Genomic DNA, 72,089 nt, shown 5'->3' on the forward strand with positions numbered 1-72,089 from the left:
TTTTCTCCCTGAAATTCTGTTTTTTATGGGAAATGTTGTTTTTTGGTGGCCACAAGAAGTTTCAGACTAAAAACAGATAGTTTGTGAAAAAAACACCATTTCAGATGGTTTGCCAGAAGACATTTATTTTTTCCATGAAATTTTGTTTTAGCGGTCAAAAACATGATATTTCAGGGAAAGAACACATTTCAGGAAGCAAAATCTGCATAGAAAATTGGCACAGCAGCTAAAAAATGTCCCTGCAGGCAGAACAGAGCTGGAGGCGAATTTAGGCAATATCGTTCCACCAGTAGTGAGGGTATCTTTGCCCACCCCTAGCCTTGAGTAGGGGACTGAAAATGAATCTACAGGGACTGGCCACAAAGTCCAGAGGAGGGTGTATTAAGAGCTATGCTTTTTCCTTTCTTATTGGTGCTTTTGTTTTCACACCTTAACCTACCTTTCTTCAGTGCAGTGTCTGGGACCTGTTTTTCACATGTTCTGTTTTTGAGCCCAGTCACAGGCCTCAGAGAAGGCCGGTGCCCTTTGAGGCCTGAATGCTTCCTCTGCCAGTAGCAGGGCCCCAGGGCTTCTGACAGCAGCAGAGGCCCTGTGAGGAGTGGCCTCGAGCCGTCAGGTGGGCTCAGCTGAGCCACCTCCTCTGGCCTGGGTCCTGTTCCTGGGGCTCCCAGCTCTGTCTGCCTTGACCTCTCCATGCCCCCTGCTCCAGGGCTCACCTGCTGCCGTCGCCGTGCCAACGGAACCCTCAGGCTGGGCAGAGCATTGTGAAATGACAGCCTCCCCTCCCCCGCCGCTGGGGCCTGGGCCCAGGGCTGGGAGCTTGCAAGGCAAAGACACACCTCAGCTCAGCTTCTCCTGAGCTGCTCCAGAGCTCGACCCCCCGGGGCCCCGGGGCCCCAGGGCTGGGGCTCAGAGCAGGAAAGGGCGTTTTATTGGAATGTCCTTTCCTTCTTGATGACTCCTACAAACCATTTTAAGCTCTGTACATATACAAAAGCAACATGTGTCATGCCATTTGGGACATGCTGTTCACATGTCTAGCTCCACTAAAACCCTCCTTAGCATATTTCAGAGGCATCAAGGATGAACCAGGAACAGTGCACGGCCCTGACAAATCTGCTTCACTGTCCCAGCTTTAACAGACATCTGAGTGTCACACTACATGGCAGGTCCTGCCAGGGCAACAGCAGGGGAAGCTTCACTCACACAGTGCTACAGCGTGGGCTACCCTCCTACTGAACGGGTGCAGCAGGACAAACTCCTGTCACAGAGAATGGGCACAACCACACTGCAAGCGTCACTCACACATGGTCTGGCTTCCGACAGCAAAGCAAGCCTCCTACATTGCACATACTGCACCGTAAAGGGTTAGTTTTTGGACAGCAGAGCTATCCCTCTGCATCACACATACTGGACACCCTGAAGGGCCTCCTCCAGATTGAATTCTTACTGGATCGCCGTCCTATCCCCCTGCCTCCAAACCTCTCCCATTGACTGTCAGCATGCTTCTCCTTACCTTCCTGCAGATACAGCACCCCTCTAGGCCTAACGGATGGCACACCAAGCTTCACGGGGCACTTTAAGGTATTCAGTCTCCACCTTTTATCTGTCCTGCTCCTCATTTCACCACGAAGAACCACTGGCAGTATTTCAACATCATTTTGAAACTGAAGTTATGGAACAGCTACAAAACCAGGGGAATGGCGCGGCAGGGGATTACATTCCATTTCATTCTGTCCTTTGGCTGTGTGCGCAGTGTCAGAAGAGTTTGAGGACTGCAGAAGACACTGGAATAGATTTCTGGGCGAAAGCGCCAGAGATTCTGGCCCCTGCCCCGATCGCCTTACCAACGCCTTACCAACGCCTGGCGGGCTTTGCCCTGGCGGGCAAATGTCTGAGTTGGACACTCAGCGCAGTACCTGAGGAAATTAGAGTGAGGTTTCACTCAGGGACAAGCCTGCCAACCTATGTACTATGGCAGCTGAATGGATGGGGGCATGGGGTCCTCATGTCTCAGGGATCTGCTTCTCTTATCCAAAACATCTTGCCTCCCATCAGCCTTAGCCCCTAGCATATGGTAATGAGTGGAGTCTCTACACTTCCCCCGTTGCACATTTGTCAATTCCCAGAGCTCTGTGGCAGACAGGGTAAATGTATCTATGTGTGAGAGAGAGAGGGAGCCAGAGAGAGAGAGAGAGAGAGAGAGAGAGAGGGGGAGCAGGCTCTGACAGTCACAATGAGAGAAAAGTTAAGTTGCATCCCCTCAAGCACTCCCCTGAGCCCATCAACACAACAGCAAAGTTAGCTTGCATGTTCCCCGCTCTCCCCACTAACCTCAACCCTCCTCTCTTTCAGGACTTGCAGAGTGCCTAGAGACCCTGGAAATGATGGCAGCGGAGCATGGTACAAACACAAATATCAAAATAGAACTATTCCCCTACTGTCTACAAAACCAAGGAACTACTTCACCTTTGTTTTTTCCACTTCACATTACAAGAGAAAGACGTCCTTCGTTGGCCCTTTTTACGCACTACCATTCGGTTTACACATTTCATCCTGTTGAGTCTCCCAGTCGGCAAGAGCTATATATTTGGGTGGGTGATCCCAATGAAGTCAATGGAAATAGAGAAGGTGTTAGAAGGTGATGATTGTTTGCTGCAAGTGTCTTCCCCTTGAAGTCCAGGGATATCATGGCCTTGACTAGGGGGTGGTTGAAACGGCCGATAATTTGCTCAGCAGAAAAAATGCAGAATTCTGGGCAAATTCTGCCACTTCGCCTGCTCTGCCCACAGAGAGAAATTGCCAATTTCAGGCTTTTTCTCCCTGAAATTCTGTTTTTTATGGGAAATGTTGTTTTTTGGTGGCCACAAGAAGTTTCAGACTAAAAACAGATAGCTTGTGAAAAAAACACCATTTCAGATGGTTTGCCAGAAGACATTTATTTTTTCCATGAAATTTTGTTTTAGCGGTCAAAAACATGATATTTCAGGGAAAGAACACATTTCAGGAAGCAAAATCTGCATAGAAAATTGGCACAACAGCTAAAAAATGTCCCTGCAGGCAGAACAGAGCTGGAGGCGAATTTAGGCAATATCGTTCCACCAGTAGTGAGGGTAACTTTGCCCACCCCTAGCCTTGACTAGGGGACTGAAAATGAATCTACAGGGACTGGCCACAAAGTCCAGAGGAGGGTGTATTAAGAGCTATGCTTTTTTCCTTTCTTATTGGTGCTTTTGTTTTCACACCTTAACCTACCTTTCTTCAGTGCAGTGTCTGGGACCTGTTTTTCACATGTTCTGTTTTTGAGCCCAGTCACAGGCCTCAGAGAAGGCCGGTGCCCTTTGAGGCCTGAATGCTTCCTCTGCCAGTAGCAGGGCCCCAGGGCTTCTGACAGCAGCAGAGGCCCTGTGAGGAGTGGCCTCGAGCCGTCAGGTGGGCTCAGCTGAGCCACCTCCACTGGCCTGGGTCCTGTTCCTGGGGCTCCCAGCTCTGTCTGCCTTGACCTCTCCATGCCCCCTGCTCCAGGGCTCACCTGCTGCCGTCGCCGTGCCAACGGAACCCTCAGGCTGGGCAGAGCATTGTGAAATGACAGCCTCCCCTCCCCCGCCGCTGGGGCCTGGGCCCAGGGCTGGGAGCTTGCAAGGCAAAGACACACCTCAGCTCAGCTTCTCCTGAGCTGCTCCAGAGCTCGACCCCCCGGGGCCCCGGGGCCCCGGGGCCCCAGGGCTGGGGCTCAGAGCAGGAAAGGGCGTTTTATTGGAATGTCCTTTCCTTCTTGATGACTCCTACAAACCGTTTTAAGCTCTGTACATATAGAAAAGCAACATGTGTCATGCCATTTGGGACATGCTGTTCACATGTCTAGCTCCACTAAAACCCTCCTTAGCATATTTCCGAGGCATCAAGGATGAACCAGGAACAGTGCACGGCCCTGACAAATCTGCTTCACTGTCCCAGCTTTAACAGACATCTGAGTGTCACACTACATGGCAGGTCCTGCCAGGGCAACAGCAGGGGAAGCTTCACTCACACAGTGCTACAGCGTGGGCTACCCTCCTACTGAACGGGTGCAGCAGGACAAACTCCTGTCACAGAGAATGGGCACAACCACACTGCAAGCGTCACTCACACATGGTCTGGCTTCCGACAGCAAAGCAAGCCTCCTACATTGCACATACTGCACTGTAAAGGGTTAGTTTTTGGACAGCAGAGCTATCCCTCTGCATCACACATACTGGACACCCTGAAGGGCCTCCTCCAGATTGAATTCTTACTGGATCGCCGTCCTATCCCCCTGCCTCCAAACCTCTCCCATTGACTGTCAGCATGCTTCTCCTTACCTTCCTGCAGATACAGCACCCCTCTAGGCCTAACGGATGGCACACCAAGCTTCACGGGGCACTTTAAGGTATTCAGTCTCCACCTTTTATCTGTCCTGCTCCTCATTTCACCACGAAGAACCACTGGCAGTATTTCAACATCATTTTGAAACTGAAGTTATGGAACAGCTACAAAACCAGGGGAATGGCGCGGCAGGGGATTACATTCCATTTCATTCTGTCCTTTGGCTGTGTGCGCAGTGTCAGAAGAGTTTGAGGACTGCAGAAGACACTGGAATAGATTTCTGGGCGAAAGCGCCAGAGATTCTGGCCCCTGCCCCGATCGCCTTACAAACGCCTTACAAACGCCTTACAAAGGCCTGGCGGGCTTTGCCCTGGCGGGCAAATGTCTGAGTTGGACACTCAGCGCAGTACCTGAGGAAATTAGAGTGAGGTTTCACTCAGAGACAAGCCTGCCAACCTATGTACTATGGCAGCTGAATGGATGGGGGCATGGGGTCCTCATGTCTCAGGGATCTGCTTCTCTTATCCAAAACATCTTGCCTCCCATCAGCCTTAGCCCCTAGCATATGGTAATGAGTGGAGTCTCTACACTTCCCCCGTTGCACATTTGTCAATTCCCAGAGCTCTGTGGCAGACAGGGTAAATGTATCTATGTGTGAGAGAGAGAGGGAGCCAGAGAGAGAGAGAGAGAGAGAGAGAGGGGGGGAGCAGGCTCTGACAGTCACAATGAGAGAAAAGTTAAGTTGCATCCCCTCAAGCACTCCCCTGAGCCCATCAACACAACAGCAAAGTTAGCTTGCATGTTCCCCGTTCTCCCCACTAACCTCAACCCTCCTCTCTTTCAGGACTTGCAGAGTGCCTAGAGACCCTGGAAATGATGGCAGCGGAGCATGGTACAAACACAAATATCAAAATAGAACTATTCCCCTACTGTCTACAAAACCAAGGAACTACTTCACCTTTGTTTTTCCACTTCACATTACAAGAGAAAGACGTCCTTCGTTGGCCCTTTTTACGCACTACCATTCGGTTTACACATTTCATCCTGTTGAGTCTCCCAGTCGGCAAGAGCTATATATTTGGGTGGGTGATCCCAATGAAGTCAATGGAAATAGAGAAGGTGTTAGAAGGTGATGATTGTTTGCTGCAAGTGTCTTCCCCTTGAAGTCCAGGGATATCATGGCCTTGACTAGGGGGTGGTCGATACGGCCGATAATTTGCTCAGCAGAAAAAATGCAGAATTCTGGGCAAATTCTGCCACTTCGCCTGCTCTGCCCACAGAGAGAAATTGCCAATTTCAGGCTTTTTCTCCCTGAAATTCTGTTTTTTATGGGAAATGTTGTTTTTTGGTGGCCACAAGAAGTTTCAGACTAAAAACAGATAGTTTGTGAAAAAAACACCATTTCAGATGGTTTGCCAGAAGACATTTATTTTTTCCATGAAATTTTGTTTTAGCGGTCAAAAACATGATATTTCAGGGAAAGAACACATTTCAGGAAGCAAAATCTGCATAGAAAATTGGCACAACAGCTAAAAAATGTCCCTGCAGGCAGAACAGAGCTGGAGGCGAATTTAGGCAATATCGTTCCACCAGTAGTGAGGGTAACTTTGCCCACCCCTAGCCTTGACTAGGGGACTGAAAATTAATCAACAGAGTCTGGCCACAAAGTCCAGAGGAGGGTGTATTAAGAGCTATGCTTTTTCCTTTCTTATTGGTGCTTTTGTTTTCACACCTTAACCTACCTTTCTTCAGTGCAGTGTCTGGGACCTGTTTTTCACATGTTCTGTTTTTGAGCCCAGTCACAGGCCTCAGAGAAGGCCGGTGCCCTTTGAGGCCTGAATGCTTCCTCTGCCAGTAGCAGGGCCCCAGGGCTTCTGACAGCAGCAGAGGCCCTGTGAGGAGTGGCCTCGAGCCGTCAGGTGGGCTCAGCTGAGCCACCTCCACTGGCCTGGGTCCTGTTCCTGGGGCTCCCAGCTCTGTCTGCCTTGACCTCTCCATGCCCCCTGCTCCAGGGCTCACCTGCTGCCGTCGCCGTGCCAACGGAACCCTCAGGCTGGGCAGAGCATTGTGAAATGACAGCCTCCCCTCCCCCGCCGCTGGGGCCTGGGCCCAGGGCTGGGAGCTTGCAAGGCAAAGACACACCTCAGCTCAGCTTCTCCTGAGCTGCTCCAGAGCTCGACCCCCCGGGGCCCCGGGGCCCCAGGGCTGGGGCTCAGAGCAGGAAAGGGCGTTTTATTGGAATGTCCTTTCCTTCTTGATGACTCCTACAAACCGTTTTAAGCTCTGTACATATACAAAAGCAACATGTGTCATGCCATTTGGGACATGCTGTTCACATGTCTAGCTCCACTAAAACCCTCCTCAGCATATTTCCGAGGCATCAAGGATGAACCAGGAACAGTGCACGGCCCTGACAAATCTGCTTCACTGTCCCAGCTTTAACAGACATCTGAGTGTCACACTACATGGCAGGTCCTGCCAGGGCAACAGCAGGGGAAGCTTCACTCACACAGTGCTACAGCGTGGGCTACCCTCCTACTGAACGGGTGCAGCAGGACAAACTCCTGTCACAGAGAATGGGCACAACCACACTGCAAGCGTCACTCACACATGGTCTGGCTTCCGACAGCAAAGCAAGCCTCCTACATTGCACATACTGCACTGTAAAGGGTTAGTTTTTGGACAGCAGAGCTATCCCTCTGCATCACACATACTGGACACCCTGAAGGGCCTCCTCCAGATTGAATTCTTACTGGATCGCCGTCCTATCCCCCTGCCTCCAATCCTCTCCCATTGACTGTCAGCATGCTTCTCCTTACCTTCCTGCAGATACAGCACCCCTCTAGGCCTAACGGATGGCACACCAAGCTTCACGGGGCACTTTAAGGTATTCAGTCTCCACCTTTTATCTGTCCTGCTCCTCATTTCACCACGAAGAACCACTGGCAGTATTTCAACATCATTTTGAAACTGAAGTTATGGAACAGCTACAAAACCAGGGGAATGGCGCGGCAGGGGATTACATTCCATTTCATTCTGTCCTTTGGCTGTGTGCGCAGTGTCAGAAGAGTTTGAGGACTGCAGAAGACACTGGAATAGATTTCTGGGCGAAAGCGCCAGAGATTCTGGCCCCTGCCCCGATCGCCTTACAAATGCCTTACAAACGCCTTACAAAGGCCTGGCGGGCTTTGCCCTGGCGGGCAAATGTCTGAGTTGGACACTCAGCGCAGTACCTGAGGAAATTAGAGTGAGGTTTCACTCGGGGACAAGCCTGCCAACCTATGTACTATGGCAGCTGAATGGATGGGGGCATGGGGTCCTCGTGTCTCAGGGATCTGCTTCTCTTATCCAAAACATCTTGCCTCCCATCAGCCTTAGCCCCTAGCATATGGTAATGAGTGGAGTCTCTACACTTCCCCCGTTGCACATTTGTCAATTCCCAGAGCTCTGTGGCAGACAGGGTAAATGTATCTATGTGTGAGAGAGAGAGGGAGCCAGAGAGAGAGAGAGAGAGAGAGAGAGAGGGGAGCAGGCTCTGACAGTCACAATGAGAGAAAAGTTAAGTTGCATCCCCTCAAGCACTCCCCTGAGCCCATCAACACAACAGCAAAGTTAGCTTGCATGTTCCGTGCTCTCCCCACTAACCTCAACCCTCCTCTCTTTCAGGACTTGCAGAGTGCCTAGAGACCCTGGAAATGATGGCAGCGGAGCATGGTACAAACACAAATATCAAAATAGAACTATTCCCCTACTGTCTACAAAACCAAGGAACTACTTCACCTTTGTTTTTTCCACGTCACATTACAAGAGAAAGACGTCCTTCGTTGGCCCTTTTTACGCACTACCATTCGGTTTACACATTTCATCCTGTTGAGTCTCCCAGTCGGCAAGAGCTATATATTTGGGTGGGTGATCCCAATGAAGTCAATGGAAATAGAGAAGGTGTTAGAAGGTGATGATTGTTTGCTGCAAGTGTCTTCCCCTTGAAGTCCAGGGATATCATGGCCTTGACTAGGGGGTGGTCGATACGGCCGATAATTTGCTCAGCAGAAAAAATGCAGAATTCTGGGCAAATTCTGCCACTTCGCCTGCTCTGCCCACAGAGAGAAATTGCCAATTTCAGGCTTTTTCTCCCTGAAATTCTGTTTTTTATGGGAAATGTTGTTTTTTGGTGGCCACAAGAAGTTTCAGACTAAAAACAGATAGTTTGTGAAAAAAACACCATTTCAGATGGTTTGCCAGAAGACATTTATTTTTTCCATGAAATTTTGTTTTAGCGGTCAAAAACATGATATTTCAGGGAAAGAACACATTTCAGGAAGCAAAATCTGCATAGAAAATTGGCACAACAGCTAAAAAATGTCCCTGCAGGCAGAACAGAGCTGGAGGCGAATTTAGGCAACATCGTTCCACCAGTAGTGAGGGTATCTTTGCCCACCCCTAGCCTTGACTAGGGGACTGAAAATGAATCTACAGGGACTGGCCACAAAGTCCAGAGGAGGGTGTATTAAGAGCTATGCTTTTTCCTTTCTTATTGGTGCTTTTGTTTTCACACCTTAACCTACCTTTCTTCAGTGCAGTGTCTGGGACCTGTTTTTCACATGTTCTGTTTTTGAGCCCAGTCACAGGCCTCAGAGAAGGCCGGTGCCCTTTGAGGCCTGAATGCTTCCTCTGCCAGTAGCAGGGCCCCAGGGCTTCTGACAGCAGCAGAGGCCCTGTGAGGAGTGGCCTCGAGCCGTCAGGTGGGCTCAGCTGAGCCACCTCCACTGGCCTGGGTCCTGTTCCTGGGGCTCCCAGCTCTGTCTGCCTTGACCTCTCCATGCCCCCTGCTCCAGGGCTCACCTGCTGCCGTCGCCGTGCCAACGGAACCCTCAGGCTGGGCAGAGCATTGTGAAATGACAGCCTCCTCTCCCCCGCCGCTGGGGCCTGGGCCCAGGGCTGGGAGCTTGCAAGGCAAAGACACACCTCAGCTCAGCTTCTCCTGAGCTGCTCCAGAGCTCGACCCCCCGGGGCCCTGGGGACCCAGGGCTGGGGCTCAGAGCAGGAAAGGGCGTTTTATTGGAATGTCCTTTCCTTCTTGATGACTCCTACAAACCATTTTAAGCTCTGTACATATACAAAAGCAACATGTGTCATGCCATTTGGGACATGCTGTTCACATGTCTAGCTCCACTAAAACCCTCCTTAGCATATTTCCGAGGCATCAAGGATGAACCAGGAACAGTGCACGGCCCTGACAAATCTGCTTCACTGTCCCAGCTTTAACAGACATCTGAGTGTCACACTACATGGCAGGTCCTGCCAGGGCAACAGCAGGGGAAGCTTCACTCACACAGTGCTACAGCGTGGGCTACCCTCCTACTGAACGGGTGCAGCAGGACAAACTCCTGTCACAGAGAATGGGCACAACCACACTGCAAGCGTCACTCACACATGGTCTGGCTTCCGACAGCAAAGCAAGCCTCCTACATTGCACATACTGCACTGTAAAGGGTTAGTTTTTGGACAGCAGAGCTATCCCTCTGCATCACACATACTGGACACCCTGAAGGGCCTCCTCCAGATTGAATTCTTACTGGATCGCCGTCCTATCCCCCTGCCTCCAAACCTCTCCCATTGACTGTCAGCATGCTTCTCCTTACCTTCCTGCAGATACAGCACCCCTCTAGGCCTAACGGATGGCACACCAAGCTTCACGGGGCACTTTAAGGTATTCAGTCTCCACCTTTTATCTGTCCTGCTCCTCATTTCACCACGAAGAACCACTGGCAGTATTTCAACATCATTTTGAAACTGAAGTTATGGAACAGCTACAAAACCAGGGGAATGGCGCGGCAGGGGATTACATTCCATTTCATTCTGTCCTTTGGCTGTGTGCGCAGTGTCAGAAGAGTTTGAGGACTGCAGAAGACACTGGAATAGATTTCTGGGCGAAAGCGCCAGAGATTCTGGCCCCTGCCCCGATCGCCTTACAAACGCCTTACAAACGCCTTACAAACGCCTTACAAAGGCCTGGCGGGCTTTGCCCTGGCGGGCAAATGTCTGAGTTGGACACTCAGCGCAGTACCTGAGGAAATTAGAGTGAGGTTTCACTCAGGGACAAGCCTGCCAACCTATGTACTATGGCAGCTGAATGGATGGGGGCATGGGGTCCTCATGTCTCAGGGATCTGCTTCTCTTATCCAAAACATCTTGCCTCCCATCAGCCTTAGCCCCTAGCATATGGTAATGAGTGGAGTCTCTACACTTCCCCCGTTGCACATTTGTCAATTCCCAGAGCTCTGTGGCAGACAGGGTAAATGTATCTATGTGTGAGAGAGAGAGGGAGCCAGAGAGAGAGAGAGAGAGAGAGAGAGGGGGAGCAGGCTCTGACAGTCGCAATGAGAGAAAAGTTAAGTTGCATCCCCTCAAGCACTCCCCTGAGCCCATCAACACAACAGCAAAGTTAGCTTGCATGTTCCGTGCTCTCCCCACTAACCTCAACCCTCCTCTCTTTCAGGACTTGCAGAGTGCCTAGAGACCCTGGAAATGATGGCAGCGGAGCATGGTACAAACACAAATATCAAAATAGAACTATTCCCCTACTGTCTACAAAACCAAGGAACTACTTCACCTTTGTTTTTTCCACTTCACATTACAAGAGAAAGACGTCCTTCGTTGGCCCTTTTTACGCACTACCATTCGGTTTACACATTTCATCCTGTTGAGTCTCCCAGTCGGCAAGAGCTATATATTTGGGTGGGTGATCCCAATGAAGTCAATGGAAATAGAGAAGGTGTTAGAAGGTGATGATTGTTTGCTGCAAGTGTCTTCCCCTTGAAGTCCAGGGATATCATGGCCTTGACTAGGGGGTGGTCGATACGGCCGATAATTTGCTCAGCAGAAAAAATGCAGAATTCTGGGCAAATTCTGCCACTTCGCCTGCTCTGCCCACAGAGAGAAATTGCCAATTTCAGGCTTTTTCTCCCTGAAATTCTGTTTTTTATGGGAAATGTTGTTTTTTGGTGGCCACAAGAAGTTTCAGACTAAAAACAGATAGTTTGTGAAAAAAACACCATTTCAGATGGTTTGCCAGAAGACATTTATTTTTTCCATGAAATTTTGTTTTAGCGGTCAAAAACATGATATTTCAGGGAAAGAACACATTTCAGGAAGCAAAATCTGCATAGAAAATTGGCACAACAGCTAAAAAATGTCCCTGCAGGCAGAACAGAGCTGGAGGCGAATTTAGGCAATATCGTTCCACCAGTAGTGAGGGTATCTTTGCCCACCCCTAGCCTTGACTAGGGGACTGAAAATGAATCTACAGGGACTGGCCACAAAGTCCAGAGGAGGGTGTATTAAGAGCTATGCTTTTTCCTTTTTTATTGGTGCTTTTGTTTTCACACCTTAACCTACCTTTCTTCAGTGCAGTGTCTGGGACCTGTTTTTCACATGTTCTGTTTTTGAGCCCAGTCACAGGCCTCAGAGAAGGCCGGTGCCCTTTGAGGCCTGAATGCTTCCTCTGCCAGTAGAAGGGCCCCAGGGCTTCTGACAGCAGCAGAGGCCCTGTGAGGAGTGGCCTCGAGCCGTCAGGTGGGCTCAGCTGAGCCACCTCCACTGGCCTGGGTCCTGTTCCTGGGGCTCCCAGCTCTGTCTGCCTTGACCTCTCCATGCCCCCTGCTCCAGGGCTCACCTGCTGCCGTCGCCGTGCCAACAGAACCCTCAGGCTGGGCAGAGCATTGTGAAATGACAGCCTCCCCTCCCCCGCCGCTGGGGCCTGGGCCCAGGGCTGGGAGCTTGCAAGGCAAAGACACACCTCAGCTCAGCTTCTCCTGAGCTGCTCCAGAGCTCGACCCCCCGGAGCCCCGGGGCCCCAGGGCTGGGGCTCAGAGCAGGAAAGGGCGTTTTATTGGAATGTCCTTTCCTTCTTGATGACTCCTACAAACCATTTTAAGCTCTGTACATATACAAAAGCAACCTGTGTCATGCCATTTGGGACATGCTGTTCACATGTCTAGCTCCACTAAAACCCTCCTTAGCATATTTCCGAGGCATCAAGGATGAACCAGGAACAGTGCACGGCCCTGACAAATCTGCTTCACTGTCCCAGCTTTAACAGACATCTGAGTGTCACACTACATGGCAGGTCCTGCCAGGGCAACAGCAGGGGAAGCTTCACTCACACAGTGCTACAGCGTGGGCTACCCTCCTACTGAACGGGTGCAGCAGGACAAACTCCTGTCACAGAGAATGGGCACAACCACACTGCAAGCGTCACTCACACATGGTCTGGCTTCCGACAGCAAAGCAAGCCTCCTACATTGCACATACTGCACTGTAAAGGGTTAGTTTTTGGACAGCAGAGCTATCCCTCTGCATCACACATACTGGACACCCTGAAGGGCCTCCTCCAGATTGAATTCTTACTGGATCGCCGTCCTATCCCCCTGCCTCCAAACCTCTCCCATTGACTGTCAGCATGCTTCTCCTTACCTTCCTGCAGATACAGCACCCCTCTAGGCCTAACGGATGGCACACCAAGCTTCACGGGGCACTTTAAGGTATTCAGTCTCCACCTTTTATCTGTCCTGCTCCTCATTTCACCACGAAGAACCACTGGCAGTATTTCAACATCATTTTGAAACTGAAGTTATGGAACAGCTACAAAACCAGGGGAATGGCGCGGCAGGGGATTACATTCCATTTCATTCTGTCCTTTGGCTGTGTGCGCAGTGTCAGAAGAGTTTGAGGACTGCAGAAGACACTGGAATAGATTTCTGGGCGAAAGCGCCAGAGATTCTGGCCCCTGCCCCGATCGCCTTACCAACACCTTACCAACGCCTGGCGGGCTTTGCCCTGGCGGGCAAATGTCTGAGTTGGACACTCAGCGCAGTACCTGAGGAAATTAGAGTGAGGTTTCACTCAGGGACAAGCCTGCCAACCTATGTACTATGGCAGCTGAATGGATGGGGGCATGGGGTCCTCATGTCTCAGGGATCTGCTTCTCTTATCCAAAACATCTTGCCTCCCATCAGCCTTAGCCCCTAGCATATGGTAATGAGTGGAGTCTCTACACTTCCCCCGTTGCACATTTGTCAATTCCCAGAGCTCTGTGGCAGACAGGGTAAATGTATCTATGTGTGAGAGAGAGAGGGAGCCAGAGAGAGAGAGAGAGAGAGAGAGAGAGGGGGAGCAGGCTCTGACAGTCACAATGAGAGAAAAGTTAAGTTGCATCCCCTCAAGCACTCCCCTGAGCCCATCAACACAACAGCAAAGTTAGCTTGCATGTTCCCCGCTCTCCCCACTAACCTCAACCCTCCTCTCTTTCAGGACTTGCAGAGTGCCTAGAGACCCTGGAAATGATGGCAGCGGAGCATGGTACAAACACAAATATCAAAATAGAACTATTCCCCTACTGTCTACAAAACCAAGGAACTACTTCACCTTTGTTTTTTCCACTTCACATTACAAGAGAAAGACGTCCTTCGTTGGCCCTTTTTACGCACTACCATTCGGTTTACACATTTCATCCTGTTGAGTCTCGCAGTCGGCAAGAGCTATATATTTGGGTGGGTGATCCCAATGAAGTCAATGGAAATAGAGAAGGTGTTAGAAGGTGATGATTGTTTGCTGCAAGTGTCTTCCCCTTGAAGTCCAGGGATATCATGGCCTTGACTAGGGGGTGGTCGAAACGGCCGATAATTTGCTCAGCAGAAAAAATGCAGAATTCTGGGCAAATTCTGCCACTTCGCCTGCTCTGCCCACAGAGAGAAATTGCCAATTTCAGGCTTTTTCTCCCTGAAATTCTGTTTTTTATGGGAAATGTTGTTTTTTGGTGGCCACAAGAAGTTTCAGACTAAAAACAGATAGTTTGTGAAAAAAACACCATTTCAGATGGTTTGCCAGAAGACATTTATTTTTTCCATGAAATTTTGTTTTAGCGGTCAAAAACATGATATTTCTGGGAAAGAACACATTTCAGGAAGCAAAATCTGCATAGAAAATTGGCACAACAGCTAAAAAATGTCCCTGCAGGCAGAACAGAGCTGGAGGCGAATTTAGGCAATATCGTTCCACCAGTAGTGAGGGTAACTTTGCCCACCCCTAGCCTTGACTAGGGGACTGAAAATGAATCTACAGGGACTGGCCACAAAGTCCAGAGGAGGGTGTATTAAGAGCTATGCTTTTTCCTTTCTTATTGGTGCTTTTGTTTTCACACCTTAACCTACCTTTCTTCAGTGCAGTGTCTGGGACCTGTTTTTCACATGTTCTGTTTTTGAGCCCAGTCACAGGCCTCAGAGAAGGCCGGTGCCCTTTGAGGCCTGAATGCTTCCTCTGCCAGTAGCAGGGCCCCAGGGCTTCTGACAGCAGCAGAGGCCCTGTGAGGAGTGGCCTCGAGCCGTCAGGTGGGCTCAGCTGAGCCACCTCCACTGGCCTGGGTCCTGTTCCTGGGGCTCCCAGCTCTGTCTGCCTTGACCTCTCCATGCCCCCTGCTCCAGGGCTCACCTGCTGCTGTCGCCGTGCCAACGGAACCCTCAGGCTGGGCAGAGCATTGTGAAATGACAGCCTCCCCTCCCCCGCCGCTGGGGCCAGGGCCCAGGGCTGGGAGCTTGCAAGGCAAAGACACACCTCAGCTCAGCTTCTCCTGAGCTGCTCCAGAGCTCGACCCCCCGGGGCCCCGGGGCCCCAGGGCTGGGGCTCAGAGCAGGAAAGGGCGTTTTATTGGAATGTCCTTTCCTTCTTGATGACTCCTACAAACCATTTTAAGCTCTGTACATATACAAAAGCAACATGTGTCATGCCATTTGGGACATGCTGTTCACATGTCTAGCTCCACTAAAACCCTCCTTAGCATATTTCCGAGGCATCAAGGATGAACCAGGAACAGTGCACGGCCCTGACAAATCTGCTTCACTGTCCCAGCTTTAACAGACATCTGAGTGTCACACTACATGGCAGGTCCTGCCAGGGCAACAGCAGGGGAAGCTTCACTCACACAGTGCTACAGCGTGGGCTACCCTCCTACTGAACGGGTGCAGCAGGACAAACTCCTGTCACAGAGAATGGGCACAACCACACTGCAAGCGTCACTCACACATGGTCTGGCTTCCGACAGCAAAGCAAGCCTCCTACATTGCACATACTGCACTGTAAAGGGTTCGTTTTTGGACAGCAGAGCTATCCCTCTGCATCACACATACTGGACACCCTGAAGGGCCTCCTCCAGATTGAATTCTTACTGGATCGCCGTCCTATCCCCCTGCCTCCAAACCTCTCCCATTGACTGTCAGCATGCTTCTCCTTACCTTCCTGCAGATACAGCACCCCTCTAGGCCTAACGGATGGCACACCAAGCTTCACGGGGCACTTTAAGGTATTCAGTCTCCACCTTTTATCTGTCCTGCTCCTCATTTCACCACGAAGAACCACTGGCAGTATTTCAACATCATTTTGAAACTGAAGTTATGGAACAGCTACAAAACCAGGGGAATGGCGCGGCAGGGGATTACATTCCATTTCATTCTGTCCTTTGGCTGTGTGCGCAGTGTCAGAAGAGTTTGAGGACTGCAGAAGACACTGGAATAGATTTCTGGGCGAAAGCGCCAGAGATTCTGGCCCCTGCCCCGATCGCCTTACAAACGCCTTACAAACGCCTTACAAACGCCTGGCGGGCTTTGCCCTGGCAGGCAAATGTCTGAGTTGGACACTCAGCGCAGTACCTGAGGAAATTAGAGTGAGGTTTCACTCAGGGACAAGCCTGCCAACCTATGTACTATGGCAGCTGAATGGATGGGGGCATGGGGTCCTCATGTCTCAGGGATCTGCTTCTCTTATCCAAAACATCTTGCCTCCCATCAGCCTTAGCCCCTAGCATATGGTAATGAGTGGAGTCTCTACACTTCCCCCGTTGCACATTTGTCAATTCCCAGAGCTCTGTGGCAGACAGGGTAAATGTATCTATGTGTGAGAGAGAGAGGGAGCCGGAGAGAGAGAGAGAGAGAGAGAGAGGGGGAGCAGGCTCTGACAGTCACAATGAGAGAAAAGTTAAGTTGCATCCCCTCAAGCACTCCCCTGAGCCCATCAACACAACAGCAAAGTTAGCTTGCATGTTCCCCGCTCTCCCCACTAACCTCAACCCTCCTCTCTTTCAGGACTTGCAGAGTGCCTAGAGACCCTGGAAATGATGGCAGCGGAGCATGGTACAAACACAAATATCAAAATAGAACTATTCCCCTACTGTCTACAAAACCAAGGAACTACTTCACCTTTGTTTTTTCCACTTCACATTACAAGAGAAAGACGTCCTTCGTTGGCCCTTTTTACGCACTACCATTCGGTTTACACATTTCATCCTGTTGAGTCTCGCAGTCGGCAAGAGCTATATATTTGGGTGGGTGATCCCAATGAAGTCAATGGAAATAGAGAAGGTGTTAGAAGGTGATGATTGTTTGCTGCAAGTGTCTTCCCCTTGAAGTCCAGGGATATCATGGCCTTGACTAGGGGGTGGTCGAAACGGCCGATAATTTGCTCGGCAGAAAAAATGCAGAATTCTTGGCAAATTCTGCCACTTCGCCTGCTCTGCCCACAGAGAGAAATTGCCAATTTCAGGCTTTTTCTCCCTGAAATTCTGTTTTTTATGGGAAATGTTGTTTTTTGGTGGCCACAAGCAGTTTCAGACTAAAAACAGATAGTTTGTGAAAAAAACACCATTTCAGATGGTTTGCCAGAAGACATTTATTTTTTCCATGAAATTTTGTTTTAGCGGTCAAAAACATGATATTTCAGGGAAAGAACACATTTCAGGAAGCAAAATCTGCATAGAAAATTGGCACAACAGCTAAAAAATGTCCCTGCAGGCAGAACAGAGCTGGAGGCGAATTTAGGCAATATCGTTCCACCAGTAGTGAGGGTAACTTTGCCCACCCCTAGCCTTGACTAGGGGACTGAAAATGAATCTACAGGGACTGGCCACAAAGTCCAGAGGAGGGTGTATTAAGAGCTATGCTTTTTCCTTTCTTATTGGTGCTTTTGTTTTCACACCTTAACCTACCTTTCTTCAGTGCAGTGTCTGGGACCTGTTTTTCACATGTTCTGTTTTTGAGCCCAGTCACAGGCCTCAGAGAAGGCCGGTGCCCTTTGAGGCCTGAATGCTTCCTCTGCCAGTAGCAGGGCCCCAGGGCTTCTGACAGCAGCAGAGGCCCTGTGAGGAGTGGCCTCGAGCCGTCAGGTGGGCTCAGCTGAGCCACCTCCACTGGCCTGGGTCCTGTTCCTGGGGCTCCCAGCTCTGTCTGCCTTGACCTCTCCATGCCCCCTGCTCCAGGGCTCACCTGCTGCCGTCGCCGTGCCAACGGAACCCTCAGGCTGGGCAGAGCATTGTGAAATGACAGCCTCCTCTCCCCCGCCGCTGGGGCCTGGGCCCAGGGCTGGGAGCTTGCAAGGCAAAGACACACCTCAGCTCAGCTTCTCCTGAGCTGCTCCAGAGCTCGACCCCCCGGGGCCCCGGGGCCCCAGGGCTGGGGCTCAGAGCAGGAAAGGGCGTTTTATTGGAATGTCCTTTCCTTCTTGATGACTCCTACAAACCATTTTAAGCTCTGTACATATACAAAAGCAACATGTGTCATGCCATTTGGGACATGCTGTTCACATGTCTAGCTCCACTAAAACCCTCCTTAGCATATTTCCGAGGCATCAAGGATGAACCAGGAACAGTGCACGGCCCTGACAAATCTGCTTCACTGTCCCAGCTTTAACAGACATCTGAGTGTCACACTACATGGCAGGTCCTGCCAGGGCAACAGCAGGGGAAGCTTCACTCACACAGTGCTACAGCGTGGGCTACCCTCCTACTGAACGGGTGCAGCAGGACAAACTCCTGTCACAGAGAATGGGCACAACCACACTGCAAGCGTCACTCACACATGGTCTGGCTTCCGACAGCAAAGCAAGCCTCCTACATTGCACATACTGCACTGTAAAGGGTTCGTTTTTGGACAGCAGAGCTATCCCTCTGCATCACACATACTGGACACCCTGAAGGGCCTCCTCCAGATTGAATTCTTACTGGATCGCCGTCCTATCCCCCTGCCTCCAAACCTCTCCCATTGACTGTCAGCATGCTTCTCCTTACCTTCCTGCAGATACAGCACCCCTCTAGGCCTAACGGATGGCACACCAAGCTTCACGGGGCACTTTAAGGTATTCAGTCTCCACCTTTTATCTGTCCTGCTCCTCATTTCACCACGAAGAACCACTGGCAGTATTTCAACATCATTTTGAAACTGAAGTTATGGAACAGCTACAAAACCAGGGGAATGGCGCGGCAGGGGATTACATTCCATTTCATTCTGTCCTTTGGCTGTGTGCGCAGTGTCAGAAGAGTTTGAGGACTGCAGAAGACACTGGAATAGATTTCTGGGCGAAAGCGCCAGAGATTCTGGCCCCTGCCCCGATCGCCTTACAAACGCCTTACAAACGCCTTACAAACGCCTGGCGGGCTTTGCCCTGGCAGGCAAATGTCTGAGTTGGACACTCAGCGCAGTACCTGAGGAAATTAGAGTGAGGTTTCACTCAGGGACAAGCCTGCCAACCTATGTACTATGGCAGCTGAATGGATGGGGGCATGGGGTCCTCATGTCTCAGGGATCTGCTTGTCTTATCCAAAACATCTTGCCTCCCATCAGCCTTAGCCCCTAGCATATGGTAATGAGTGGAGTCTCTACACTTCCCCCGTTGCACATTTGTCAATTCCCAGAGCTCTGTGGCAGACAGGGTAAATGTATCTATGTGTGAGAGAGAGAGGGAGCCGGAGAGAGAGAGAGAGAGAGAGAGAGAGAGGGGGAGCAGGCTCTGACAGTCACAATGAGAGAAAAGTTAAGTTGCATCCCCTCAAGCACTCCCCTGAGCCCATCAACCCAACAGCAAAGTTAGCTTGCATGTTCCCCGCTCTCCCCACTAACCTCAACCCTCCTCTCTTTCAGGACTTGCAGAGTGCCTAGAGACCCTGGAAATGATGGCAGCGGAGCATGGTACAAACACAAATATCAAAATAGAACTATTCCCCTACTGTCTACAAAACCAAGGAACTACTTCACCTTTGTTTTTTCCACTTCACATTACAAGAGAAAGACGTCCTTCGTTGGCCCTTTTTACGCACTACCATTCGGTTTACACATTTCATCCTGTTGAGTCTCCCAGTCGGCAAGAGCTATATATTTGGGTGGGTGATCCCAATGAAGTCAATGGAAATAGAGAAGGTGTTAGAAGGTGATGATTGTTTGCTGCAAGTGTCTTCCCCTTGAAGTCCAGGGATATCATGGCCTTGACTAGGGGGTGGTCGATACGGCCGATAATTTGCTCAGCAGAAAAAATGCAGAATTCTGGGCAAATTCTGCCACTTCGCCTGCTCTGCCCACAGAGAGAAATTGCCAATTTCAGGCTTTTTCTCCCTGAAATTCTGTTTTTTATGGGAAATGTTGTTTTTTGGTGGCCACAAGAAGTTTCAGACTAAAAACAGATAGTTTGTGAAAAAAACACCATTTCAGATGGTTTGCCAGAAGACATTTATTTTTTCCATGAAATTTTGTTTTAGCGGTCAAAAACATGATATTTCAGGGAAAGAACACATTTCAGGAAGCAAAATCTGCATAGAAAATTGGCACAACAGCTAAAAAATGTCCCTGCAGGCAGAACAGAGCTGGAGGCGAATTTAGGCAATATCGTTCCACCAGTAGTGAGGGTAACTTTGCCCACCCCTAGCCTTGACTAGGGGACTGAAAATTAATCTACAGAGACTGGCCACAAAGTCCAGAGGAGGGTGTATTAAGAGCTATGCTTTTTCCTTTCTTATTGGTGCTTTTGTTTTCACACCTTAACCTACCTTTCTTCAGTGCAGTGTCTGGGACCTGTTTTTCACATGTTCTGTTTTTGAGCCCAGTCACAGGCCTCAGAGAAGGCCGGTGCCCTTTGAGGCCTGAATGCTTCCTCTGCCAGTAGCAGGGCCCCAGGGCTTCTGACAGCAGCAGAGGCCCTGTGAGGAGTGGCCTCGAGCCGTCAGGTGGGCTCAGCTGAGCCACCTCCACTGGCCTGGGTCCTGTTCCTGGGGCTCCCAGCTCTGTCTGCCTTGACCTCTCCATGCCCCCTGCTCCAGGGCTCACCTGCTGCCGTCGCCGTGCCAACGGAACCCTCAGGCTGGGCAGAGCATTGTGAAATGACAGCCTCCCCTCCCCCGCCGCTGGGGCCTGGGCCCAGGGCTGGGAGCTTGCAAGGCAAAGACACACCTCAGCTCAGCTTCTCCTGAGCTGCTCCAGAGCTCGACCCCCCGGGGCCCCGGGGCCCCAGGGCTGGGGCTCAGAGCAGGAAAGGGCGTTTTATTGGAATGTCCTTTCCTTCTTGATGACTCCTACAAACCGTTTTAAGCTCTGTACATATACAAAAGCAACATGTGTCATGCCATTTGGGACATGCTGTTCACATGTCTAGCTCCACTAAAACCCTCCTCAGCATATTTCCGAGGCATCAAGGATGAACCAGGAACAGTGCACGGCCCTGACAAATCTGCTTCACTGTCCCAGCTTTAACAGACATCTGAGTGTCACACTACATGGCAGGTCCTGCCAGGGCAACAGCAGGGGAAGCTTCACTCACACAGTGCTACAGCGTGGGCTACCCTCCTACTGAACGGGTGCAGCAGGACAAACTCCTGTCACAGAGAATGGGCACAACCACACTGCAAGCGTCACTCACACATGGTCTGGCTTCCGACAGCAAAGCAAGCCTCCTACATTGCACATACTGCACTGTAAAGGGTTAGTTTTTGGACAGCAGAGCTATCCCTCTGCATCACACATACTGGACACCCTGAAGGGCCTCCTCCAGATTGAATTCTTACTGGATCGCCGTCCTATCCCCCTGCCTCCAAACCTCTCCCATTGACTGTCAGCATGCTTCTCCTTACCTTCCTGCAGATACAGCACCCCTCTAGGCCTAACGGATGGCACACCAAGCTTCACGGGGCACTTTAAGGTATTCAGTCTCCACCTTTTATCTGTCCTGCTCCTCATTTCACCACGAAGAACCACTGGCAGTATTTCAACATCATTTTGAAACTGAAGTTATGGAACAGCTACAAAACCAGGGGAATGGCGCGGCAGGGGATTACATTCCATTTCATTCTGTCCTTTGGCTGTGTGCGCAGTGTCAGAAGAGTTTGAGGACTGCAGAAGACACTGGAATAGATTTTTGGGCGAAAGCGCCACAGATTCTGGCCCCTGCCCCGATCGCCTTACAAACGCCTTACAAACGCCTTACAAACGCCTGGCGGGCAAATGTCTGAGTTGGACACTCAGCGCAGTACCTGAGGAAATTAGAGTGAGGTTTCACTCAGGGACAAGCCTGCCAACCTATGTACTATGGCAGCTGAATGGATGGGGGCATGGGGTCCTCATGTCTCAGGGATCTGCTTCTCTTATCCAAAACATCTTGCCTCCCATCAGCCTTAGCCCCTAGCATATGGTAATGAGTGGAGTCTCTACACTTCCCCCGTTGCACATTTGTCAATTCCCAGAGCTCTGTGGCAGACAGGGTAAATGTATTATGTGTGAGAGAGAGAGGGAGCCAGAGAGAGAGAGAGAGAGAGAGAGGGGGAGCAGGCTCTGACAGTCACAATGAAAGAAAAGTTAAGTTGCATCCCCTCAAGCACTCCCCTGAGCCCATCAACACAACAGCAAAGTTAGCTTGCATGTTCCCCGCTCTCCCCACTAACCTCAACCCTCCTCTCTTTCAGGAATTGCAGAGTGCCTAGAGACCCTGGAAATGATGGCAGCGGAGCATGGTACAAACACAAATATCAAAATAGAACTATTCCCCTACTGTCTACAAAACCAAGGAACTACTTCACCTTTGTTTTTTCCACTTCACATTACAAGAGAAAGACGTCCTTCGTTGGCCCTTTTTACGCACTACCATTCGGTTTACACATTTCATCCTGTTGAGTCTCCCAGTCGGCAAGAGCTATATATTTGGGTGGGTGATCCCAATGAAGTCAATGGAAATAGAGAAGGTGTTAGAAGGTGATGATTGTTTGCTGCAAGTGTCTTCCCCTTGAAGTCCAGGGATATCATGGCCTTGACTAGGGGGTGGTCGAAACGGCCGATAATTTGCTCAGCAGAAAAAATGCAGAATTCTGGGCAAATTCTGCCACTTCGCCTGCTCTGCCCACAGAGAGAAATTGCCAATTTCAGGCTTTTTCTCCCTGAAATTCTGTTTTTTATGGGAAATGTTGTTTTTTGGTGGCCACAAGAAGTTTCAGACTAAAAACAGATAGTTTGTGAAAAAAACACCATTTCAGATGGTTTGCCAGAAGACATTTATTTTTTCCATGAAATTTTGTTTTAGCGGTCAAAAACATGATATTTCAGGGAAAGAACACATTTCAGGAAGCAAAATCTGCATAGAAAATTGGCACAACAGCTAAAAAATGTCCCTGCAGGCAGAACAGAGCTGGAGGCGAATTTAGGCAATATCGTTCCACCAGTAGTGAGGGTATCTTTGCCCACCCCTAGCCTTGAGTAGGGGACTGAAAATGAATCTACAGGGACTGGCCACAAAGTCCAGAGGAGGGTGTATTAAGAGCTATGCTTTTTCCTTTCTTATTGGTGCTTTTGTTTTCACACCTTAACCTACCTTTCTTCAGTGCAGTGTCTGGGACCTGTTTTTCACATGTTCTGTTTTTGAGCCCAGTCACAGGCCTCAGAGAAGGCCGGTGCCCTTTGAGGCCTGAATGCTTCCTCTGCCAGTAGCAGGGCCCCAGGGCTTCTGACAGCAGCAGAGGCCCTGTGAGGAGTGGCCTCGAGCCGTCAGGTGGGCTCAGCTGAGCCACCTCCACTGGCCTGGGTCCTGTTCCTGGGGCTCCCAGCTCTGTCTGCCTCGACCTCTCCATGCCCCCTGCTCCAGGGCTCACCTGCTGCCGTCGCCGTGCCAACGGAACCCTCAGGCTGGGCAGAGCATTGTGAAATGACAGCCTCCCCTCCCCCGCCGCTGGGGCCTGGGCCCAGGGCTGGGAGCTTGCAAGGCAAAGACACACCTCAGCTCAGCTTCTCCTGAGCTGCTCCAGAGCTCGACCCCCCGGGGCCCCGGGGCCCCAGGGCTGGGGCTCAGAGCAGGAAAGGGCGTTTTATTGGAATGTCCTTTCCTTCTTGATGACTCCTACAAACCATTTTAAGCTCTGTACATATACAAAAGCAACATGTGTCATGCCATTTGGGACATGCTGTTCACATGTCTAGCTCCACTAAAACCCTCCTTAGCATATTTCAGAGGCATCAAGGATGAACCAGGAACAGTGCACGGCCCTGACAAATCTGCTTCACTGTCCCAGCTTTAACAGACATCTGAGTGTCACAGTACATGGCAGGTCCTGCCAGGGCAACAGCAGGGGAAGCTTCACTCACACAGTGCTACAGCGTGGGCTACCCTCCTACTGAACGGGTGCAGCAGGACAAACTCCTGTCACAGAGAATGGGCACAACCACACTGCAAGCGTCACTCACACATGGTCTGGCTTCCGACAGCAAAGCAAGCCTCCTACATTGCACATACTGCACCGTAAAGGGTTAGTTTTTGGACAGCAGAGCTATCCCTCTGCATCACACATACTGGACACCCTGAAGGGCCTCCTCCAGATTGAATTCTTACTGGATCGCCGTCCTATCCCCCTGCCTCCAAACCTCTCCCATTGACTGTCAGCATGCTTCTCCTTACCTTCCTGCAGGTACAGCACCCCTCTAGGCCTAACGGATGGCACACCAAGCTTCACGGGGCACTTTAAGGTATTCAGTCTCCACCTTTTATCTGTCCTGCTCCTCATTTCACCACGAAGAACCACTGGCAGTATTTCAACATCATTTTGAAACTGAAGTTATGGAACAGCTACAAAACCAGGGGAATGGCGCGGCAGGGGATTACATTCCATTTCATTCTGTCCTTTGGCTGTGTGCGCAGTGTCAGAAGAGTTTGAGGACTGCAGAAGACACTGGAATAGATTTCTGGGCGAAAGCGCCAGAGATTCTGGCCCCTGCCCCGATCGCCTTACAAATGCCTTACAAACGCCTTACAAAGGCCTGGCGGGCGTTGCCCTGGCGGGCAAATGTCTGAGTTGGACACTCAGCGCAGTACCTGAGGAAATTAGAGTGAGGTTTCACTCAGGGACAAGCCTGCCAACCTATGTACTATGGCAGCTGAATGGATGGGGGCATGGGGTCCTCATGTCTCAGGGATCTGCTTCTCTTATCCAAAACATCTTGCCTCCCATCAGCCTTAGCCCCTAGCATATGGTAATGAGTGGAGTCTCTACACTTCCCCCGTTGCACATTTGTCAATTCCCAGAGCTCTGTGGCAGACAGGGTAAATGTATCTATGTGTGAGAGAGAGAGGGAGCCAGAGAGAGAGAGAGAGAGAGAGAGAGAGGGGGAGCAGGCTCTGACAGTCACAATGAGAGAAAAGTTAAGTTGCATCCCCTCAAGCACTCCCCTGAGCCCATCAACACAACAGCAAAGTTAGCTTGCATGTTCCGTGCTCTCCCCACTAACCTCAACCCTCCTCTCTTTCAGGACTTGCAGAGTGCCTAGAGACCCTGGAAATGATGGCAGCGGAGCATGGTACAAACACAAATATCAAAATAGAACTATTCCCCTACTGTCTACAAAACCAAGGAACTACTTCACCTTTGTTTTTTCCACTTCACATTACAAGAGAAAGACATCCTTCGTTGGCCCTTTTTACGCACTACCATTCGGTTTACACATTTCATCCTGTTGAGTCTCCCAGTCGGCAAGAGCTATATATTTGGGTGGGTGATCCCAATGAAGTCAATGGAAATAGAGAAGGTGTTAGAAGGTGATGATTGTTTGCTGCAAGTGTCTTCCCCTTGAAGTCCAGGGATATCATGGCCTTGACTAGGGGGTGGTCGATACGGCCGATAATTTGCTCAGCAGAAAAAATGCAGAATTCTGGGCAAATTCTGCCACTTCGCCTGCTCTGCCCACAGAGAGAAATTGCCAATTTCAGGCTTTTTCTCCCTGAAATTCTGTTTTTTATGGGAAATGTTGTTTTTTGGTGGCCACAAGAAGTTTCAGACTAAAAACAGATAGTTTGTGAAAAAAACACCATTTCAGATGGTTTGCCAGAAGACATTTATTTTTTCCATGAAATTTTGTTTTAGCGGTCAAAAACATGATATTTCAGGGAAAGAACACATTTCAGGAAGCAAAATCTGCATAGAAAATTGGCACAACAGCTAAAAAATGTCCCTGCAGGCAGAACAGAGCTGGAGGCGAATTTAGGCAATATCGTTCCACCAGTAGTGAGGGTAACTTTGCCCACCCCTAGCCTTGACTAGGGGACTGAAAATTAATCTACAGAGACTGGCCACAAAGTCCAGAGGAGGGTGTATTAAGAGCTATGCTTTTTCCTTTCTTATTGGTGCTTTTGTTTTCACACCTTAACCTACCTTTCTTCAGTGCAGTGTCTGGGACCTGTTTTTCACATGTTCTGTTTTTGAGCCCAGTCACAGGCCTCAGAGAAGGCCGGTGCCCTTTGAGGCCTGAATGCTTCCTCTGCCAGTAGCAGGGCCCCAGGGCTTCTGACAGCAGCAGAGGCCCTGTGAGGAGTGGCCTCGAGCCGTCAGGTGGGCTCAGCTGAGCCACCTCCACTGGCCTGGGTCCTGTTCCTGGGGCTCCCAGCTCTGTCTGCCTTGACCTCTCCATGCCCCCTGCTCCAGGGCTCACCTGCTGCCGTCGCCGTGCCAACGGAACCCTCAGGCTGGGCAGAGCATTGTGAAATGACAGCCTCCCCTCCCCCGCCGCTGGGGCCTGGGCCCAGGGCTGGGAGCTTGCAAGGCAAAGACACACCTCAGCTCAGCTTCTCCTGAGCTGCTCCAGAGCTCGACCCCCCGGAGCCCCGGGGCCCCAGGGCTGGGGCTCAGAGCAGGAAAGGGCGTTTTATTGGAATGTCCTTTCCTTCTTGATGACTCCTACAAACCGTTTTAAGCTCTGTACATATACAAAAGCAACATGTGTCATGCCATTTGGGACATGCTGTTCACATGTCTAGCTCCACTAAAACCCTCCTCAGCATATTTCCGAGGCATCAAGGATGAACCAGGAACAGTGCACGGCCCTGACAAATCTGCTTCACTGTCCCAGCTTTAACAGACATCTGAGTGTCACACTACATGGCAGGTCCTGCCAGGGCAACAGCAGGGGAAGCTTCACTCACACAGTGCTACAGCGTGGGCTACCCTCCTACTGAACGGGTGCAGCAGGACAAACTCCTGTCACAGAGAATGGGCACAACCACACTGCAAGCGTCACTCACACATGGTCTGGCTTCCGACAGCAAAGCAAGCCTCCTACATTGCACATACTGCACTGTAAAGGGTTCGTTTTTGGATTGGACAGCAGAGCTATCCCTCTGCATCACACATACTGGACACCCTGAAGGGCCTCCTCCAGATTGAATTCTTACTGGATCGCCGTCCTATCCCCCTGCCTCCAAACCTCTCCCATTGACTGTCAGCATGCTTCTCCTTACCTTCCTGCAGATACAACACCTCTCTAGGCCTAACGGATGGCACACCAAGCTTCACGGGGCACTTTAAGGTATTCAGTCTCCACCTTTTATCTGTCCTGCTCCTCATTTCACCACGAAGAACCACTGGCAGTATTTCAACATCATTTTGAAACTGAAGTTATGGAACAGCTACAAAACCAGGGGAATGGCGCGGCAGGGGATTACATTCCATTTCATTCTGTCCTTTGGCTGTGTGCGCAGTGTCAGAAGAGTTTGAGGACTGCAGAAGACACTGGAATAGATTTCTGGGCGAAAGCGCCAGAGATTCTGGCCCCTGCCCCGATCGCCTTACCAACGCCTTACCAACGCCTGGCGGGCTTTGCCCTGGCGGGCAAATGTCTGAGTTGGACACTCAGCGCAGTACCTGAGGAAATTAGAGTGAGGTTTCACTCAGGGACAAGCCTGCCAACCTATGTACTATGGCAGCTGAATGGATGGGGGCATGGGGTCCTCATGTCTCAGGGATCTGCTTCTCTTATCCAAAACATCTTGCCTCCCATCAGCCTTAGCCCCTAGCATATGGTAATGAGTGGAGTCTCTACACTTCCCCCGTTGCACATTTGTCAATTCCCAGAGCTCTGTGGCAGACAGGGTAAATGTATCTATGTGTGAGAGAGAGAGGGAGCCAGAGAGAGAGAGAGAGAGAGAGAGAGAGGGGGAGCAGGCTCTGACAGTCACAATGAGAGAAAAGTTAAGTTGCATCCCCTCAAGCACTCCCCTGAGCCCATCAACACAACAGCAAAGTTAGCTTGCATGTTCCCCGCTCTCCCCACTAACCTCAACCCTCCTCTCTTTCAGGACTTGCAGAGTGCCTAGAGACCATGGAAATGATGGCAGTGGAGCATGGTACAAACACAAATATCAAAATAGAACTATTCCCCTACTGTCTACAAAACCAAGGAACTACTTCACCTTTGTTTTTTCCACTTCACATTACAAGAGAAAGACGTCCTTCGTTGGCCCTTTTTACGCACTACCATTCGGTTTACACATTTCATCTTGTTGAGTCTCCCAGTCGGCAAGAGCTATATATTTGGGTGGGTGATCCCAATGAAGTCAATGGAAATAGAGAAGGTGTTAGAAGGTGATGATTGTTTGCTGCAAGTGTCTTCCCCTTGAAGTCCAGGGATATCATGGCCTTGACTAGGGGGTGGTCGAAACGGCCGATAATTTGCTCAGCAGAAAAAATGCAGAATTCTGGGCAAATTCTGCCACTTCGCCTGCTCTGCCCACAGAGAGAAATTGCCAATTTCAGGCTTTTTCTCCCTGAAATTCTGTTTTTTATGGGAAATGTTGTTTTTTGGTGGCCACAAGAAGTTTCAGACTAAAAACAGATAGATTGTGAAAAAAACACCATTTCAGATGGTTTGCCAGAAGACATTTATTTTTTCCATGAAATTTTGTTTTAGCGGTCAAAAACATGATATTTCAGGGAAAGAACACATTTCAGGAAGCAAAATCTGCATAGAAAATTGGCACAACAGCTAAAAAATGTCCCTGCAGGCAGAACAGAGCTGGAGGCGAATTTAGGCAATATCGTTCCACCAGTAGTGAGGGTAACTTTGCCCACCCCTAGCCTTGACTAGGGGACTGAAAATGAATCTACAGGGACTGGCCACAAAGTCCAGAGGAGGGTGTATTAAGAGCTATGCTTTTTCCTTTCTTATTGGTGCTTTTGTTTTCACACCTTAACCTACCTTTCTTCAGTGCAGTGTCTGGGACCTGTTTTTCACATGTTCTGTTTTTGAGCCCAGTCACAGGCCTCAGAGAAGGCCGGTGCCCTTTGAGGCCTGAATGCTTCCTCTGCCAGTAGCAGGGCCCCAGGGCTTCTGACAGCAGCAGAGGCCCTGTGAGGAGTGGCCTCGAGCCGTCAGGTGGGCTCAGCTGAGCCACCTCCACTGGCCTGGGTCCTGTTCCTGGGGCTCCCAGCTCTGTCTGCCTTGACCTCTCCATGCCCCCTGCTCCAGGGCTCACCTGCTGCTGTCGCCGTGCCAACGGAACCCTCAGGCTGGGCAGAGCATTGTGAAATGACAGCCTCCCCTCCCCCGCCGCTGGGGCCTGGGCCCAGGGCTGGGAGCTTGCAAGGCAAAGACACACCTCAGCTCAGCTTCTCCTGAGCTGCTCCAGAGCTCGACCCCCCGGAGCCCCGGGGCCCCAGGGCTGGGGCTCAGAGCAGGAAAGGGCGTTTTATTGGAATGTCCTTTCCTTCTTGATGACTCCTACAAACCATTTTAAGCTCTGTACATATACAAAAGCAACATGTGTCATGCCATTTGGGACATGCTGTTCACATGTCTAGCTCCACTAAAACCCTCCTTAGCATATTTCCGAGGCATCAAGGATGAACCAGGAACAGTGCACGGCCCTGACAAATCTGCTTCACTGTCCCAGCTTTAACAGACATCTGAGTGTCACACTACATGGCAGGTCCTGCCAGGGCAACAGCAGGGGAAGCTTCACTCACACAGTGCTACAGCGTGGGCTACCCTCCTACTGAACGGGTGCAGCAGGACAAACTCCTGTCACAGAGAATGGGCACAACCACACTGCAAGCGTCACTCACACATGGTCTGGCTTCCGACAGCAAAGCAAGCCTCCTACATTGCACATACTGCACTGTAAAGGGTTAGTTTTTGGACAGCAGAGCTATCCCTCTGCATCACACATACTGGACACCCTGAAGGGCCTCCTCCAGATTGAATTCTTACTGGATCGCCGTCCTATCCCCCTGCCTCCAAACCTCTCCCATTGACTGTCAGCATGCTTCTCCTTACCTTCCTGCAGATACAGCACCCCTCTAGGCCTAACGGATGGCACACCAAGCTTCACGGGGCACTTTAAGGTATTCAGTCTCCACCTTTTATCTGTCCTGCTCCTCATTTCACCACGAAGAACCACTGGCAGTATTTCAACATCATTTTGAAACTGAAGTTATGGAACAGCTACAAAACCAGGGGAATGGCGCGGCAGGGGATTACATTCCATTTCATTCTGTCCTTTGGCTGTGTGCGCAGTGTCAGAAGAGTTTGAGGACTGCAGAAGACACTGGAATAGATTTCTGGGCGAAAGCGCCAGAGATTCTGGCCCCTGCCCCGATCGCCTTACAAACGCCTTACAAACGCCTGGCGGGCTTTGCCCTGGCGGGCAAATGTCTGAGTTGGACACTCAGCGCAGTACCTGAGGAAATTAGAGTGAGGTTTCACTCAGGGACAAGCCTGCCAACCTATGTACTATGGCAGCTGAATGGATGGGGGCATGGGGTCCTCATGTCTCAGGGATCTGCTTCTCTTATCCAAAACATCTTGCCTCCCATCAGCCTTAGCCCCTAGCATATGGTAATGAGTGGAGTCTCTACACTTCCCCCGTTGCACATTTGTCAATTCCCAGAGCTCTGTGGCAGACAGGGTAAATGTATCTATGTGTGAGAGAGAGAGGGAGCCAGAGAGAGAGAGAGAGAGAGAGAGAGGGGGGGAGCAGGCTCTGACAGTCACAATGAGAGAAAAGTTAAGTTGCATCCCCTCAAGCACTCCCCTGAGCACATCAACACAACAGCAAAGTTAGCTTGCATGTTCCCCGCTCTCCCCACTAACCTCAACCCTCCTCTCTTTCAGGACTTGCAGAGTGCCTAGAGACCCTGGAAATGATGGCAGCGGAGCATGGTACAAACACAAATATCAAAATAGAACTATTCCCCTACTGTCTACAAAACCAAGGAACTACTTCACCTTTGTTTTTTCCACTTCACATTACAAGAGAAAGACGTCCTTCGTTGGCCCTTTTTACGCACTACCATTCGGTTTACACATTTCATCCTGTTGAGTCTCCCAGTCGGCAAGAGCTATATATTTGGGTGGGTGATCCCAATGAAGTCAATGGAAATAGAGAAGGTGTTAGAAGGTGATGATTGTTTGCTGCAAGTGTCTTCCCCTTGAAGTCCAGGGATATCATGGCCTTGACTAGGGGGTGGTCGAAACGGCCGATAATTTGCTCAGCAGAAAAAATGCAGAATTCTGGGCAAATTCTGCCACTTCGCCTGCTCTGCCCACAGAGAGAAATTGCCAATTTCAGGCTTTTTCTCCCTGAAATTCTGTTTTTTATGGGAAATGTTGTTTTTTGGTGGCCACAAGAAGTTTCAGACTAAAAACAGATAGCTTGTGAAAAAAACACCATTTCAGATGGTTTGCCAGAAGACATTTATTTTTTCCATGAAATTTTGTTTTAGCGGTCAAAAACATGATATTTCAGGGAAAGAACACATTTCAGGAAGCAAAATCTGCATAGAAAATTGGCACAACAGCTAAAAAATGTCCCTGCAGGCAGAACAGAGCTGGAGGCGAATTTAGGCAATATCGTTCCACCAGTAGTGAGGGTAACTTTGCCCACCCCTAGCCTTGACTAGGGGACTGAAAATGAATCTACAGGGACTGGCCACAAAGTCCAGAGGAGGGTGTATTAAGAGCTATGCTTTTTTCCTTTCTTATTGGTGCTTTTGTTTTCACACCTTAACCTACCTTTCTTCAGTGCAGTGTCTGGGACCTGTTTTTCACATGTTCTGTTTTTGAGCCCAGTCACAGGCCTCAGAGAAGGCCGGTGCCCTTTGAGGCCTGAATGCTTCCTCTGCCAGTAGCAGGGCCCCAGGGCTTCTGACAGCAGCAGAGGCCCTGTGAGGAGTGGCCTCAAGCCGTCAGGTGGGCTCAGCTGAGCCACCTCCACTGGCCTGGGTCCTGTTCCTGGGGCTCCCAGCTCTGTCTGCCTTGACCTCTCCATGCCCCCTGCTCCAGGGCTCACCTGCTGCCGTCGCCGTGCCAACGGAACCCTCAGGCTGGGCAGAGCATTGTGAAATGACAGCCTCCCCTCCCCCGCCGCTGGGGCCTGGGCCCAGGGCTGGGAGCTTGCAAGGCAAAGACACACCTCAGCTCAGCTTCTCCTGAGCTGCTCCAGAGCTCGACCACCTGGGGCCCCGGGGCCCCGGGGCCCCAGGGCTGGGGCTCAGAGCAGGAAAGGGCGTTTTATTGGAATGTCCTTTCCTTCTTGATGACTCCTACAAACCGTTTTAAGCTCTGTACATATAGAAAAGCAACATGTGTCATGCCATTTGGGACATGCTGTTCACATGTCTAGCTCCACTAAAACCCTCCTTAGCATATTTCCGAGGCATCAAGGATGAACCAGGAACAGTGCACGGCCCTGACAAATCTGCTTCACTGTCCCAGCTTTAACAGACATCTGAGTGTCACACTACATGGCAGGTCCTGCCAGGGCAACAGCAGGGGAAGCTTCACTCACACAGTGCTACAGCGTGGGCTACCCTCCTACTGTACGGGTGCAGCAGGACAAACTCCTGTCACAGAGAATGGGCACAACCACACTGCAAGCGTCACTCACACATGGTCTGGCTTCCGACAGCAAAGCAAGCCTCCTACATTGCACATACTGCACTGTAAAGGGTTAGTTTTTGGACAGCAGAGCTATCCCTCTGCATCACACATACTGGACACCCTGAAGGGCCTCCTCCAGATTGAATTCTTACTGGATCGCCGTCCTATCCCCATGCCTCCAAACCTCTCCCATTGACTGTCAGCATGCTTCTCCTTACCTTCCTGCAGATACAGCACCCCTCTAGGCCTAACGGATGGCACACCAAGCTTCACGGGGCACTTTAAGGTATTCAGTCTCCACCTTTTATCTGTCCTGCTCCTCATTTCACCACGGAGAACCACTGGCAGTATTTCAACATCATTTTGAAACTGAAGTTATGGAACAGCTACAAAACCAGGGGAATGGCGCGGCAGGGGATTACATTCCATTTCATTCTGTCCTTTGGCTGTGTGCGCAGTGTCAGAAGAGTTTGAGGACTGCAGAAGACACCGGAATAGATTTCTGGGCGAAAGCGCCAGAGATTCTGGCCCCTGCCCCGATCGCCTTACAAACGCCTTACAAACGCCTTACAAAGGCCTGGCGGGCTTTGCCCTGGCGGGCAAATGTCTGAGTTGGACACTCAGCGCAGTACCTGAGGAAATTAGAGTGAGGTTTCACTCAGAGACAAGCCTGCCAACCTATGTACTATGGCAGCTGAATGGATGGGGGCATGGGGTCCTCATGTCTCAGGGATCTGCTTCTCTTATCCAAAACATCTTGCCTCCCATCAGCCTTAGCCCCTAGCATATGGTAATGAGTGGAGTCTCTACACTTCCCCCGTTGCACATTTGTCAATTCCCAGAGCTCTGTGGCAGACAGGGTAAATGTATCTATGTGTGAGAGAGAGAGGGAGCCAGAGAGAGAGAGAGAGAGAGAGAGAGAGGGGGAGCAGGCTCTGACAGTCACAATGAGAGAAAAGTTAAGTTGCATCCCCTCAAGCACTCCCCTGAGCCCATCAACACAACAGCAAAGTTAGCTTGCATGTTCCCCGCTCTCCCCACTAACCTCAACCCTCCTCTCTTTCAGGACTTGCAGAGTGCCTAGAGACCCTGGAAATGATGGCAGCGGAGCATGGTACAAACACAAATATCAAAATAGAACTATTCCCCTACTGTCTATAAAACCAAGGAACTACTTCACCTTTGTTTTTCCACTTCACATTACAAGAGAAAGACGTCCTTCGTTGGCCCTTTTTACGCACTACCATTCGGTTTACACATTTCATCCTGTTGAGTCTCCCAGTCGGCAAGAGCTATATATTTGGGTGGGTGATCCCAATGAAGTCAATGGAAATAGAGAAGGTGTTAGAAGGTGATGATTGTTTGCTGCAAGTGTCTTCCCCTTGAAGTCCAGGGATATCATGGCCTTGACTAGGGGGTGGTCGATACGGCCGATAATTTGCTCAGCAGAAAAAATGCAGAATTCTGGGCAAATTCTGCCACTTCGCCTGCTCTGCCCACAGAGAGAAATTGCCAATTTCAGGCTTTTTCTCCCTGAAATTCTGTTTTTTATGGGAAATGTTGTTTTTTGGTGGCCACAAGAAGTTTCAGACTAAAAACAGATAGTTTGTGAAAAAAACACCATTTCAGATGGTTTGCCAGAAGACATTTATTTTTTCCATGAAATTTTGTTTTAGCGGTCAAAAACATGATATTTCAGGGAAAGAACACATTTCAGGAAGCAAAATCTGCATAGAAAATTGGCACAACAGCTAAAAAATGTCCCTGCAGGCAGAACAGAGCTGGAGGCAAATTTAGGCAATATCGTTCCACCAGTAGTGAGGGTAACTTTGCCCACCCCTAGCCTTGACTAGGGGACTGAAAATTAATCTACAGAGTCTGGCCACAAAGTCCAGAGGAGGGTGTATTAAGAGCTATGCTTTTTCCTTTCTTATTGGTGCTTTTGTTTTCACACCTTAACCTACCTTTCTTCAGTGCAGTGTCTGGGACCTGTTTTTCACATGTTCTGTTTTTGAGCCCAGTCACAGGCCTCAGAGAAGGCCGGTGCCCTTTGAGGCCTGAATGCTTCCTCTGCCAGTAGCAGGGCCCCAGGGCTTCTGACAGCAGCAGAGGCCCTGTGAGGAGTGGCCTCGAGCCGTCAGTTGGGCTCAGCTGAGCCACCTCCACTGGCCTGGGTCCTGTTCCTGGGGCTCCCAGCTCTGTCTGCCTTGACCTCTCCATGCCCCCTGCTCCAGGGCTCACCTGCTGCCGTCGCTGTGCCAACGAAACCCTCAGGCTGGGCAGAGCATTGTGAAATGACAGCCTCCCCTCCCCCGCCGCTGGGGCCTGGGCCCAGGGCTGGGAGCTTGCAAGGCAAAGACACACCTCAGCTCAGCTTCTCCTGAGCTGCTCCAGAGCTCGACCCCCCGGGGCCCCGGGGCCCCAGGGCTGGGGCTCAGAGCAGGAAAGGGCGTTTTATTGGAATGTCCTTTCCTTCTTGATGACTCCTACAAACCGTTTTAAGCTCTGTACATATACAAAAGCAACATGTGTCATGCCATTTGGGACATGCTGTTCACATGTCTAGCTCCACTAAAACCCTCCTCAGCATATTTCCGAGGCATCAAGGATGAACCAGGAACAGTGCACGGCCCTGACAAATCTGCTTCACTGTCCCAGCTTTAACAGACATCTGAGTGTCACACTACATGGCAGGTCCTGCCAGGGCAACAGCAGGGGAAGCTTCACTCACACAGTGCTACAGCGTGGGCTACCCTCCTACTGAACGGGTGCAGCAGGACAAACTCCTGTCACAGAGAATGGGCACAACCACACTGCAAGCGTCACTCACACATGGTCTGGCTTCCGACAGCAAAGCAAGCCTCCTACATTGCACATACTGCACTGTAAAGGGTTAGTTTTTGGACAGCAGAGCTATCCCTCTGCATCACACATACTGGAAGCCCTGAAGGGCCTCCTCCAGATTGAATTCTTACTGGATCGCCGTCCTATCCCCCTGCCTCCAATCCTCTCCCATTGACTGTCAGCATGCTTCTCCTTACCTTCCTGCAGATAAAGCACCCCTCTAGGCCTAACGGATGGCACACCAAGCTTCACGGGGCACTTTAAGGTATTCAGTCTCCACCTTTTATCTGTCCTGCTCCTCATTTCACCACGAAGAACCACTGGCAGTATTTCAACATCATTTTGAAACTGAAGTTATGGAACAGCTACAAAACCAGGGGAATGGCGCGGCAGGGGATTACATTCCATTTCATTCTGTCCTTTGGCTGTGTGCGCAGTGTCAGAAGAGTTTGAGGACTGCAGAAGACACTGGAATAGATTTCTGGGCGAAAGCGCCAGAGATTCTGGCCCCTGCCCCGATCGCCTTACAAATGCCTTACAAACGCCTTACAAAGGCCTGGCGGGCTTTGCCCTGGCGGGCAAATGTCTGAGTTGGACACTCAGCGCAGTACCTGAGGAAATTAGAGTGAGGTTTCACTCAGGGACAAGCCTGCCAACCTATGTACTATGGCAGCTGAATGGATGGGGGCATGGGGTCCTCATGTCTCAGGGATCTGCTTCTCTTATCCAAAACATCTTGCCTCCCATCAGCCTTAGCCCCTAGCATATGGTAATGAGTGGAGTCTCTACACTTCCCCCGTTGCACATTTGTCAATTCCCAGAGCTCTGTGGCAGACAGGGTAAATGTATCTATGTGTGAGAAAGAGAGGGAGCCAGAGAGAGAGAGAGAGAGAGAGAGAGAGGGGGAGCAGGCTCTGACAGTCACAATGAGAGAAAAGTTAAGTTGCATCCCCTCAAGCACTCCCCTGAGCCCATCAACACAACAGCAAAGTTAGCTTGCATGTTCCGTGCTCTCCCCACTAACCTCAACCCTCCTCTCTTTCAGGACTTGCAGAGTGCCTAGAGACCCTGGAAATGATGGCAGCGGAGCATGGTACAAACACAAATATCAAAATAGAACTATTCCCCTACTGTCTACAAAACCAAGGAACTACTTCACCTTTGTTTTTTCCACTTCACATTACAAGAGAAAGACGTCCTTCGTTGGCCCTTTTTACGCACTACCATTCGGTTTACACATTTCATCCTGTTGAGTCTCCCAGTCAGCAAGAGCTATATATTTGGGTGGGTGATCCCAATGAAGTCAATGGAAATAGAGAAGGTGTTAGAAGTTGATGATTGTTTGCTGCAAGTGTCTTCCCCTTGAAGTCCAGGGATATCATGGCCTTGACTAGGGGGTGGTCGAAACGGCCGATAATTTGCTCAGCAGAAAAAATGCAGAATTCTGGGCAAATTCTGCCACTTCGCCTGCTCTGCCCACAGAGAGAAATTGCCAATTTCAGGCTTTTTCTCCCTGAAATTCTGTTTTTTATGGGAAATGTTGTTTTTTGGTGGCCACAAGAAGTTTCAGACTAAAAACAGATAGTTTGTGAAAAAAACACCATTTCAGATGGTTTGCCAGAAGACATTTATTTTTTCCATTAAATTTTGTTTTAGCGGTCAAAAACATGATATTTCAGGGAAAGAACACATTTCAGGAAGCAAAATCTGCATAGAAAATTGGCACAACAGCTAAAAAATGTCCCTGCAGGCAGAACAGAGCTGGAGGCGAATTTAGGCAATATCGTTCCACCAGTAGTGAGGGTATCTTTGCCCACCCCTAGCCTTGAGTAGGGGACTGAAAATGAATCTACAGGGACTGGCCACAAAGTCCAGAGGAGGGTGTATTAAGAGCTATGCTTTTTCCTTTCTTATTGGTGCTTTTGTTTTCACACCTTAACCTACCTTTCTTCAGTGCAGTGTCTGGGACCTGTTTTTCACATGTTCTGTTTTTGAGCCCAGTCACAGGCCTCAGAGAAGGCCGGTGCCCTTTGAGGCCTGAATGCTTCCTCTGCCAGTAGCAGGGCCCCAGGGCTTCTGACAGCAGCAGAGGCCCTGTGAGGAGTGGCCTCGAGCCGTCAGGTGGGCTCAGCTGAGCCACCTCCTCTGGCCTGGGTCCTGTTCCTGGGGCTCCCAGCTCTGTCTGCCTTGACCTCTCCATGCCCCCTGCTCCAGGGCTCACCTGCTGCCGTCGCCGTGCCAACGGAACCCTCAGGCTGGGCAGAGCATTGTGAAATGACAGCCTCCCCTCCCCCGCCGCTGGGGCCTGGGCCCAGGGCTGGGAGCTTGCAAGGCAAAGACACACCTCAGCTCAGCTTCTCCTGAGCTGCTCCAGAGCTCGACCCCCCGGGGCCCCGGGGCCCCAGGGCTGGGGCTCAGAGCAGGAAAGGGCGTTTTATTGGAATGTCCTTTCCTTCTTGATGACTCCTACAAACCATTTTAAGCTCTGTACATATACAAAAGCAACATGTGTCATGCCATTTGGGACATGCTGTTCACATGTCTAGCTCCACTAAAACCCTCCTTAGCATATTTCCGAGGCATCAAGGATGAACCAGGAACAGTGCACGGCCCTGACAAATCTGCTTCACTGTCCCAGCTTTAACAGACATCTGAGTGTCACACTACATGGCAGGTCCTGCCAGGGCAACAGCAGGGGAAGCTTCACTCACACAGTGCTACAGCGTGGGCTACCCTCCTACTGAACGGGTGCAGCAGGACAAACTCCTGTCACAGAGAATGGGCACAACCACACTGCAAGCGTCACTCACACATGGTCTGGCTTCCGACAGCAAAGCAAGCCTCCTACATTGCACATACTGCACCGTAAAGGGTTAGTTTTTGGACAGCAGAGCTATCCCTCTGCATCACACATACTGGACACCCTGAAGGGCCTCCTCCAGATTGAATTCTTACTGGATCGCCGTCCTATCCCCCTGCCTCCAAACCTCTCCCATTGACTGTCAGCATGCTTCTCCTTACCTTCCTGCAGATACAGCACCCCTCTAGGCCTAACGGATGGCACACCAAGCTTCACGGGGCACTTTAAGGTATTCAGTCTCCACCTTTTATCTGTCCTGCTCCTCATTTCACCACGAAGAACCACTGGCAGTATTTCAACATCATTTTGAAACTGAAGTTATGGAACAGCTACAAAACCAGGGGAATGGCGCGGCAGGGGATTACATTCCATTTCATTCTGTCCTTTGGCTGTGTGCGCAGTGTCAGAAGAGTTTGAGGACTGCAGAAGACACTGGAATAGATTTCTGGGCGAAAGCGCCAGAGATTCTGGCCCCTGCCCCGATCGCCTTACAAACGCCTTACAAACGCCTTACAAAGGCCTGGCGGGCTTTGCCCTGGCGGGCAAATGTCTGAGTTGGACACTCAGCGCAGTACCTGAGGAAATTAGAGTGAGGTTTCACTCAGAGACAAGCCTGCCAACCTATGTACTATGGCAGCTGAATGGATGGGGGCATGGGGTCCTCATGTCTCAGGGATCTGCTTCTCTTATCCAAAACATCTTGCCTCCCATCAGCCTTAGCCCCTAGCATATGGTAATGAGTGGAGTCTCTACACTTCCCCCGTTGCACATTTGTCAATTCCCAGAGCTCTGTGGCAGACAGGGTAAATGTATCTATGTGTGAGAGAGAGAGGGAGCCAGAGAGAGAGAGAGAGAGAGAGAGAGAGAGGGGGAGCAGGCTCTGACAGTCACAATGAGAGAAAAGTTAAGTTGCATCCCCTCAAGCACTCCCCTGAGCCCATCAACACAACAGCAAAGTTAGCTTGCATGTTCCGTGCTCTCCCCACTAACCTCAACCCTCCTCTCTTTCAGGACTTGCAGAGTGCCTAGAGACCCTGGAAATGATGGCAGCGGAGCATGGTACAAACACAAATATTAAAATAGAACTATTCCCCTACTGTCTACAAAACCAAGGAACTACTTCACCTTTGTTTTTTCCACTTCACATTACAAGAGAAAGACGTCCTTCGTTGGCCCTTTTTACGCACTACCATTCGGTTTACACATTTCATCCTGTTGAGTCTCCCAGTCAGCAAGAGCTATATATTTGGGTGGGTGATCCCAATGAAGTCAATGGAAATAGAGAAGGTGTTAGAAGGTGATGATTGTTTGCTGCAAGTGTCTTCCCCTTGAAGTCCAGGGATATCATGGCCTTGACTAGGGGGTGGTCGAAACGGCCGATAATTTGCTCAGCAGAAAAAATGCAGAATTCTGGGCAAATTCTGCCACTTCGCCTGCTCTGCCCACAGAGAGAAATTGCCAATTTCAGGCTTTTTCTCCCTGAAATTCTGTTTTTTATGGGAAATGTTGTTTTTTGGTGGCCACAAGAAGTTTCAGACTAAAAACAGATAGTTTGTGAAAAAAACACCATTTCAGATGGTTTGCCAGAAGACATTTATTTTTTCCATGAAATTTTGTTTTAGCGGTCAAAAACATGATATTTCAGGGAAAGAACACATTTCAGGAAGCAAAATCTGCATAGAAAATTGGCACAACAGCTAAAAAATGTCCCTGCAGGCAGAACAGAGCTGGAGGCGAATTTAGGCAATATCGTTCCACCAGTAGTGAGGGTATCTTTGCCCACCCCTAGCCTTGAGTAGGGGACTGAAAATGAATCTACAGGGACTGGCCACAAAGTCCAGAGGAGGGTGTATTAAGAGCTATGCTTTTTCCTTTCTTATTGGTGCTTTTGTTTTCACACCTTAACCTACCTTTCTTCAGTGCAGTGTCTGGGACCTGTTTTTCACATGTTCTGTTTTTGAGCCCAGTCACAGGCCTCAGAGAAGGCCGGTGCCCTTTGAGGCCTGAATGCTTCCTCTGCCAGTAGCAGGGCCCCAGGGCTTCTGACAGCAGCAGAGGCCCTGTGAGGAGTGGCCTCGAGCCGTCAGGTGGGCTCAGCTGAGCCACCTCCACTGGCCTGGGTCCTGTTCCTGGGGCTCCCAGCTCTGTCTGCCTTGACCTCTCCATGCCCCCTGCTCCAGGGCTCACCTGCTGCCGTCGCCGTGCCAACGGAACCCTCAGGCTGGGCAGAGCATTGTGAAATGACAGCCTCCTCTCCCCCGCCGCTGGGGCCTGGGCCCAGGGCTGGGAGCTTGCAAGGCAAAGACACACCTCAGCTCAGCTTCTCCTGAGCTGCTCCAGAGCTCGACCCCCCGGGGCCCCGGGGCCCCAGGGCTGGGGCTCAGAGCAGGAAAGGGCGTTTTATTGGAATGTCCTTTCCTTCTTGATGACTCCTACAAACCATTTTAAGCTCTGTACATATACAAAAGCAACATGTGTCATGCCATTTGGGACATGCTGTTCACATGTCTAGCTCCACTAAAACCCTCCTTAGCATATTTCCGAGGCATCAAGGATGAACCAGGAACAGTGCACGGCCCTGACAAATCTGCTTCACTGTCCCAGCTTTAACAGACATCTGAGTGTCACACTACATGGCAGGTCCTGCCAGGGCAACAGCAGGGGAAGCTTCACTCACACAGTGCTACAGCGTGGGCTACCCTCCTACTGAACGGGTGCAGCAGGACAAACTCCTGTCACAGAGAATGGGCACAACCACACTGCAAGCGTCACTCACACATGGTCTGGCTTCCGACAGCAAAGCAAGCCTCCTACATTGCACATACTGCACCGTAAAGGGTTAGTTTTTGGACAGCAGAGCTATCCCTCTGCATCACACATACTGGACACCCTGAAGGGCCTCCTCCAGATTGAATTCTTACTGGATCGCCGTCCTATCCCCCTGCCTCCAAACCTCTCCCATTGACTGTCAGCATGCTTCTCCTTACCTTCCTGCAGATACAGCACCCCTCTAGGCCTAACGGATGGCACACCAAGCTTCACGGGGCACTTTAAGGTATTCAGTCTCCACCTTTTATCTGTCCTGCTCCTCATTTCACCACGAAGAACCACTGGCAGTATTTCAACATCATTTTGAAACTGAAGTTATGGAACAGCTACAAAACCAGGGGAATGGCGCGGCAGGGGATTACATTCCATTTCATTCTGTCCTTTGGCTGTGTGCGCAGTGTCAGAAGAGTTTGAGGACTGCAGAAGACACTGGAATAGATTTCTGGGCGAAAGCGCCAGAGATTCTGGCCCCTGCCCCGATCGCCTTACCAACGCCTTACCAACGCCTGGCGGGCTTTGCCCTGGCGGGCAAATGTCTGAGTTGGACACTCAGCGCAGTACCTGAGGAAATTAGAGTGAGGTTTCACTCAGGGACAAGCCTGCCAACCTATGTACTATGGCAGCTGAATGGATGGGGGCATGGGGTCCTCATGTCTCAGGGATCTGCTTCTCTTATCCAAAACATCTTGCCTCCCATCAGCCTTAGCCCCTAGCATATGGTAATGAGTGGAGTCTCTACACTTCCCCCGTTGCACATTTGTCAATTCCCAGAGCTCTGTGGCAGACAGGGTAAATGTATCTATGTGTGAGAGAGAGAGGGAGCCAGAGAGAGAGAGAGAGAGAGAGAGAGAGAGGGGGAGCAGGCTCTGACAGTCACAATGAGAGAAAAGTTAAGTTGCATCCCCTCAAGCACTCCCCTGAGCCCATCAACACAACAGCAAAGTTAGCTTGCATGTTCCCCGCTCTCCCCACTAACCTCAACCCTCCTCTCTTTCAGGACTTGCAGAGTGCCTAGAGACCCTGGAAATGATGGCAGCGGAGCATGGTACAAACACAAATATCAAAATAGAACTATTCCCCTACTGTCTACAAAACCAAGGAACTACTTCACCTTTGTTTTTTCCACTTCACATTACAAGAGAAAGACGTCCTTCGTTGGCCCTTTTTACGCACTACCATTCGGTTTACACATTTCATCCTGTTGAGTCTCCCAGTCGGCAAGAGCTATATATTTGGGTGGGTGATCCCAATGAAGTCAATGGAAATAGAGAAGGTGTTAGAAGGTGATGATTGTTTGCTGCAAGTGTCTTCCCCTTGAAGTCCAGGGATATCATGGCCTTGACTAGGGGGTGGTCGAAACGGCCGATAATTTGCTCAGCAGAAAAAATGCAGAATTCTGGGCAAATTCTGCCACTTCGCCTGCTCTGCCCACAGAGAGAAATTGCCAATTTCAGGCTTTTTCTCCCTGAAATTCTGTTTTTTATGGGAAATGTTGTTTTTTGGTGGCCACAAGAAGTTTCAGACTAAAAACAGATAGCTTGTGAAAAAAACACCATTTCAGATGGTTTGCCAGAAGACATTTATTTTTTCCATGAAATTTTGTTTTAGCGGTCAAAAACATGATATTTCAGGGAAAGAACACATTTCAGGAAGCAAAATCTGCATAGAAAATTGGCACAACAGCTAAAAAATGTCCCTGCAGGCAGAACAGAGCTGGAGGCGAATTTAGGCAATATCGTTCCACCAGTAGTGAGGGTAACTTTGCCCACCCCTAGCCTTGACTAGGGGACTGAAAATGAATCTACAGGGACTGGCCACAAAGTCCAGAGGAGGGTGTATTAAGAGCTATGCTTTTTTCCTTTCTTATTGGTGCTTTTGTTTTCACACCTTAACCTACCTTTCTTCAGTGCAGTGTCTGGGACCTGTTTTTCACATGTTCTGTTTTTGAGCCCAGTCACAGGCCTCAGAGAAGGCCGGTGCCCTTTGAGGCCTGAATGCTTCCTCTGCCAGTAGCAGGGCCCCAGGGCTTCTGACAGCAGCAGAGGCCCTGTGAGGAGTGGCCTCGAGCCGTCAGGTGGGCTCAGCTGAGCCACCTCCACTGGCCTGGGTCCTGTTCCTGGGGCTCCCAGCTCTGTCTGCCTTGACCTCTCCATGCCCCCTGCTCCAGGGCTCACCTGCTGCCGTCGCCGTGCCAACGGAACCCTCAGGCTGGGCAGAGCATTGTGAAATGACAGCCTCCCCTCCCCCGCCGCTGGGGCCTGGGCCCAGGGCTGGGAGCTTGCAAGGCAAAGACACACCTCAGCTCAGCTTCTCCTGAGCTGCTCCAGAGCTCGACCCCCCGGGGCCCCGGGGCCCCGGGGCCCCAGGGCTGGGGCTCAGAGCAGGAAAGGGCGTTTTATTGGAATGTCCTTTCCTTCTTGATGACTCCTATAAACCGTTTTAAGCTCTGTACATATAGAAAAGCAACATGTGTCATGCCATTTGGGACATGCTGTTCACATGTCTAGCTCCACTAAAACCCTCCTTAGCATATTTCCGAGGCATCAAGGATGAACCAGGAACAGTGCACGGCCCTGACAAATCTGCTTCACTGTCCCAGCTTTAACAGACATCTGAGTGTCACACTACATGGCAGGTCCTGCCAGGGCAACAGCAGGGGAAGCTTCACTCACACAGTGCTACAGCGTGGGCTACCCTCCTACTGAACGGGTGCAGCAGGACAAACTCCTGTCACAGAGAATGGGCACAACCACACTGCAAGCGTCACTCACACATGGTCTGGCTTCCGACAGCAAAGCAAGCCTCCTACATTGCACATACTGCACTGTAAAGGGTTAGTTTTTGGACAGCAGAGCTATCCCTCTGCATCACACATACTGGACACCCTGAAGGGCCTCCTCCAGATTGAATTCTTACTGGATCGCCGTCCTATCCCCCTGCCTCCAATCCTCTCCCATTGACTGTCAGCATGCTTCTCCTTACCTTCCTGCAGATACAGCACCCCTCTAGGCCTAACGGATGGCACACCAAGCTTCACGGGGCACTTTAAGGTATTCAGTCTCCACCTTTTATCTGTCCTGCTCCTCATTTCACCACGAAGAACCACTGGCAGTATTTCAACATCATTTTGAAACTGAAGTTATGGAACAGCTACAAAACCAGGGGAATGGCGCGGCAGGGGATTACATTCCATTTCATTCTGTCCTTTGGCTGTGTGCGCAGTGTCAGAAGAGTTTGAGGACTGCAGAAGACACTGGAATAGATTTCTGGGCGAAAGCGCCAGAGATTCTGGCCCCTGCCCCGATCGCCTTACAAACGCCTTACAAAGGCCTGGCGGGCTTTGCCCTGGCGGGCAAATGTCTGAGTTGGACACTCAGCGCAGTACCTGAGGAAATTAGAGTGAGGTTTCACTCAGGGACAAGCCTGCCAACCTATGTACTATGGCAGCTGAATGGATGGGGGCATGGGGTCCTCGTGTCTCAGGGATCTGCTTCTCTTATCCAAAACATCTTGCCTCCCATCAGCCTTAGCCCCTAGCATATGGTAATGAGTGGAGTCTCTACACTTCCCCCGTTGCACATTTGTCAATTCCCAGAGCTCTGTGGCAGACAGGGTAAATGTATCTATGTGTGAGAGAGAGAGGGAGCCAGAGAGAGAGAGAGAGAGAGAGAGAGAGGGGAGCAGGCTCTGACAGTCACAATGAGAGAAAAGTTAAGTTGCATCCCCTCAAGCACTCCCCTGAGCCCATCAACACAACAGCAAAGTTAGCTTGCATGTTCCGTGCTCTCCCCACTAACCTCAACCCTCCTCTCTTTCAGGACTTGCAGAGTGCCTAGAGACCCTGGAAATGATGGCAGCGGAGCATGGTACAAACACAAATATCAAAATAGAACTATTCCCCTACTGTCTACAAAACCAAGGAACTACTTCACCTTTGTTTTTTCCACGTCACATTACAAGAGAAAGACGTCCTTCGTTGGCCCTTTTTACGCACTACCATTCGGTTTACACATTTCATCCTGTTGAGTCTCCCAGTCGGCAAGAGCTATATATTTGGGTGGGTGATCCCAATGAAGTCAATGGAAATAGAGAAGGTGTTAGAAGGTGATGATTGTTTGCTGCAAGTGTCTTCCCCTTGAAGTCCAGGGATATCATGGCCTTGACTAGGGGGTGGTCGATACGGCCGATAATTTGCTCAGCAGAAAAAATGCAGAATTCTGGGCAAATTCTGCCACTTCGCCTGCTCTGCCCACAGAGAGAAATTGCCAATTTCAGGCTTTTTCTCCCTGAAATTCTGTTTTTTATGGGAAATGTTGTTTTTTGGTGGCCACAAGAAGTTTCAGACTAAAAACAGATAGTTTGTGAAAAAAACACCATTTCAGATGGTTTGCCAGAAGACATTTATTTTTTCCATGAAATTTTGTTTTAGCGGTCAAAAACATGATATTTCAGGGAAAGAACACATTTCAGGAAGCAAAATCTGCATAGAAAATTGGCACAACAGCTAAAAAATGTCCCTGCAGGCAGAACAGAGCTGGAGGCGAATTTAGGCAACATCGTTCCACCAGTAGTGAGGGTATCTTTGCCCACCCCTAGCCTTGACTAGGGGACTGAAAATGAATCTACAGGGACTGGCCACAAAGTCCAGAGGAGGGTGTATTAAGAGCTATGCTTTTTCCTTTCTTATTGGTGCTTTTGTTTTCACACCTTAACCTACCTTTCTTCAGTGCAGTGTCTGGGACCTGTTTTTCACATGTTCTGTTTTTGAGCCCAGTCACAGGCCTCAGAGAAGGCCGGTGCCCTTTGAGGCCTGAATGCTTCCTCTGCCAGTAGCAGGGCCCCAGGGCTTCTGACAGCAGCAGAGGCCCTGTGAGGAGTGGCCTCGAGCCGTCAGGTGGGCTCAGCTGAGCCACCTCCACTGGCCTGGGTCCTGTTCCTGGGGCTCCCAGCTCTGTCTGCCTTGACCTCTCCATGCCCCCTGCTCCAGGGCTCACCTGCTGCCGTCGCCGTGCCAACGGAACCCTCAGGCTGGGCAGAGCATTGTGAAATGACAGCCTCCTCTCCCCCGCCGCTGGGGCCTGGGCCCAGGGCTGGGAGCTTGCAAGGCAAAGACACACCTCAGCTCAGCTTCTCCTGAGCTGCTCCAGAGCTCGACCCCCCGGGGCCCTGGGGACCCAGGGCTGGGGCTCAGAGCAGGAAAGGGCGTTTTATTGGAATGTCCTTTCCTTCTTGATGACTCCTACAAACCATTTTAAGCTCTGTACATATACAAAAGCAACATGTGTCATGCCATTTGGGACATGCTGTTCACATGTCTAGCTCCACTAAAACCCTCCTTAGCATATTTCCGAGGCATCAAGGATGAACCAGGAACAGTGCACGGCCCTGACAAATCTGCTTCACTGTCCCAGCTTTAACAGACATCTGAGTGTCACACTACATGGCAGGTCCTGCCAGGGTAACAGCAGGGGAAGCTTCACTCACACAGTGCTACAGCGTGGGCTACCCTCCTACTGAACGGGTGCAGCAGGACAAACTCCTGTCACAGAGAATGGGCACAACCACACTGCAAGCGTCACTCACACATGGTCTGGCTTCCGACAGCAAAGCAAGCCTCCTACATTGCACATACTGCACTGTAAAGGGTTAGGCTTTGGACAGCAGAGCTATCCCTCTGCATCACACATACTGGACACCCTGAAGGGCCTCCTCCAGATTGAATTCTTACTGGATCGCCGTCCTATCCCCCTGCCTCCAAACCTCTCCCATTGACTGTCAGCATGCTTCTCCTTACCTTCCTGCAGATACAGCACCCCTCTAGGCCTAACGGATGGCACACCAAGCTTCACGGGGCACTTTAAGGTATTCAGTCTCCACCTTTTATCTGTCCTGCTCCTCATTTCACCACGAAGAACCACTGGCAGTATTTCAACATCATTTTGAAACTGAAGTTATGGAACAGCTACAAAACCAGGGGAATGGCGCGGCAGGGGATTACATTCCATTTCATTCTGTCCTTTGGCTGTGTGCGCAGTGTCAGAAGAGTTTGAGGACTGCAGAAGACACTGGAATAGATTTCTGGGCGAAAGCGCCAGAGATTCTGGCCCCTGCCCCGATCGCCTTACAAACGCCTTACAAACGCCTTACAAACGCCTTACAAACGCCTTACAAAGGCCTGGCGGGCTTTGCCCTGGCGGGCAAATGTCTGAGTTGGACACTCAGCGCAGTACCTGAGGAAATTAGAGTGAGGTTTCACTCAGGGACAAGCCTGCCAACCTATGTACTATGGCAGCTGAATGGATGGGGGCATGGGGTCCTCATGTCTCAGGGATCTGCTTCTCTTATCCAAAACATCTTGCCTCCCATCAGCCTTAGCCCCTAGCATATGGTAATGAGTGGAGTCTCTACACTTCCCCCGTTGCACATTTGTCAATTCCCAGAGCTCTGTGGCAGACAGGGTAAATGTATCTATGTGTGAGAGAGAGAGGGAGCCAGAGAGAGAGAGAGAGAGAGAGAGAGGGGGAGCAGGCTCTGACAGTCGCAATGAGAGAAAAGTTAAGTTGCATCCCCTCAAGCACTCCCCTGAGCCCATCAACACAACAGCAAAGTTAGCTTGCATGTTCCGTGCTCTCCCCACTAACCTCAACCCTCCTCTCTTTCAGGACTTGCAGAGTGCCTAGAGACCCTGGAAATGATGGCAGCGGAGCATGGTACAAACACAAATATCAAAATAGAACTATTCCCCTACTGTCTACAAAACCAAGGAACTACTTCACCTTTGTTTTTTCCACTTCACATTACAAGAGAAAGACGTCCTTCGTTGGCCCTTTTTACGCACTACCATTCGGTTTACACATTTCATCCTGTTGAGTCTCCCAGTCGGCAAGAGCTATATATTTGGGTGGGTGATCCCAATGAAGTCAATGGAAATAGAGAAGGTGTTAGAAGGTGATGATTGTTTGCTGCAAGTGTCTTCCCCTTGAAGTCCAGGGATATCATGGCCTTGACTAGGGGGTGGTCGATACGGCCGATAATTTGCTCAGCAGAAAAAATGCAGAATTCTGGGCAAATTCTGCCACTTCGCCTGCTCTGCCCACAGAGAGAAATTGCCAATTTCAGGCTTTTTCTCCCTGAAATTCTGTTTTTTATGGGAAATGTTGTTTTTTGGTGGCCACAAGAAGTTTCAGACTAAAAACAGATAGTTTGTGAAAAAAACACCATTTCAGATGGTTTGCCAGAAGACATTTATTTTTTCCATGAAATTTTGTTTTAGCGGTCAAAAACATATTTCAGGGAAAGAACACATTTCAGGAAGCAAAATCTGCATAGAAAATTGGCACAACAGCTAAAAAATGTCCCTGCAGGCAGAACAGAGCTGGAGGCGAATTTAGGCAATATCGTTCCACCAGTAGTGAGGGTATCTTTGCCCACCCCTAGCCTTGACTAGGGGACTGAAAATGAATCTACAGGGACTGGCCACAAAGTCCAGAGGAGGGTGTATTAAGAGCTATGCTTTTTCCTTTTTTATTGGTGCTTTTGTTTTCACACCTTAACCTACCTTTCTTCAGTGCAGTGTCTGGGACCTGTTTTTCACATGTTCTGTTTTTGAGCCCAGTCACAGGCCTCAGAGAAGGCCGGTGCCCTTTGAGGCCTGAATGCTTCCTCTGCCAGTAGAAGGGCCCCAGGGCTTCTGACAGCAGCAGAGGCCCTGTGAGGAGTGGCCTCGAGCCGTCAGGTGGGCTCAGCTGAGCCACCTCCACTGGCCTGGGTCCTGTTCCTGGGGCTCCCAGCTCTGTCTGCCTTGACCTCTCCATGCCCCCTGCTCCAGGGCTCACCTGCTGCCGTCGCCGTGCCAACAGAACCCTCAGGCTGGGCAGAGCATTGTGAAATGACAGCCTCCCCTCCCCCGCCGCTGGGGCCTGGGCCCAGGGCTGGGAGCTTGCAAGGCAAAGACACACCTCAGCTCAGCTTCTCCTGAGCTGCTCCAGAGCTCGACCCCCCGGAGCCCCGGGGCCCCAGGGCTGGGGCTCAGAGCAGGAAAGGGCGTTTTATTGGAATGTCCTTTCCTTCTTGATGACTCCTACAAACCATTTTAAGCTCTGTACATATACAAAAGCAACCTGTGTCATGCCATTTGGGACATGCTGTTCACATGTCTAGCTCCACTAAAACCCTCCTTAGCATATTTCCGAGGCATCAAGGATGAACCAGGAACAGTGCACGGCCCTGACAAATCTGCTTCACTGTCCCAGCTTTAACAGACATCTGAGTGTCACACTACATGGCAGGTCCTGCCAGGGCAACAGCAGGGGAAGCTTCACTCACACAGTGCTACAGCGTGGGCTACCCTCCTACTGAACGGGTGCAGCAGGACAAACTCCTGTCACAGAGAATGGGCACAACCACACTGCAAGCGTCACTCACACATGGTCTGGCTTCCGACAGCAAAGCAAGCCTCCTACATTGCACATACTGCACTGTAAAGGGTTAGTTTTTGGACAGCAGAGCTATCCCTCTGCATCACACATACTGGACACCCTGAAGGGCCTCCTCCAGATTGAATTCTTACTGGATCGCCGTCCTATCCCCCTGCCTCCAAACCTCTCCCATTGACTGTCAGCATGCTTCTCCTTACCTTCCTGCAGATACAGCACCCCTCTAGGCCTAACGGATGGCACACCAAGCTTCACGGGGCACTTTAAGGTATTCAGTCTCCACCTTTTATCTGTCCTGCTCCTCATTTCACCACGAAGAACCACTGGCAGTATTTCAACATCATTTTGAAACTGAAGTTATGGAACAGCTACAAAACCAGGGGAATGGCGCGGCAGGGGATTACATTCCATTTCATTCTGTCCTTTGGCTGTGTGCGCAGTGTCAGAAGAGTTTGAGGACTGCAGAAGACACTGGAATAGATTTCTGGGCGAAAGCGCCAGAGATTCTGGCCCCTGCCCCGATCGCCTTACCAACACCTTACCAACGCCTGGCGGGCTTTGCCCTGGCGGGCAAATGTCTGAGTTGGACACTCAGCGCAGTACCTGAGGAAATTAGAGTGAGGTTTCACTCAGGGACAAGCCTGCCAACCTATGTACTATGGCAGCTGAATGGATGGGGGCATGGGGTCCTCATGTCTCAGGGATCTGCTTCTCTTATCCAAAACATCTTGCCTCCCATCAGCCTTAGCCCCTAGCATATGGTAATGAGTGGAGTCTCTACACTTCCCCCGTTGCACATTTGTCAATTCCCAGAGCTCTGTGGCAGACAGGGTAAATGTATCTATGTGTGAGAGAGAGAGGGAGCCAGAGAGAGAGAGAGAGAGAGAGAGAGAGGGGGAGCAGGCTCTGACAGTCACAATGAGAGAAAAGTTAAGTTGCATCCCCTCAAGCACTCCCCTGAGCCCATCAACACAACAGCAAAGTTAGCTTGCATGTTCCCCGCTCTCCCCACTAACCTCAACCCTCCTCTCTTTCAGGACTTGCAGAGTGCCTAGAGACCCTGGAAATGATGGCAGCGGAGCATGGTACAAACACAAATATCAAAATAGAACTATTCCCCTACTGTCTACAAAACCAAGGAACTACTTCACCTTTGTTTTTTCCACTTCACATTACAAGAGAAAGACGTCCTTCGTTGGCCCTTTTTACGCACTACCATTCGGTTTACACATTTCATCCTGTTGAGTCTCGCAGTCGGCAAGAGCTATATATTTGGGTGGGTGATCCCAATGAAGTCAATGGAAATAGAGAAGGTGTTAGAAGGTGATGATTGTTTGCTGCAAGTGTCTTCCCCTTGAAGTCCAGGGATATCATGGCCTTGACTAGGGGGTGGTCGAAACGGCCGATAATTTGCTCAGCAGAAAAAATGCAGAATTCTGGGCAAATTCTGCCACTTCGCCTGCTCTGCCCACAGAGAGAAATTGCCAATTTCAGGCTTTTTCTCCCTGAAATTCTGTTTTTTATGGGAAATGTTGTTTTTTGGTGGCCACAAGAAGTTTCAGACTAAAAACAGATAGTTTGTGAAAAAAACACCATTTCAGATGGTTTGCCAGAAGACATTTATTTTTTCCATGAAATTTTGTTTTAGCGGTCAAAAACATGATATTTCTGGGAAAGAACACATTTCAGGAAGCAAAATCTGCATAGAAAATTGGCACAACAGCTAAAAAATGTCCCTGCAGGCAGAACAGAGCTGGAGGCGAATTTAGGCAATATCGTTCCACCAGTAGTGAGGGTAACTTTGCCCACCCCTAGCCTTGACTAGGGGACTGAAAATGAATCTACAGGGACTGGCCACAAAGTCCAGAGGAGGGTGTATTAAGAGCTATGCTTTTTCCTTTCTTATTGGTGCTTTTGTTTTCACACCTTAACCTACCTTTCTTCAGTGCAGTGTCTGGGACCTGTTTTTCACATGTTCTGTTTTTGAGCCCAGTCACAGGCCTCAGAGAAGGCCGGTGCCCTTTGAGGCCTGAATGCTTCCTCTGCCAGTAGCAGGGCCCCAGGGCTTCTGACAGCAGCAGAGGCCCTGTGAGGAGTGGCCTCGAGCCGTCAGGTGGGCTCAGCTGAGCCACCTCCACTGGCCTGGGTCCTGTTCCTGGGGCTCCCAGCTCTGTCTGCCTTGACCTCTCCATGCCCCCTGCTCCAGGGCTCACCTGCTGCCGTCGCCGTGCCAACGGAACCCTCAGGCTGGGCAGAGCATTGTGAAATGACAGCCTCCTCTCCCCCGCCGCTGGGGCCTGGGCCCAGGGCTGGGAGCTTGCAAGGCAAAGACACACCTCAGCTCAGCTTCTCCTGAGCTGCTCCAGAGCTCGACCCCCCGGGGCCCTGGGGACCCAGGGCTGGGGCTCAGAGCAGGAAAGGGCGTTTTATTGGAATGTCCTTTCCTTCTTGATGACTCCTACAAACCATTTTAAGCTCTGTACATATACAAAAGCAACATGTGTCATGCCATTTGGGACATGCTGTTCACATGTCTAGCTCCACTAAAACCCTCCTTAGCATATTTCCGAGGCATCAAGGATGAACCAGGAACAGTGCACGGCCCTGACAAATCTGCTTCACTGTCCCAGCTTTAACAGACATCTGAGTGTCACACTACATGGCAGGTCCTGCCAGGGCAACAGCAGGGGAAGCTTCACTCACACAGTGCTACAGCGTGGGCTACCCTCCTACTGAACGGGTGCAGCAGGACAAACTCCTGTCACAGAGAATGGGCACAACCACACTGCAAGCGTCACTCACACATGGTCTGGCTTCCGACAGCAAAGCAAGCCTCCTACATTGCACATACTGCACTGTAAAGGGTTCGTTTTTGGACAGCAGAGCTATCCCTCTGCATCACACATACTGGACACCCTGAAGGGCCTCCTCCAGATTGAATTCTTACTGGATCGCCGTCCTATCCCCCTGCCTCCAAACCTCTCCCATTGACTGTCAGCATGCTTCTCCTTACCTTCCTGCAGATACAGCACCCCTCTAGGCCTAACGGATGGCACACCAAGCTTCACGGGGCACTTTAAGGTATTCAGTCTCCACCTTTTATCTGTCCTGCTCCTCATTTCACCACGAAGAACCACTGGCAGTATTTCAACATCATTTTGAAACTGAAGTTATGGAACAGCTACAAAACCAGGGGAATGGCGCGGCAGGGGATTACATTCCATTTCATTCTGTCCTTTGGCTGTGTGCGCAGTGTCAGAAGAGTTTGAGGACTGCAGAAGACACTGGAATAGATTTCTGGGCGAAAGCGCCAGAGATTCTGGCCCCTGCCCCGATCGCCTTACCAACGCCTTACCAACGCCTGGCGGGCTTTGCCCTGGCGGGCAAATGTCTGAGTTGGACACTCAGCGCAGTACCTGAGGAAATTAGAGTGAGGTTTCACTCAGGGAAAAGCCTGCCAACCTATGTACTATGGCAGCTGAATGGATGGGGGCATGGGGTCCTCATGTCTCAGGGATCTGCTTCTCTTATCCAAAACATCTTGCCTCCCATCAGCCTTAGCCCCTAGCATATGGTAATGAGTGGAGTCTCTACACTTCCCCCGTTGCACATTTGTCAATTCCCAGAGCTCTGTGGCAGACAGGGTAAATGTATCTATGTGTGAGAGAGAGAGGGAGCCGGAGAGAGAGAGAGAGAGAGAGAGAGGGGGAGCAGGCTCTGACAGTCACAATGAGAGAAAAGTTAAGTTGCATCCCCTCAAGCACTCCCCTGAGCCCATCAACACAACAGCAAAGTTAGCTTGCATGTTCCCCGATCTCCCCACTAACCTCAACCCTCCTCTCTTTCAGGACTTGCAGAGTGCCTAGAGACCCTGGAAATGATGGCAGCGGAGCATGGTACAAACACAAATATCAAAATAGAACTATTCCCCTACTGTCTACAAAACCAAGGAACTACTTCACCTTTGTTTTTTCCACTTCACATTACAAGAGAAAGACGTCCTTCGTTGGCCCTTTTTACGCACTACCATTCGGTTTACACATTTCATCCTGTTGAGTCTCCCAGTCGGCAAGAGCTATATATTTGGGTGGGTGATCCCAATGAAGTCAATGGAAATAGAGAAGGTGTTAGAAGGTGATGATTGTTTGCTGCAAGTGTCTTCCCCTTGAAGTCCAGGGATATCATGGCCTTGACTAGGGGGTGGTCGATACGGCCGATAATTTGCTCAGCAGAAAAAATGCAGAATTCTGGGCAAATTCTGCCACTTCGCCTGCTCTGCCCACAGAGAGAAATTGCCAATTTCAGGCTTTTTCTCCCTGAAATTCTGTTTTTTATGGGAAATGTTGTTTTTTGGTGGCCACAAGAAGTTTCAGACTAAAAACAGATAGTTTGTGAAAAAAACACCATTTCAGATGGTTTGCCAGAAGACATTTATTTTTTCCCTGAAATTTTGTTTTAGCGGTCAAAAACATGATATTTCAGGGAAAGAACACATTTCAGGAAGCAAAATCTGCATAGAAAATTGGCACAACAGCTAAAAAATGTCCCTGCAGGCAGAACAGAGCTGGAGGCGAATTTAGGCAATATCGTTCCACCAGTAGTGAGGGTAACTTTGCCCACCACTAGCCTTGACTAGGGGACTGAAAATGAATCTACAGAGACTGGCCACAAAGTCCAGAGGAGGGTGTATTAAGAGCTATGCTTTTTCCTTTCTTATTGGTGCTTTTGTTTTCACACCTTAACCTACCTTTCTTCAGTGCAGTGTCTGGGCCCTGTTTTTCACATGTTCTGTTTTTGAGCCCAGTCACAGGCCTCAGAGAAGGCCGGTGCCCTTTGAGGCCTGAATGCTTCCTCTGCCAGTAGCAGGGCCCCAGGGCTTCTGACAGCAGCAGAGGCCCTGTGAGGAGTGGCCTCGAGCCGTCAGGTGGGCTCAGCTGAGCCACCTCCACTGGCCTGGGTCCTGTTCCTGGGGCTCCCAGCTCTGTCTGCCTTGACCTCTCCATGCCCCCTGCTCCAGGGCTCACCTGCTGCCGTCGCCGTGCCAACAGAACCCTCAGGCTGGGCAGAGCATTGTGAAATGACAGCCTCCCCTCCCCCGCCGGGGCCTGGGCCCAGGGCTGGGAGCTTGCAAGGCAAAGACACACCTCAGCTCAGCTTCTCCTGAGCTGCTCCAGAGCTCGACCCCCCGGGGCCCCGGGGCCCCAGGGCTGGGGCTCAGAGCAGGAAAGGGCGTTTTATTGGAATGTCCTTTCCTTCTTGATGACTCCTACAAACCGTTTTAAGCTCTGTACATATACAAAAGCAACATGTGTCATGCCATTTGGGACATGCTGTTCACATGTCTAGCTCCACTAAAACCCTCCTCAGCATATTTCCGAGGCATCAAGGATGAACCAGGAACAGTGCACGGCCCTGACAAATCTGCTTCACTGTCCCAGCTTTAACAGACATCTGAGTGTCACACTACATGGCAGGTCCTGCCAGGGCAACAGCAGGGGAAGCTTCACTCACACAGTGCTACAGCGTGGGCTACCCTCCTACTGAACGGGTGCAGCAGGACAAACTCCTGTCACAGAGAATGGGCACAACCACACTGCAAGCGTCACTCACACATGGTCTGGCTTCCGACAGCAAAGCAAGCCTCCTACATTGCACATACTGCACTGTAAAGGGTTAGTTTTTGGACAGCAGAGCTATCCCTCTGCATCACACATACTGGACACCCTGAAGGGCCTCCTCCAGATTGAATTCTTACTGGATCGCCGTCCTATCCCCCTGCCTCCAAACCTCTCCCATTGACTGTCAGCATGCTTCTCCTTACCTTCCTGCAGATACAGCACCCCTCTAGGCCTAACGGATGGCACACCAAGCTTCACGGGGCACTTTAAGGTATTCAGTCTCCACCTTTTATCTGTCCTGCTCCTCATTTCACCACGAAGAACCACTGGCAGTATTTCAACATCATTTTGAAACTGAAGTTATGGAACAGCTACAAAACCAGGGGAATGGCGCGGCAGGGGATTACATTCCATTTCATTCTGTCCTTTGGCTGTGTGCGCAGTGTCAGAAGAGTTTGAGGACTGCAGAAGACACTGGAATAGATTTCTGGGCGAAAGCGCCAGAGATTCTGGCCCCTGCCCCGATCGCCTTACAAATGCCTTACAAACGCCTTACAAAGGCCTGGCGGGCTTTGCCCTGGCGGGCAAATGTCTGAGTTGGACACTCAGCGCAGTACCTGAGGAAATTAGAGTGAGGTTTCACTCAGGGACAAGCCTGCCAACCTATGTACTATGGCAGCTGAATGGATGGGGGCATGGGGTCCTCATGTCTCAGGGATCTGCTTCTCTTATCCAAAACATCTTGCCTCCCATCAGCCTTAGCCCCTAGCATATGGTAATGAGTGGAGTCTCTACACTTCCCCCGTTGCACATTTGTCAATTCCCAGAGCTCTGTGGCAGACAGGGTAAATGTATCTATGTGTGAGAGAGAGAGGGAGCCAGAGAGAGAGAGAGAGAGAGAGAGAGAGAGAGGGGGAGCAGGCTCTGACAGTCACAATGAGAGAAAAGTTAAGTTGCATCCCCTCAAGCACTCCCCTGAGCCCATCAACACAACAGCAAAGTTAGCTTGCATGTTCCCCGCTCTCCCCACTAACCTCAACCCTCCTCTCTTTCAGGACTTGCAGAGTGCCTAGAGACCCTGGAAATGATGGCAGCGGAGCATGGTACAAACACAAATATCAAAATAGAACTATTCCCCTACTGTCTACAAAACCAAGGACTACTTCACCTTTGTTTTTTCCACTTCACATTACAAGAGAAAGACGTCCTTCGTTGGCCCTTTTTACGCACTACCATTCGGTTTACACATTTCATCCTGTTGAGTCTCCCAGTCGGCAAGAGCTATATATTTGGGTGGGTGATCCCAATGAAGTCAATGGAAATAGAGAAGGTGTTAGAAGGTGATGATTGTTTGCTGCAAGTGTCTTCCCCTTGAAGTCCAGGGATATCATGGCCTTGACTAGGGGGTGGTCGAAACGGACGATAATTTGCTCAGCAGAAAAAATGCAGAATTCTTGGCAAATTCTGCCACTTCGCCTGCTCTGCCCACAGAGAGAAATTGCCAATTTCAGGCTTTTTCTCCCTGAAATTCTGTTTTTTATGGGAAATGTTGTTTTTTGGTGGCCACAATAAGTTTCAGACTAAAAACAGATAGTTTGTGAAAAAAACACCATTTCAGATGGTTTGCCAGAAGACATTTATTTTTTCCATGAAATTTTGTTTTAGCGGTCAAAAACATGATATTTCAGGGAAAGAACACATTTCAGGAAGCAAAATCTGCATAGAAAATTGGCACAACAGCTAAAAAATGTCCCTGCAGGCAGAACAGAGCTGGAGGCGAATTTAGGCAATATCGTTCCACCAGTAGTGAGGGTAACTTTGCCCACCCCTAGCCTTGACTAGGGGACTGAAAATGAATCTACAGGGACTGGCCACAAAGTCCAGATGAGGGTGTGTTAAGAGCTATGCTTTTTTCCTTTCTTATTGGTGCTTTTGTTTTCACACCTTAACCTACCTTTCTTCAGTGCAGTGTCTGGGACCTGTTTTTCACATGTTCTGTTTTTGAGCCCAGTCACAGGCCTCAGAGAAGGCCGGTGCCCTTTGAGGCCTGAATGCTTCCTCTGCCAGTAGCAGGGCCCCAGGGCTTCTGACAGCAGCAGAGGCCCTGTGAGGAGTGGCCTCGAGCCGTCAGGTGGGCTCAGCTGAGCCACCTCCACTGGCCTGGGTCCTGTTCCTGGGGCTCCCAGCTCTGTCTGCCTTGACCTCTCCATGCCCCCTGCTCCAGGGCTCACCTGCTGCCGTCGCCGTGCCAACGGAACCCTCAGGCTGGGCAGAGCATTGTGAAATGACAGCCTCCCCTCCCCCGCCGCTGGGGCCTGGGCCCAGGGCTGGGAGCTTGCAAGGCAAAGACACACCTCAGCTCAGCTTCTCCTGAGCTGCTCCAGAGCTCGACCCCCCGGGGCCCCGGGGCCCCAGGGCTGGGGCTCAGAGCAGGAAAGGGCGTTTTATTGGAATGTCCTTTCCTTCTTGATGACTCCTACAAACCATTTTAAGCTCTGTACATATACAAAAGCAACATGTGTCATGCCATTTGGGACATGCTGTTCACATGTCTAGCTCCACTAAAACCCTCCTTAGCATATTTCCGAGGCATCAAGGATGAACTAGGAACAGTGCACGGCCCTGACAAATCTGCTTCACTGTCCCAGCTTTAACAGACATCTGAGTGTCACACTACATGGCAGGTCCTGCCAGGGCAACAGCAGGGGAAGCTTCACTCACACAGTGCTACAGCGTGGGCTACCCTCCTACTGAACGGGTGCAGCAGGACAAACTCCTGTCACAGAGAATGGGCACAACCACACTGCAAGCGTCACTCACACATGGTCTGGCTTCCGACAGCAAAGCAAGCCTCCTACATTGCACATACTGCACTGTAAAGGGTTAGTTTTTGGACAGCAGAGCTATCCCTCTGCATCACACATACTGGACACCCTGAAGGGACTCCTCCAGATTGAATTCGTACTGGATCGCCGTCCTATCCCCCTACCTCCAAACCTCTCCCATTGACTGTCAGCATGCTTCTCCTTACCTTCCTGCAGATACAGCACCCCTCTAGGCCTAACGGATGGCACACCAAGCTTCACGGGGCACTTTAAGGTATTCAGTCTCCACCTTTTATCTGTCCTGCTCCTCATTTCACCACGAAGAACCACTGGCAGTATTTCAACATCATTTTGAAACTGAAGTTATGGAACAGCTACAAAACCAGGGGAATGGCGCTGCAGGGGATTACATTCCATTTCATTCTGTCCTTTGGCTGTGTGCGCAGTGTCAGAAGAGTTTGAGGACTGCAGAAGACACTGGAATAGATTTCTGGGCGAAAGCGCCAGAGATTCTGGCCCCTGCCCCGATCGCCTTACAAACGCCTTACAAACGCCTTACAAACGCCTGGCGGGCTTTGCCCTGGCGGGCAAATGTCTGAGTTGGACACTCAGCGCAGTACCTGAGGAAATTAGAGTGAGGTTTCACTCAGGGACAAGCCTGCCAACCTATGTACTATGGCAGCTGAATGGATGGGGGCATGGGGTCCTCATGTCTCAGGGATCTGCTTCTCTTATCCAAAACATCTTGCCTCCCATCAGCCTTAGCCCCTAGCATATGGTAATGAGTGGAGTCTCTACACTTCCCCCGTTGCACATTTGTCAATTCCCAGAGCTCTGTGGCAGACAGGGTAAATGTATCTATGTGTGAGAGAGAGAGGGAGCCAGAGAGAGAGAGAGAGTGAGAGAGAGAGAGAGGGGGAGCAGGCTCTGACAGTCACAATGAGAGAAAAGTTAAGTTGCATCCCCTCAAGCACTCCCCTGAGCCCATCAACACAACAGCAAAGTTAGCTTGCATGTTCCCCGCTCTCCCCACTAACCTCAACCCTCCTCTCTTTCAGGACTTGCAGAGTGCCTAGAGACCCTGGAAATGATGGCAGCGGAGCATGGTACAAACACAAATATCAAAATAGAACTATTCCCCTACTGTCTACAAAACCAAGGAACTACTTCACCTTTGTTTTTTCCACTTCACATTACAAGAGGAAGACGTCCTTCGTTGGACCTTTTTAGGCACTACCATTCGGTTTACACATTTCATCCTGTTGAGTCTCCCAGTCGGCAAGAGCTATATATTTGGGTGGGTGATCCCAATGAAGTCAATGGAAATAGAGAAGGTGTTAGAAGGTGATGATTGTTTGCTGCAAGTGTCTTCCCCTTGAAGTCCAGGGATATCATGGCCTTGACTAGGGGGTGGTCGAAACGGACGATAATTTGCTCAGCAGAAAAAATGCAGAATTCTTGGCAAATTCTGCCACTTCGCCTGCTCTGCCCACAGAGAGAAATTGCCAATTTCAGGCTTTTTCTCCCTGAAATTCTGTTTTTTATGGGAAATGTTGTTTTTTGGTGGCCACAAGAAGTTTCAGACTAAAAACAGATAGTTTGTGGAAAAAACACCATTTCAGATGGTTTGCCAGAAGACATTTATTTTTTCCATGAAATTTTGTTTTAGCGGTCAAAAACATGATATTTCAGGGAAAGAACACATTTCAGGAAGCAAAATCTGCATAGAAAATTGGCACAACAGCTAAAAAATGTCCCTGCAGGCAGAACAGAGCTGGAGGCGAATTTAGGCAATATCGTTCCACCAGTAGTGAGGGTAACTTTGCCCACCCCTAGCCTTGACTAGGGGACTGAAAATGAATCTACAGGGACTGGCCACAAAGTCCAGAGGAGGGTGTATTAAGAGCTATGCTTTTTCCTTTCTTATTGGTGCTTTTGTTTTCACACCTTAACCTACCTTTCTTCAGTGCAGTGTCTGGGACCTGTTTTTCACATGTTCTGTTTTTGAGCCCAGTCACAGGCCTCAGAGAAGGCCGGTGCCCTTTGAGGCCTGAATGCTTCCTCTGCCAGTAGCAGGGCCCCAGGGCTTCTGACAGCAGCAGAGGCCCTGTGAGGAGTGGCCTCGAGCCGTCAGGTGGGCTCAGCTGAGCCACCTCCACTGGCCTGGGTCCTGTTCCTGGGGCTCCCAGCTCTGTCTGCCTTGACCTCTCCATGCCCCCTGCTCCAGGGCTCACCTGCTGCCGTCGCCGTGCCAACGGAACCCTCAGTCTGGGCAGAGCATTGTGAAATGACAGCCTCCCCTCCCCCGCCGCTGGGGCCTGGGCCCAGGGCTGGGAGCTTGCAAGGCAAAGACACACCTCAGCTCAGCTTCTCCTGAGCTGCTCCAGAGCTCGACCCCCCGGGGCCCCGGGGACCCTGGGGCCCCAGGGCTGGGGCTCAGAGCAGGAAAGGGCGTTTTATTGGAATGTCCTTTCCTTCTTGATGACTCCTGCAAACCGTTTTAAGCTCTGTACATATACAAAAGCAACATGTGTCATGCCATTTGGGACATGCTGTTCACATGTCTAGCTCCACTAAAACCCTCCTTAGCATATTTCCGAGGCATCACGGATGAACCAGGAACAGTGCACGGCCCTGACAAATCTGCTTCACTGTCCCAGCTTTAACAGACATCTGAGTGTCACACTACATGGCAGGTCCTGCCAGGGCAACAGCAGGGGAAGCTTCACTCACACAGTGCTACAGCGTGGGCTACCCTCCTACTGAACGGGTGCAGCAGGACAAACTCCTGTCACAGAGAATGGGCACAGCCACACTGCAAGCGTCACTCACACATGGTCTGGCTTCCGACAGCAAAGCAAGCCTCCTACATTGCACATACTGCACTGTAAAGGGTTCGTTTTTGGACAGCAGAGCTATCCCTCTGCATCACACATACTGGACACCCTGAAGGGCCTCCTCCAGATTGAATTCTTACTGGATCGCCGTCCTATCCCCCTGCCTCCAAACCTCTCCCATTGACTGTCAGCATGCTTCTCCTTACTTTCCTGCAGATACAGCACCCCTCTAGGCCTAACGGATGGCACACCAAGCTTCACGGGGCACTTTAAGGTATTCAGTCTCCACCTTTTATCTGTCCTGCTCCTCATTTCACCACGAAGAACCACTGGCAGTATTTCAACATCATTTTGAAACTGAAGTTATGGAACAGCTACAAAACCAGGGGAATGGCGCGGCAGGGGATTACATTCCATTTCATTCTGTCCTTTGGCTGTGTGCGCAGTGTCAGAAGAGTTTGAGGACTGCAGAAGACACTGGAATAGATTTCTGGGCGAAAGCGCCAGAGATTCTGGCCCCTGCCCCGATCGCCTTACAAACGCCTTACAAACGCCTTACAAACGCCTGGCGGGCTTTGCCCTGGCGGGCAAATGTCTGAGTTGGACACTCAGCGCAGTACCTGAGGAAATTAGAGTGAGGTTTCACTCAGGGACAAGCCTGCCAACCTATGTACTATGGCAGCTGAATGGATGGGGGCATGGGGTCCTCATGTCTCAGGGATCTGCTTCTCTTATCCAAAACATCTTGCCTCCCATCAGCCTTAGCCCCTAGCATATGGTAATGAGTGGAGTCTCTACACTTCCCCCGTTGCACATTTGTCAATTCCCAGAGCTCTGTGGCAGACAGGGTAAATGTATCTATGTGTGAGAGAGAGAGGGAGCCAGAGAGAGAGAGAGAGAGAGAGAGAGAGGGGGAGCAGGCTCTGACAGTCACAATGAGAGAAAAGTTAAGTTGCATCCCCTCAAGCACTCCCCTGAGCCCATCAACACAACAGCAAAGTTAGCTTGCATGTTCCCCGCTCTCCCCACTAACCTCAACCCTCCTCTCTTTCAGGACTTGCAGAGTGCCTAGAGACCCTGGAAATGATGGCAGCGGAGCATGGTACAAACACAAATATCAAAATAGAACTATTCCCCTACTGTCTACAAAACCAAGGAACTACTTCACCTTTGTTTTTTCCACTTCACATTACAAGAGAAAGACGTCCTTCGTTGGCCCTTTTTACGCACTACCATTCGGTTTACACATTTCATCCTGTTGAGTCTCCCAGTCGGCAAGAGCTATATATTTGGGTGGGTGATCCCAATGAAGTCAATGGAAATAGAGAAGGTGTTAGAAGGTGATGATTGTTTGCTGCAAGTGTCTTCCCCTTGAAGTCCAGGGATATCATGGCCTTGACTAGGGGGTGGTCGATACGGCCGATAATTTGCTCAGCAGAAAAAATGCAGAATTCTGGGCAAATTCTGCCACTTCGCCTGCTCTGCCCACAGAGAGAAATTGCCAATTTCAGGCTTTTTCTCCCTGAAATTCTGTTTTTTATGGGAAATGTTGTTTTTTGGTGGCCACAAGAAGTTTCAGACTAAAAACAGATAGTTTGTGAAAAAAACACCATTTCAGATGGTTTGCCAGAAGACATTTATTTTTTCCATGAAATTTTGTTTTAGCGGTCAAAAACATGATATTTCTGGGAAAGAACACATTTCAGGAAGCAAAATCTGCATAGAAAATTGGCACAACAGCTAAAAAATGTCCCTGCAGGCAGAACAGAGCTGGAGGCGAATTTAGGCAATATCGTTCCACCAGTAGTGAGGGTAACTTTGCCCACCCCTAGCCTTGACTAGGGGACTGAAAATGAATCTACAGGGACTGGCCACAAAGTCCAGAGGAGGGTGTATTAAGAGCTATGCTTTTTCCTTTCTTATTGGTGCTTTTGTTTTCACACCTTAACCTACCTTTCTTCAGTGCAGTGTCTGGGACCTGTTTTTCACATGTTCTGTTTTTGAGCCCAGTCACAGGCCTCATGGAAGGCCGGTGCCCTTTGAGGCCTGAATGCTTCCTCTGCCAGTAGCAGGGCCCCAGGGCTTCTGACAGCAGCAGAGGCCCTGTGAGGAGTGGCCTCGAGCCGTCAGGTGGGCTCAGCTGAGCCACCTCCACTGGCCTGGGTCCTGTTCCTGGGGCTCCCAGCTCTGTCTGCCTTGACCTCTCCATGCCCCCTGCTCCAGGGCTCACCTGCTGCCGTCGCCGTGCCAACGGAACCCTCAGGCTGGGCAGAGCATTGTGAAATGACAGCCTCCTCTCCCCCGCCGCTGGGGCCTGGGCCCAGGGCTGGGAGCTTGCAAGGCAAAGACACACCTCAGCTCAGCTTCTCCTGAGCTGCTCCAGAGCTCGACCCCCCGGGGCCCCGGGGCCCCAGGGCTGGGGCTCAGAGCAGGAAAGGGCGTTTTATTGGAATGTCCTTTCCTTCTTGATGACTCCTACAAACCGTTTTAAGCTCTGTACATATACAAAAGCAACATGTGTCATGCCATTTGGGACATGCTGTTCACATGTCTAGCTCCACTAAAACCCTCCTCAGCATATTTCCGAGGCATCAAGGATGAACCAGGAACAGTGCACGGCCCTGACAAATCTGCTTCACTGTCCCAGCTTTAACAGACATCTGAGTGTCACACTACATGGCAGGTCCTGCCAGGGCAACAGCAGGGGAAGCTTCACTCACACAGTGCTACAGCGTGGGCTACCCTCCTACTGAACGGGTGCAGCAGGACAAACTCCTGTCACAGAGAATGGGCACAACCACACTGCAAGCGTCACTCACACATGGTCTGGCTTCCGACAGCAAAGCAAGCCTCCTACATTGCACATACTGCACTGTAAAGGGTTAGTTTTTGGACAGCAGAGCTATCCCTCTGCATCACACATACTGGACACCCTGAAGGGCCTCCTCCAGATTGAATTCTTACTGGATCGCCGTCCTATCCCCCTGCCTCCAAACCTCTCCCATTGACTGTCAGCATGCTTCTCCTTACCTTCCTGCAGATACAGCACCCCTCTAGGCCTAACGGATGGCACACCAAGCTTCACGGGGCACTTTAAGGTATTCAGTCTCCACCTTTTATCTGTCCTGCTCCTCATTTCACCACGAAGAACCACTGGCAGTATTTCAACATCATTTTGAAACTGAAGTTATGGAACAGCTACAAAACCAGGGGAATGGCGCGGCAGGGGATTACATTCCATTTCATTCTGTCCTTTGGCTGTGTGCGCAGTGTCAGAAGAGTTTGAGGACTGCAGAAGACACTGGAATAGATTTCTGGGCGAAAGCGCCAGAGATTCTGGCCCCTGCCCCGATCGCCTTACAAATGCCTTACAAACGCCTTACAAAGGCCTGGCGGGCTTTGCCCTGGCGGGCAAATGTCTGAGTTGGACACTCAGCGCAGTACCTGAGGAAATTAGAGTGAGGTTTCACTCAGGGACAAGCCTGCCAACCTATGTACTATGGCAGCTGAATGGATGGGGGCATGGGGTCCTCATGTCTCAGGGATCTGCTTCTCTTATCCAAAACATCTTGCCTCCCATCAGCCTTAGCCCCTAGCATATGGTAATGAGTGGAGTCTCTACACTTCCCCCGTTGCACATTTGTCAATTCCCAGAGCTCTGTGGCAGACAGGGTAAATGTATCTATGTGTGAGAGAGAGAGGGAGCCAGAGAGAGAGAGAGAGAGAGAGAGAGAGAGAGGGGGAGCAGGCTCTGACAGTCACAATGAGAGAAAAGTTAAGTTGCATCCCCTCAAGCACTCCCCTGAGCCCATCAACACAACAGCAAAGTTAGCTTGCATGTTCCCCGCTCTCCCCACTAACCTCAACCCTCCTCTCTTTCAGGACTTGCAGAGTGCCTAGAGACCCTGGAAATGATGGCAGCGGAGCATGGTACAAACACAAATATCAAAATAGAACTATTCCCCTACTGTCTACAAAACCAAGGACTACTTCACCTTTGTTTTTTCCACTTCACATTACAAGAGAAAGACGTCCTTCGTTGGCCCTTTTTACGCACTACCATTCGGTTTACACATTTCATCCTGTTGAGTCTCCCAGTCGGCAAGAGCTATATATTTGGGTGGGTGATCCCAATGAAGTCAATGGAAATAGAGAAGGTGTTAGAAGGTGATGATTGTTTGCTGCAAGTGTCTTCCCCTTGAAGTCCAGGGATATCATGGCCTTGACTAGGGGGTGGTCGAAACGGACGATAATTTGCTCAGCAGAAAAAATGCAGAATTCTTGGCAAATTCTGCCACTTCGCCTGCTCTGCCCACAGAGAGAAATTGCCAATTTCAGGCTTTTTCTCCCTGAAATTCTGTTTTTTATGGGAAATGTTGTTTTTTGGTGGCCACAATAAGTTTCAGACTAAAAACAGATAGTTTGTGAAAAAAACACCATTTCAGATGGTTTGCCAGAAGACATTTATTTTTTCCTTGAAATTTTGTTTTAGCGGTCAAAAACATGATATTTCAGGGAAAGAACACATTTCAGGAAGCAAAATCTGCATAGAAAATTGGCACAACAGCTAAAAAATGTCCCTGCAGGCAGAACAGAGCTGGAGGCGAATTTAGGCAATATCGTTCCACCAGTAGTGAGGGTAACTTTGCCCACCCCTAGCCTTGACTAGGGGACTGAAAATGAATCTACAGGGACTGGCCACAAAGTCCAGAGGAGGGTGTATTAAGAGCTATGCTTTTTCCTTTCTTATTGGTGCTTTTGTTTTCACACCTTAACCTACCTTTCTTCAGTGCAGTGTCTGGGACCTGTTTTTCACATGTTCTGTTTTTGAGCCCAGTCACAGGCCTCAGAGAAGGCCGGTGCCCTTTGAGGCCTGAATGCTTCCTCTGTCAGTAGCAGGGCCCCAGGGCTTCTGACAGCAGCAGAGGCCCTGTGAGGAGTGGCCTCGAGCCGTCAGGTGGGCTCAGCTGAGCCACCTCCACTGGCCTGGGTCCTGTTCCTGGGGCTCCCAGCTCTGTCTGCCTTGACCTCTCCATGCCCCCTGCTCCAGGGCTCACCTGCTGCCGTCGCCGTGCCAACGGAACCCTCAGGCTGGGCAGAGCATTGTGAAATGACAGCCTCCCCTCCCCCGCCGCTGGGGCCTGGGCCCAGGGCTGGGAGCTTGCAAGGCAAAGACACACCTCAGCTCAGCTTCTCCTGAGCTGCTCCAGAGCTCGACCCCCCGGGGCCCCGGGGCCCCAGGGCTGGGGCTCAGAGCAGGAAAGGGCGTTTTATTGGAATGTCCTTTCCTTCTTGATGACTCCTACAAACCATTTTAAGCTCTGTACATATACAAAAGCAACATGTGTCATGCCATTTGGGACATGCTGTTCACATGTCTAGCTCCACTAAAACCCTCCTTAGCATATTTCCGAGGCATCAAGGATGAACCAGGAACAGTGCACGGCCCTGACAAATCTGCTTCACTGTCCCAGCTTTAACAGACATCTGAGTGTCACACTACATGGCAGGTCCTGCCAGGGCAACAGCAGGGGAAGCTTCACTCACACAGTGCTACAGCGTGGGCTACCCTCCTACTGAACGGGTGCAGCAGGACAAACTCCTGTCACAGAGAATGGGCACAACCACACTGCAAGCGTCACTCACACATGGTCTGGCTTCCGACAGCAAAGCAAGCCTCCTACATTGCACATACTGCACTGTAAAGGGTTAGTTTTTGGACAGCAGAGCTATCCCTCTGCATCACACATACTGGACACCCTGAAGGGCCTCCTCCAGATTGAATTCGTACTGGATCGCCGTCCTATCCCCCTACCTCCAAACCTCTCCCATTGACTGTCAGCATGCTTCTCCTTACCTTCCTGCAGATACAGCACCCCTCTAGGCCTAACGGATGGCACACCAAGCTTCACGGGGCACTTTAAGGTATTCAGTCTCCACCTTTTATCTGTCCTGCTCCTCATTTCACCACGAAGAACCACTGGCAGTATTTCAACATCATTTTGAAACTGAAGTTATGGAACAGCTACAAAACCAGGGGAATGGCGCTGCAGGGGATTACATTCCATTTCATTCTGTCCTTTGGCTGTGTGCGCAGTGTCAGAAGAGTTTGAGGACTGCAGAAGACACTGGAATAGATTTCTGGGCGAAAGCGCCAGAGATTCTGGTCCCTGCCCCGATCGCCTTACAAACGCCTTACAAACGCCTTACAAACGCCTTACAAACGCCTTACAAACGCCTGGCGGGCTTTGCCCTGGCGGGCAAATGTCTGAGTTGGACACTCAGCGCAGTACCTGAGGAAATTAGAGTGAGGTTTCACTCAGGGACAAACCTGCCAACCTATGTACTATGGCAGCTGAATGGATGGGGGCATGGGGTCCTCATGTCTCAGGGATCTGCTTCTCTTATCCAAAACATCTTGCCTCCCATCAGCCTTAGCCCCTAGCATATGGTAATGAGTGGAGTCTCTACACTTCCCCCGTTGCACATTTGTCAATTCCCAGAGCTCTGTGGCAGACAGGGTAAATGTATCTATGTGTGAGAGAGAGAGGGAGCCAGAGAGAGAGAGAGAGAGAGAGAGAGAGGGGGAGCAGGCTCTGACAGTCACAATGAGAGAAAAGTTAAGTTGCATCCCCTCAAGCACTCCCCTGAGCCCATCAACACAACAGCAAAGTTAGCTTGCATGTTCCGTGCTCTCCCCACTAACCTCAACCCTCCTCTCTTTCAGGACTTGCAGAGTGCCTAGAGACCCTGGAAATGATGGCAGCGGAGCATGGTACAAACACAAATATCAAAATAGAACTATTCCCCTACTGTCTACAAAACCAAGGAACTACTTCACCTTTGTTTTTTCCACTTCACATTACAAGAGAAAGACGTCCTTCGTTGGCCCTTTTTACGCACTACCATTCGGTTTACACATTTCATCCTGTTGAGTCTCCCAGTCGGCAAGAGCTATATATTTGGGTGGGTGATCCCAATGAAGTCAATGGAAATAGAGAAGGTGTTAGAAGGTGATGATTGTTTGCTGCAAGTGTCTTCCCCTTGAAGTCCAGGGATATCATGGCCTTGACTAGGGGGTGGTCGATACGGCCGATAATTTGCTCAGCAGAAAAAATGCAGAATTCTGGGCAAATTCTGCCACTTCGCCTGCTCTGCCCACAGAGAGAAATTGCCAATTTCAGGCTTTTTCTCCCTGAAATTCTGTTTTTTATGGGAAATGTTGTTTTTTGGTGGCCACAAGAAGTTTCAGACTAAAAACAGATAGTTTGTGAAAAAAACACCATTTCAGATGGTTTGCCAGAAGACATTTATTTTTTCCATGAAATTTTGTTTTAGCGGTCAAAAACATGATATTTCAGGGAAAGAACACATTTCAGGAAGCAAAATCTGCATAGAAAATTGGCACAACAGCTAAAAAATGTCCCTGCAGGCAGAACAGAGCTGGAGGCGAATTTAGGCAATATCGTTCCACCAGTAGTGAGGGTAACTTTGCCCACCCCTAGCCTTGACTAGGGGACTGAAAATGAATCTACAGGGACTGGCCACAAAGTCCAGAGGAGGGTGTATTAAGAGCTATGCTTTTTCCTTTCTTATTGGTGCTTTTGTTTTCACACCTTAACCTACCTTTCTTCAGTGCAGTGTCTGGGACCTGTTTTTCACATGTACTGTTTTTGAGCCCAGTCACAGGCCTCAGAGAAGGCCGGTGCCCTTTGAGGCCTGAATGCTTCCTCTGCCAGTAGCAGGGCCCCAGGGCTTCTGACAGCAGCAGAGGCCCCGTGAGGATTGGCCTCGAGCCGTCAGGTGGGCTCAGCTGAGCCACCTCCACTGGCCTGGGTCCTGCTCCTGGGGCTCCTAGCTCTGTCTGCCTTGACCTCTCCATGCCCCCTGCTCCAGGGCTCACCTGCTGCCGTCGCCGTGCCAACGGAACCCTCAGGCTGGGCAGAGCATTGTGAAATGACAGCCTCCCCTCCCCCGCCGCTGGGGCCTGGGCCCAGGGCTGGGAGCTTGCAAGGCAAAGACACACCTCAGCTCAGCTTCTCCTGAGCTGCTCCAGAGCTCGACCCCCCGGGGCCCCGGGGCCCCAGGGCTGGGGCTCAGAGCAGGAAAGGGCGTTTTATTGGAATGTCCTTTCCTTCTTGATGACTCCTACAAACCATTTTAAGCTCTGTACATATACAAAAGCAACATGTGTCATGCCATTTGGGACATGCTGTTCACATGTCTAGCTCCACTAAAACCCTCCTTAGCATATTTCCGAGGCATCAAGGATGAACCAGGAACAGTGCACGGCCCTGACAAATCTGCTTCACTGTCCCAGCTTTAACAGACATCTGAGTGTCACACTACATGGCAGGTCCTGCCAGGGCAACAGCAGGGGAAGCTTCACTCACACAGTGCTACAGCGTGGGCTACCCTCCTACTGAACGGGTGCAGCAGGACAAACTCCTGTCACAGAGAATGGGCACAACCACACTGCAAGCGTCACTCACACATGGTCTGGCTTCCGACAGCAAAGCAAGCCTCCTACATTGCACATACTGCACTGTAAAGGGTTAGTTTTTGGACAGCAGAGCTATCCCTCTGCATCACACATACTGGACACCCTGAAGGGCCTCCTCCAGATTGAATTCTTACTGGATCGCCGTCCTATCCCCCTGCCTCCAAACCTCTCCCATTGACTGTCAGCATGCTTCTCCTTACCTTCCTGCAGATACAGCACCCCTCTAGGCCTAACGGATGGCACACCAAGCTTCACGGGGCACTTTAAGGTATTCAGTCTCCACCTTTTATCTGTCCTGCTCCTCATTTCACCACGAAGAACCACTGGCAGTATTTCAACATCATTTTGAAACTGAAGTTATGGAACAGCTACAAAACCAGGGGAATGGCGCGGCAGGGGATTACATTCCATTTCATTCTGTCCTTTGGCTGTGTGCGCAGTGTCAGAAGAGTTTGAGGACTGCAGAAGACACTGGAATAGATTTCTGGGCGAAAGCGCCACAGATTCTGGCCCCTGCCCCGATCGCCTTACAAACGCCTTACAAACGCCTTACAAACGCCTGGCGGGCAAATGTCTGAGATGGACACTCAGCGCAGTACCTGAGGAAATTAGAGTGAGGTTTCACTCAGGGACAAGCCTGCCAACCTATGTACTATGGCAGCTGAATGGATGGGGGCATGGGGTCCTCATGTCTCAGGGATCTGCTTCTCTTATCCAAAACATCTTGCCTCCCATCAGCCTTAGCCCCTAGCATATGGTAATGAGTGGAGTCTCTACACTTCCCCCGTTGCACATTTGTCAATTCCCAGAGCTCTGTGGCAGACAGGGTAAATGTATCTATGTGTGAGAGAGAGAGGGAGCCAGAGAGAGAGAGAGAGAGAGAGAGGGGGAGCAGGCTCTGACAGTCACAATGAAAGAAAAGTTAAGTTGCATCCCCTCAAGCACTCCCCTGAGCCCATCAACACAACAGCAAAGTTAGCTTGCATGTTCCCCGCTCTCCCCACTAACCTCAACCCTCCTCTCTTTCAGGAATTGCAGAGTGCCTAGCGACCCTGGAAATGATGGCAGCGGAGCATGGTACAAACACAAATATCAAAATAGAACTATTCCCCTACTGTCTACAAAACCAAGGAACTACTTCACCTTTGTTTTTTCCACTTCACATTACAAGAGAAAGACGTCCTTCGTTGGCCCTTTTTACGCACTACCATTCGGTTTACACATTTCATCCTGTTGAGTCTCCCAGTCGGCAAGAGCTATATATTTGGGTGGGTGATCCCAATGAAGTCAATGGAAATAGAGAAGGTGTTAGAAGGTGATGATTGTTTGCTGCAAGTGTCTTCCCCTTGAAGTCCAGGGATATCATGGCCTTGACTAGGGGGTGGTCGAAACGGCCGATAATTTGCTCAGCAGAAAAAATGCAGAATTCTGGGCAAATTCTGCCACTTCGCCTGCTCTGCCCACAGAGAGAAATTGCCAATTTCAGGCTTTTTCTCCCTGAAATTCTGTTTTTTTATGGGAAATGTTGTTTTTTGGTGGCCACAAGAAGTTTCAGACTAAAAACAGATAGTTTGTGAAAAAAACACCATTTCAGATGGTTTGCCAGAAGACATTTATTTTTTCCATGAAATTTTGTTTTAGCGGTCAAAAACATGATATTTCAGGGAAAGAACACATTTCAGGAAGCAAAATCTGCATAGAAAATTGGCACAACAGCTAAAAAATGTCCCTGCAGGCAGAACAGAGCTGGAGGCGAATTTAGGCAATATCGTTCCACCAGTAGTGAGGGTAACTTTGCCCACCCCTAGCCTTGACTAGGGGACTGAAAATGAATCTACAGGGACTGGCCACAAAGTCCAGAGGAGGGTGTATTAAGAGCTATGCTTTTTCCTTTCTTATTGGTGCTTTTGTTTTCACACCTTAACCTACCTTTCTTCAGTGCAGTGTCTGGGACCTGTTTTTCACATGTTCTGTTTTTGAGCCCAGTCACAGGCCTCAGAGAAGGCCGGTGCCCTTTGAGGCCTGAATGCTTCCTCTGCCAGTACCAGGGCCCCAGGGCTTCTGACAGCAGCAGAGGCCCTGTGAGGAGTGGCCTCGAGCCGTCAGGTGGGCTCAGCTGAGCCACCTCCACTGGCCTGGGTCCTGTTCCTGGGGCTCCCAGCTCTGTCTGCCTTGACCTCTCCATGCCCCCTGCTCCAGGGCTCACCTGCTGCCGTCGCCGTGCCAACGGAACCCTCAGGCTGGGCAGAGCATTGTGAAATGACAGCCTCCCCTCCCCCGCCGCTGGGGCCTGGGCCCAGGGCTGGGAGCTTGCAAGGCAAAGACACACCTCAGCTCAGCTTCTCCTGAGCTGCTCCAGAGCTCGACCCCCCGGGGCCCCGGGGCCCCAGGGCTGGGGCTCAGAGCAGGAAAGGGCGTTTTATTGGAATGTCCTTTCCTTCTTGATGACTCCTACAAACCATTTTAAGCTCTGTACATATACAAAAGCAACATGTGTCATGCCATTTGGGACATGCTGTTCACATGTCTAGCTCCACTAAAACCCTCCTTAGCATATTTCCGAGGCATCAAGGATGAACCAGGAACAGTGCACGGCCCTGACAAATCTGCTTCACTGTCCCAGCTTTAACAGACATCTGAGTGTCACACTACATGGCAGGTCCTGCCAGGGCAACAGCAGGGGAAGCTTCACTCACACAGTGCTACAGCGTGGGCTACCCTCCTACTGAACGGGTGCAGCAGGACAAACTCCTGTCACAGAGAATGGGCACAACCACACTGCAAGCGTCACTCACACATGGTCTGGCTTCCGACAGCAAAGCAAGCCTCCTACATTGCACATACTGCACTGTAAAGGGTTCGTTTTTGGACAGCAGAGCTATCCCTCTGCATCACACATACTGGACACCCTGAAGGGCCTCCTCCAGATTGAATTCTTACTGGATCGCCGTCCTATCCCCCTGCCTCCAAACCTCTCCCATTGACTGTCAGCATGCTTCTCCTTACCT

This window comes from Ambystoma mexicanum, chromosome 7q (assembly GCF_040938575.1).
Source record: "Ambystoma mexicanum isolate Mex_15411 chromosome 7q, UKY_AmexF1_1, whole genome shotgun sequence".
In the NCBI taxonomy this organism is placed as follows: domain Eukaryota; kingdom Metazoa; phylum Chordata; class Amphibia; order Caudata; family Ambystomatidae; genus Ambystoma; species Ambystoma mexicanum.